This window comes from Silene latifolia, chromosome Y (genome assembly GCF_048544455.1).
Source record: "Silene latifolia isolate original U9 population chromosome Y, ASM4854445v1, whole genome shotgun sequence".
In the NCBI taxonomy this organism is placed as follows: Eukaryota; Viridiplantae; Streptophyta; class Magnoliopsida; order Caryophyllales; family Caryophyllaceae; genus Silene; species Silene latifolia.
This window is the reverse complement of record NC_133538.1, coordinates 308,868,076-308,940,164: the sequence shown is the minus strand read 5'-3', so window position 1 is coordinate 308,940,164 and position 72,089 is coordinate 308,868,076. Positions and strand designations below refer to the sequence as shown.

At 38.2% G+C, this 72,089-nt stretch overlaps 1 protein-coding gene across 1 annotated transcript; it reads left to right on the top strand.

The window, feature by feature from the left end:
• The first annotated feature begins 28,767 nt into the window (after nt 1–28,767).
• Nucleotides 28,768–30,821, top strand: LOC141631140 (protein FAR1-RELATED SEQUENCE 5-like). The gene is made up of 4 exons (XM_074443850.1): nt 28,768–28,804; nt 29,430–29,548; nt 29,803–29,934; nt 30,342–30,821. The coding sequence occupies exons 1-4, from the start codon at nt 28,768–28,770 to the stop codon at nt 30,819–30,821; spliced, it is 768 nt and encodes a 255-aa protein (XP_074299951.1).
• The last annotated feature ends 41,268 nt before the right edge of the window (nt 30,822–72,089 follow it).

Below are 72,089 nucleotides of genomic sequence, written 5' to 3'. Positions count from 1 at the left end.
AGCATTTGATGGATTCATTGTAAAGAACTACAAATATGGAGGAAAAGGAAATATTAACATTTGTCTTTTTAAATCATACTTGTAAAATATTAACAAGATATGAACATTTATATAGTGACCTCTACCCAACTATAATAAATGATTCCAAGACCCAAATTCATATCGACTTAGGCACGGTAGGGCCGATTCATCCTTTATCAATATAACTCGGTGGATTAACGTTTAATCGATTCTACTTTTAGAACTCTTGGTCGATAATATTACATTTAACAATTATCTTTAGCCCAAAACACATTCGACAAGGGCACGGTAGGGCCGATACATCCCTTATCAAAAACTTTTGTTGAGTTCAATCCAAATTTCGAATAAATGTGTCCATGATCCAAATCCATATCAACTTGGGCACGGTAGGGCCGATTCATCCCTTATCAACATGAATACGGTGGATTAACATTCATCACCCACTTCCCCTACGTAACAAGGTTTGTACCCCGGTAGGGCCGAGTGCACTCCCTCGCGAAATAGGTTTTCATGGTTTCTACTATTTGGTAAGGCTATGTCTCAATTAATTGTTTTAGCGAGAGTTCATGTCAATTTATTATCTATCACATTTTAAGTGAACTAAAGCGGTGACCTACGATAATTCTAATTGACACGGTCGATAAACTCGATGAAAAGATGCATGTTTTAGTTATGGCGATTTAGCGATGCATGTGACATAAAATAAAATGCAAGCATAAAAATAAATAAATAAATCCTATTATGGCCTTTCCTAAAATAGAAAAACTATTTAACTATTACAAATTCTGAAACCAACTCCATTGGTCCCTTGAACTTCGGTTGTGGCACGCATCTCGAGGTAACACCGTCTTTATGTATCGTCATTCTTGAAGAAATCCGTCTTGGGAACTCCGGAATGAATAAAATTACATAATAAATTACATAATTTCCTATTATACATTTGTAACTAAAATAAAATAAATCTATTAAATTACAAAACGGTGATACGAGATCACAATAAAATTACAACCGAATCGATATTCCCATACATTTCGGGAAATACCAATTAAAATCTAAGGCCATACTAAGTAAAATTACATAATTCAAAATTACATAAATTAAAATTATGACAATCATAAAGGAAAAATGCAGCATTATAATATGTAAGAACATGCTCAATTTTATGCTAAATCGCCTTTAATTAGCCAATATCGTATATTACTCGGTTTTTACGGATTTGCGTGATTTCAATATTTTTATAATCACAAAAATACATAAACTCATATTTATGCATAAGTTAATTACCCTAACCTCTTAGGACTCAAAATTTAGTCTTCACTAATAATTTGACCATAATTAACTCATATTTACAAAATTGTTCATTAATGGACTAAAATTACAAAAATAAGCTATAAACTTCAAATAAATCACAAAATTTCAAATAAATTCAAAATTTGAATTTTAAACTCATGAACATTCTGGAAAAATACCATGACACTCATAATGTTCAAAATCATAGGTTAAAAATTTCGAAATTTTTCCGGAAAAACAATGTTGCGGTTTATCGGTTTTAACTAAAATAATCATAAAAACATGGAACATTTATATTCATTAACTTTTCAATTTTAGATCTGAAAAATATAATGAAATGCAACATTAGACGTTTTTCCTAAGTCGTAGATTATGTTTTATTAATTTTTCACTAATAATGTCACTATTTATGCTATTTTTCTTCAAAAATCCATAAATCATGCAATAAGACTTCTTTATAGCCAATTATTTTACACACATCTTGTAAAATTGCATGTGACAACATATTAAATTTCTATGACCAGATTCGAAATTTAACTCATATTAACCTATTTTTCACCTAAATCCGAATTTAATAATGAAAAATTCATTTTTCGAGCATAACAAGTCCAAAAATTATGAAAATTTACAGGTTATCTCAAAATAATATATGTGACAACATATCCAAAAATCAATGGATAATTCGAAGTATAGCTACTTTTAGACCGAAAATGACATTTTTACTCATAAAATCATATTTAAATGCCATTATTGTATAAAATGAACAATAAAAATCCGTAAAAATTAACCAAAATATCCTAAAACATTTTAGGACCAGAAATATTAACATGCATGGATTAATTTCGTGATATCTCATAATAACACAAATTTTACAAGTTTTATATGTTATTCTTATAACTCGGAAAAACTTTTAACCGATTTGCATGCAAACAACTGTGGCGCTCTGATACCAATTGAAGGAAATGTAGATTTCTATACATACTAACATACTCATATATGTTTAAACTAATTTGTCATAAAATTAATAAAGGTCTTATGCATGCAAACTAATTAAAAAAATAAAGAAGAAATCATCCTTACATTGTGATTTCGGTTCTAATGGGCACAAAAGAAATCTCCTTTTCTTTTGTTCTTGAGCTCTCCTTTTGGATGAACAAAAGATCCAAGTGTAGGATCTCTCCCAAGGAATAATACCCAAGGCTTACTCTTAATTAGAATTAATATTATATGACCTAGTACAATATTAATCTTGTGAAAAATGACCCAAAATAATTTGGTATTTTTGCTCTCTAAAACCGGTTAGAGGAGAGGAATTTTGGAGGATTTTTATCTTTCTAAAACTTAATCTTTTTAGAAGTTGGAATGAATAATAATTATCACACACCCATTCATATGGTGAATGATAATTAAAATAAGCAAAAGAACCCTTGTTCTTTTCAAGGGAAAACCGGGTAGGGTGGAGTGGGATGGCCAATGCATGGTCTTTGTTCTCTTAAACAAAAGACACTAGGTATGCATGCCTAAATTAGAGTAATAATAATGAATTCCACTAATCTTAATTAACACAATACAATTTGTTACTCACACCCATATTTCGGTCCATTTGGAGATAAAATGGAATCCATTTTATTTTTTGTCAATTGTCAATATGTCACATGTCATATGTGACATAAATTTGTTATGTATTTTTAACATATTAAAAATCAACGTATTAATAAAAATACGTCATAAACAAAAATCGACTTAGTAATTCATAATTACTTGTACCAAAATATTTTACCATTTATAAATCACAACAGATTGTATTTATAATAATTCATTCAAATTTAATTGTTACCTTAAACAATTATTTCATCCGAGTAATGATACGATTCAATTACTCAGACCGTATCTTATTTAATCACATTTCAATATGATACGTAAATTTTACTTCCAAAATCGTCCGTCAATTTTCAAATAATTTAATTAACTCGTAACATTATACGATTAATTAAATAATCAATTAAGAGTGTCGCCCTATAGGTATGACCTAGGGGTCAACTGATCACCACCGTCGCACGGCATGAATGTCAAACTCTAGTCACCAATCATTACCGATATATGTTGACCAGTTGACAGTAACAATACTTCCCAATTGTATTCTTTAAAATGAGATTTAATAATGATATTTAAATCATGTGATCGCACTATTGTTGAGGACACATTTCCCAACACTATGTTCCGTTGAAACCGTCATATTGTGGGTAAGATCCTTTTACCATTTTTATGTTGATCCATTAATTTTGGTTAAAATCCAAATTGGGTAGATTTGGCGGTTTTGGGTGTTTGACTGGCTTAGTATTAATTGCATTATTGTATATGTGATTATAGTAGGAGATTTCGTAGAAGAGCATTTTTGATTAGCTGTTTGTGACGGTCTTGTAATCGCTTATTCTAGGTAGGATTTCCTACTCAGTTATTGGTTACATATATGTTGGTTGATTGATTGTTGGTGGTTGTTGATTAATAACATTTGTCTTTATTGTATTGGAATTGGTGATTGTGATTCTGTAGTTGGTTGTGATTGTTTGTCTGTGGTTCGTGAGGTGCGTCCTCGACTGAGGGGAGTCACTTGCGGGAGTGGCTTCACGCCCTTGATTCGCCCTCTGTGGAACCCGCCACAGCGGGGTTGTGCACATTAAGGAACATAGGTTATCGCTCGGATGAGATGAGTGGCTTAGGTGGGAACGGCTGCGGTCCTCCACTGGCGGTAAGGATTACTGGTTGCGGCCGTAATCTGGCAGGACTAGACCTTCAGGCTAGTCAGGTGATTAGTGATTTGACGAAGTTGGGTGATTGTGTATATTGTTGATATTGTTTTATCTTATATTGTGTAATCTGTAACTGGCCCTGTTCAAATGTTTTGAAAACGCGCAGGGTCTAGCTGGGGATGGAGTCATCACATATCAAAGTCTTTAGTCTTCCACTTTGTTTGATAAGGCCGTTCCACTTAGTTGGTTTACAGTTTTAAGAATAGATGTATTTTACTTTACAGTTGGTTTTGTTATGTAATCACTTAAACTTATCTATTAAAGTACGTTCTTTTATGGTCTATTTGATATTCATTGCCTCGGGTAACCGAGATGGTAGCACTTCCATGCAGTAGGTGGTCTTGGTAAGGCACCTTGGTGTATGGGGGTGTTACACATACCGTCCTTAGCACTCACACCATTGCTTTCCTTACTCACAACCCGCTTAATTTCCAATAAGCTCGAAATCCACATACCATAGGGGAGATCAAGAGTACTACAATACTTCTCTTTAGTTACGGTAACGCTAGTTTGAACAATCCGATTAAACACAAGAATAGCCAAACTCACTTTCCGACCTTCTAACCAAAAATACGAGATAATAGCCTCGTAGCTTGACACCTTGTCCCGTCCTCCCCTTCTCGGAATGATTGTGTTCCATAAAAAGTTCAAATAGAACTTAAGTTTGGGGGAGAGAGGACGAACCAAGATGTTGCTATTTTCGGAAGCAAGCTCATCGAAATACCTCTTAATAAGCAATTGTTGATCATCACCCATATTAGACCATTCTTGACTCGGGTCGACCTCCGTTCCATCATGAGGAACCTTGAAGGCAGAGCAAAAATCGTCAATGGTGACGGTGATATCGACACCATTAACGACTGCATGCAACACTCCCCCTTTAGCTTTCACCGAATCAAAGAACTGAACAACCTCAATCGGGTATGTAGGACCCGAGAGCCGATTAACATCATTCCACCCTTGGAAATGAAGAAAATCCACAAAGAATTTTCAAGACGGAATTTGAGACAATCAAGATTTTGGATAATACCTTCCACCATAAATAGAGTATTGTAAGACGCGAGAAAACAAGATGCTTTCGCTCTTTTTCATGCGAACACGGTTTAAACCGGCTTTAGTTTCTCTCTTTGAAAGCTCTCGAAATAGAGTCCTCGAAATCCCGTCCCTAATGACAACCTCGGGTTCACTATCTTCCCCAATATCGTCTGCTACAACCTTATTCTTCCCCTTATTTAACCGACGCCTTTTTCCCTCGGAGACCGACTCATCCCGGCCATGAAAAAAAGAGGAAGGTGATGATGGATGTTGGGTTGTTGGAGTGAAGGTAGAGGAAACGGGTTGATGGGATGATGGTGGTGGTGGTTAATTGCATGTTCATGGTTGGTGTTGGTTTCGGGTAGAGGACCGAGAGCTTGCATGTGGATGAGACATGGTTGAAAGATTGAATGATGATGATGGAGATGGAGTGTGAGTTTGGTAAAGTAAAAAGTGATTGAAAGTTATGATAATTTGACCAAGGCACACGGTTTAGGGGGTAGATATAGGAGGGAATCTAGGGTAGATTTTAGAGTAGGGGTAGGTTTAGGTGTTTACACAAATTAGGAAACTAATATGGTAAAAGATTTTGTATAGATTTGGAAAATAAGAGATTTGGTGTATCTTAGTTTGTTAAGAGAATAAGTTTGTATGGACCATAAAGACTTAAATACAGACAGAATATATACGATAAATAAATTTCTATGAACCGAACATATTCATGCAACGAAATATACGGACACAGTCATACAATCTTAGCTCATACGAATCAATCATTGAGAGATTAAACATTTATGGAAGCTTAGGTGCCACCAATTAAACCAATTTCCAACCGTAAAGTTTTAAAACGTCCTCTAGCTAAAGGTTTTGTCAAAATGTCTGCCCATTGTTTTTCAGTACTACAAAATTCAAGTTTTATATTCCCATTTTCAACATGGTCACGTATAAAATGGTGTCTAATTTCGATATGCTTAGTGCGCGAGTGTTGGGCGGGGTTTTTGGAAATTATAATAGCACTCGTATTATCGCATAAAATAGGAATACAACCTACGTTAACACCATAATCACATAACTGTTGCTTAAGCCATAATAGATGACTACATACCAGTCCTGCTGCAATATATTCGGCTTCTGCCGTTGAAAGGACAACTGAATTCTGCTTCTTTGAACCCCAAGTGATAATGCAAGGTCCAACAAATGTGGCAACAACTGACGTACTTTTCCTGTCTAAGGAACATTCTGCGTAATCAGCATCTGAATATCCGATAAGATTGAAATGGCATTCCATAGGATACCATAGATAAAGTTTGGACGTCCCAATAAGATATTGTAAGATTCTTTTTATGGCCATCATATGCGATTCTTTGGGAGATAATTGATATCTCGCACAAACGCATACACTGAACATGATATCTGGTCTACTTGCAGTTAAGTATAGCAATGACCCAATCATTCCTCGGTAAGTTGTTTCATCAACAGATTTACCGTCTGCATCTAAAGTCAATTTCTTGTCTCCAACCATTAGAGTAGACATGGCATGGGAATTTTCCATTCCGAACTTTCTAATTAACTCCTTAATGTATTTCTGTTGATGAATCTTGATGCCTTCCTCAGTTTGTTAAATTTGTAGAACTAGAAAGAATTTCAATTCTCCCATCATACTCATCTCAAATTCAGAAGTCATCAATTCCGAAAAATACTTGCATAGATTACGGTTAGTTGACCTAAAAATAATGTCGTCGATGTAGATTTGAATAACCAAAAGATCATATTCCTCGGTTTTTAGGTATAATGTCTTATCTACAGATCCTCTGTTAAATACACTATCGTGTAGAAATTTCGATAATCTGTCATACCAGGCCCTATGTGCTTGCTTCAATCCATACAATGCCTTGTCTAATTTGAAGACATGGTCTTCAAATTTGTTATCTTTAATTCCATGAGGTTCTTCTACAAAGACTTCTTCTTGTAGATATCCATTTAGAAATGCTGTCGTGACGTCCATTTGGAAGAGCTTCATTCCTTTATGAGCTGCAAATGCTATCAGAAGTCTAATAGCTTCGAGACAAGCCACGGGTGCAAAGGTCTCGTTATAATCTATTCCTTCTTGTTGGTTATAACTTTGTACCACCAGTCTTGCCTTATTTCCAACTACGACCCCGACATCATGTAGTTTATTTCTACACACCCATCTGGTTCCAATTACAGATCGATCCTTGGGTCTAGGAACTAAGTGCCAGACTTTGTTCCGTTCAAATTGTTAAAGCTCTTCTTGCATAGCTATAATCCAATCTGATTCTGCGAGAGCTTCCTTTATATTTGTTGGTTCGATTGTTGATAGAAACAAATAGAAGGAGCATAAATTGTTCAGGGATCGTCGCGTTTGAACACCCTTTTTAATATTACCATGAATGCTTCCCATAGGGTGTGAACTCTTGTATTTCCATTTTGTTGAAGTACTTGGTTTTTCAGCATTGGAACTTGATCCAACTTCATTTGACTCAGAGTTTACGGATGTTCCCCCTGTATCCAATCCTGGTGTTGTAGTTGAGTCAGGTATAACTTCAGACTCATTACCTTGACTTGGATTTAATGTTATAGTAACATCATCTATAACATTGGGTTGAGGATCCTTATCTTGAGACAAAGTTATAGTATCATCAATTATAACTTTAGTTTTCTTCTTTTTGTAAATTGAAGAATGATCAAGCTCATCATTTGTTCCTTAAATCTCATTATCCTCAGTTTCCAATTTTGGAGGATCATTTCTGGAAAGACGAAAATCAGGTTCATCCATGTCTTCTTCCTCATCCTGTAAGGGCTTATCAAACACATTATCTTCATCAAAAATAACATGAATACTTTCTTCACTACAAAGTGTTCTTTTATTGAAGACTTTATAAGCCTTGCTATGATCCGAATAACCTATAAAAATAGCCTCATCACTTCTAGAGTCGAACTTACTTAACTTATTCTTACCATTGTTATGAAAAAAACACTTACTCCCAAAACAACGAAGATGAGAGATATTAGGTTTACGACCTCTTAGAAGTTCATAAGGGGTTTTCTTTAGGATAGGTCTTATCATAGCAGGATTATGAATATAACATCAAGTAGTAATAGCTTCAGCCCAAAAATTACGAGGTAGACCACTACACAAAAGTATTGTACGAGCCATATCTTCTAGTGTTCTATTCATATGTTCAACCTGTTGGAGTAGTGTCCTCCACAATAAGTGCGTTTACCTAATAAATCTCGTAAAAGGAATATCAGGGATTTATTTATTTATTTGTCAGCTGGTCATCGTTAATCGGTAATGATTGGCTGACTAGAGTTTGACATTACTGTCGTGTGACGGGGATGATCAGCTGAACCCTTTAAGTCACACCTATAGGATGATGCCCAAATGGAAAAACTAATTATTTGTATGAGATACAAAATAATTAAATCCTTGTATTATTTGACTTTTAGTTAGTCACATAAATGTATTATTTGATGACGGGTTACGAACTCGAGACAAGGAGATGTATTATTTAATTATGTGATATTTAAATAATAAATGATTAGAATTTATTAATTAATTGTTAATTAATTAATTTTATACGATATGTGTATATGTTTTGAGGTGGAATTAATTAGCTATTAAATTTTACCAGAGGTTGAAAAATTAGCTAAGTGGGTTAATATTGATACATTTTATGTTGATAAAATGGTCGTATGATTACTTAATGGTTAAGTAGTCATTGGTAGTTAATTTGTATTATTTAAGTGTTAAATAATTAAATTAATATTTAATTATGTAAGATAATTAAATATAAGACTTATAAGCATTTGTGGGGCAAATGTCGAAAACCGAAATGGACCCATATAAGTCCATTTGGCTGATTTTTTAGAGGACACCAAGTGTCCTTTTAAGTGGCAAATTCCACTTAGATTTGTCTCCCATATTTGGCTATAAATACCCAACTATCCACATCATTTTACTAGCTGGAAAAATTTAAAGAAAATTGTGTCTTTGTTCGAGCACTTTATCAAGAGACCATTTTTCTTCTCATTTGTTCATCTTAAAAACACATATATAAATTAACTAGTAATATTATCAAAGTAATAATATTATTTAGTACATCAAATATACAATAAACAAGGTTTACTGCTACATATACCTAGTTAGTATTTTAGTAGTATTTTGGGTTGATTCTTGGGTGCTTCTTTAGGAGACCATCTATTTTGGTGGTTTGTTGTCTTGGAGGATCATCCATTTTCATAGCTCAAGAACAACATCAAGGAAGGAGTCCTTGAGTTGTGCCCAAAACTTGCCTTATACAATGTAAGGAACTTTTGTCTTAAGATAGTTTAATACCATCTTTTATACTTTTATTTGCATGCATGTAGATTTAGACCACTTTAAATTAATTTGTAATTTTAATATCATAAGATGAGTATTAATATGGTGTAAATAACTAACAAGTGGTATCAAAGCATTGTTAAATACATGCATGTTGTCTTAAGACGATTTTAGTAATTTATGAGATAAATTAATAAAATTGATATTATGTTACTAAAATTATTTTTATCACATAATAATGTCTTTCATGTAAATAATATGGTCTTAGGATGATATGGGACGAAAATTTGATTTTTGTTAAATTTTTCCACTTTTTATATCATAAAATGGCATAAAATTGAGTAAAAATGCATTAAAATTAATTAAGAGTTAATTAAAATTGATTGCATGTTAATTTTATGAATATTTATTTAGAAATAACCACATGCATATTCTATTTATGAGAAAAATAGAAACTTTAAATTAATGTGATTAATTTAGGTAGTTTATTTATTTTTATTTGATAAAAATTGGTAAATAATGGTTATTTTGCAAATAAATATTGACTTAATTTTAGGGCTTGAAATTTTTGAATTTTTAGATCCTACAATTTGTTCCAAAATGTAAAAAAATTTATTTTAAATTATTTCAATTTTTATGGTTTGATTTAGAATTAAATCGTAAAAATTGTCGCTTTACCGATTAAATTGTGAAATCATTTTAAATAAATTTTAAAAACAAAAATTTTCACTTGCTTGGCATTTTTGGTGTAAGACCAGAATGTTCATAGCTTTAAAATTTATTTTTCCATATAGTTTTAAATTGAATGGAATTTTTGTATGATAATTGTGAATTATTATATCATTTTTGTCATAATTGTGTTTTAATTCCCATATAAATTCAAGATAATTGTTGAAAATAATTATTTTTATATTATAACAGATTAGTATGATGAGTAAGTCTTAAAATTGTTTTAAGAATTGATTATGAATTTTTATTGGTAAAAATTCCGTCAAAGCAAGCTCAAATGATCGTTGTTGGTAAGTTAGACGATTTGGCATGTCATTTTCCATAATGCATTTGATTATTCATTTGGATGAATGTTTTTTTTTTAGCATTATAATTATGTAATTTTTTTCCTAATATGGCCATAGGTAGAAGTTGGTATTTCCCGTAATGTAAGGGAATATCGACTTGTTTTGTAATTAATTGCGATTTCGTATCGCCTAATTTGTAATTAATTAATAGTTTTTATTTTAATTTTATTACAAATTGTATAATAGGGTATTGTTATGTAAGTTAATTATTAGTAATTAGATGAAGCATCTAAAGACGGACTTTTCATGAAGACGGTGTTTTCGGAAAGGCGTTCCGAAATCCTAAAGAAGGAGGCCAATTTATGAAAACTCAAGGGACCAAGGAGTTGGTTTCCTATATGTAATAATTTTAGTTAATTAGATTAACTAGGTTGCCATATTAGGACTTACTTGTTTACATTTAGGCATTCATGCCAAATCGTCACTACATGTTTTATTTTTGTTGTTATTGATTTAATTGTCTAGCATTCACCATTACATTTGTTTAAAATTGAGATTAAGCCTTACCAAATAATAGCACCTATGAATCCCTTCTTCATTAGAGGTAGATTCGGATCACCGACGTGCACTCTTTTTACGTTGGGTAAGTAGGGTAATAAAAGTTATTACCCGTGAAAATTGGTTGGACTCAACGGGATAAATATGGGTTGAATCGGTCCACCGTGCCCATATTTATTCTGGGGCTAAAAGATAGATTTTAAGAAAATCCGTCAACCAAGAGTTCTAGTAGTAGAATATGTCAAAATGTTGACTCACCAAATTTATATAAATATAGGTTGAATCGGTCCACCGTGCCCGTGTTTAAATAAAATTGGATCTTGGAATCATTTATACAATTCAGTGGGAGATCATTATATAAATGGGAACTTGTTAAATAGTTTCACAAGTTAAATATTTCTAGACGATAAATGTTAATCTTTCCTTTATTTTCTTTGTAGTAATCACGATGACTTCTACTAGTGAAACCGTCACCATAGCTAGAGATTCATGGCTACTTTCTTTTATGGACAAATATGTTTTAAAAGCCGGCGGTAGTAATTTTAAAGATTGGGAGGAACAACTTCGATTAGCTGCCGCAGGTGATGGCAAATTACGCTACCTTGTCGATCCCTCTCCCCCTTCGCCTAGTACTAGGGCCACTGCCGATGTAAGGGAGGCTTTTTCAAATTATCAAAAGGAATCCGCCGCAATTAAAAATGTTTTGATTTTTTAAATGGATCCTGCTTTACAAAGGCAATGTGCCAAGTTTCGCGATGCACATGAAGTATTCTCGAGGCTTTCTACTATGTTTCCTCAAGCCCCGAGGATAATCCAGTATGACACCGTAGTTCGTTTCTTTAAGGCTAACCTCTAAGATGGTCAACCTTTAAGTTCACATGTACTTAAAATGATTGAGTACGTGGAAACTTTATAGGGGTTGGGATGTAAGATCCCCAACGAACTAGTGGTGGACCGAGTGCTCCTCTCTCTCTCTCTCTCTCACGTCAAGGGATTTACCCAATTTAGGGTAAATTATAATATGACAAACATGAGAAAGAGTTTACATGAGCTCCATTCTCTGCTTGTGCAAGTAGAGAAGGACATGGAATTGAGTGGGAGTACAAGGAAAGATGTGCTTGCGATTAACGTGAAGGGGAAGAAGCAGTTTAAGAGGAACGCAAGTAAGAAGCCCGTTCAGGTGGAGGGCAAAGGTAAAGCAATTGCGAATTGCTCTACCAAGCCTAAACCTATAAAGGGTAATCCTCTTAAAGATACTTGTAATTATTGTAATAACAAGGGACATTGGAGACGTAATTGTACAAAGTACCTGGATGACATTAAAGCTGGCATTGTGAAGCCGACATGTAATTTCTCAACCGAATATTTTATGATAGACATAAATTATGCTTCAAATACAACTTGGGTATTAGATACTGGTTGTGCTTCTCACTTGTACAATCATTTGCAGGGCCTAAAAAGCATAAGAAAGCTAAACAAGGGTGATGTCGATCTCCGAATGGGAAACGGGTCTAAAGCAGCTGCCGTCTCAGTAGGAACTTATGTACTTAGTTTAGCTTCGGGGTTGGAGTTGCATCTTAATAATTGTTATTTTGTACCAACGTTATCTAGAAATATAATATCCGTATCCGTGTTAGACACTGAAGGGTTTTCTTTTGTAATTAAAGACAAGTGTTATACTTTTCCCTTAATGGGATTGTATATAGCCAAGCTATTTCGATCAATGGAATTTATATTCTAGATACCTGCAACGATGTTTATCATTTAGATAATAAAAGACTCAAAACCGGTGATCCCGATCAATCTTATTTATGGCATTGTCGATTAGGACACATTAACGAGAAATGCATTAAAAGACTAGTGTCGACTGGTATAATTAAACCTTTTGATTTCGAATCATTTAGTACATGCGAATATTGTCTTCTTGGCAAGATGACTCGTTCACCTTTTCTAGGAAAAGGATCTCGAGCTTGTGAGTTATTGGGTTTAATACATACCGATGTATGTGGTCCAATGACAGTCACTGCTAGAGGTAATTATGACTATTTCATTACTTTTACCGATGACATGAGTAGATATGGGTATATCTACTTAATGAGGTATAAAAGTGAAGCTTTTGATAAGTTCAAAGAGTTTCAGAATGAAGTAGAAAACCAATTAAATAAGATGATTAAAACATTACGATCAAATCGTGGTGGGGAGTATTTAAGCAATGACTTTAGAGATCACCTTAAAGACTGTGGTATTGTATCTCAGTTAACTCCTCCTGGCACACCACAATTAAATGGCGTGGCTGAAAGGAATCGAACTTTATTAGATATGGCTCGATCGATGATGAGTCAAACAGAGTTACCTAAGTCATTCCGGGATTTTTCCATTTTATCTGTTATACAATCACTTAATAAAAGTCCCACTAAAGCAACTGACAAAGTTCTATATAAGATATGGAAAGGGAAAGTCCCGAATCTGCGATACATGAAAGTATGGGGTTGTGATGCTTATGTCAAGAGCAAGTCTGACGATAAGCTTGCATCTCATCCTGAAAAATGTATTTTTGTAGGCTACCCTAAGGAAACTTGTGGATATTACTTCTACAATAGTAACGAGAATAAAGTGTTTGTTACTCATGAAGCTGTCTTTCTAGAAAAGTAGTTTATTTCATCAAGACAAAGTGGGAGAAAATTTGAACTTGATGAAGTTCAAGAGCCACAAACTGATGTGACAGTGCAGGAAGATGTTCCTTCCACATCAGAATAGGTTATTATTCCTGTTGAACATAGGAGGTCAGAAAGGGTTAGTCGCCAGCCTGATAGATACCTTGGTATTATCGAGGAAGATGGTGACTATGAGGTTTTACTTTTAGAAAGTGATGAACCCAAGACCTATAAAGCAGCTATTACAAGTTCTGACTCTAAGCTATGGCTCGAGGCCATGCAATCCGAAAAGGATTCCATGTACGATAATCAGGTATGGGACCTGGATGACTTACCTAAAGATGCTCGACCTCTTCAGTGTAAGTGGATATTTAAGATTAAAATTGGCATGGATGGACATAAGGATGTCTACAAAGCTAGATTGGTGGCAAAAGGTTTCACTCAGGTTCATGGTTTACACTATGATGAAACTTTTGCACCAGTTGCTATGCTTAGATCTGTTCGGATAATGTTAGCGATTGCTGCATTTCATGATTATGAGATATGCGAGAGCTTGCTAGAAGCATTTTAGGGCGAATAGTGATCCAAGAGAATCTTTTCACTGCCTTTTAGACCGATAATTGAGACTGACCTATGACCCTACCTTAGACTCGCGACAATCCATGGTGAACCGATGATCCTAGTCTTCTCTCGTTATATTTTCACAGTTTAATTTCTCTTTTTTAATCCTTTTTATTTTAATTGTATTAGTTATTATTCAAACAAACAAAATCCTCCATTTGTTACATAACAAACTTGAATTAGGAAATAGATTATCATCTGTCTCCCTGTGGATACGATCCCGAATTTCCTTTCTGTGTTAGTTAGAATATAGTTGGTTACTTTTGATAAGGTTTCGACAGCTCATTAAATTTTGGCGCCACTGCAGAGTATGGAAACCCTAGAGGTAGTACAAGAGGGGGTAGTTCAGATGGAACTATTGCAGCCATGTTAGAGGCATTGACTGCTCAACTTGCCGAATGGAAGACATCCCAATCTTTGGTAAATCAGCAGACGGTTCATGCCATGATGCAACAGGAAACACCTTGTGAACGATGTGGTATTGCGGGGCATAGTGCAGCTAAATGTATGAGTACGATAGAGCAGGTCCATGCTTTTCAATCTTTTAAGCAAGGTACACCATACTCCAACTTTTATAATGAAAGGACTAGGGAGCATCCAAATTTCTCGAAGCCAGAATGTTCTAAATCCTACTCCATCGCCGCCGCAAGGTCAGAACTCGTCATATATTATCCCTCAAAATCATGGAAATCAACCACAAGGTGGTTATTAGAGGCATAATCAAGGAGGTCAACATATGAAATCTCCTCAACAAACTAAGAATAATGACATGTCTGAAATTAAGGCCATGCTACAGCAACAGATAGCGGCTTCACATAACCAAGATGTCCTAATCTCTTAATTAATGGCACATAATAAGATGTTGGATAATAAAATTGCTCAATTATCGAGCCAAAACTCAAGTAGGCAACCTGGTGCATTGCCATCTCAACCAGATAAGCCGCATGACACGGCTAATGCAATAAATATCTGAAGTGGTTTTACTTATGACGGGCCGAAGATGCCTAAGGATGGTGTTGACTTTGTTCTTGAATAGTTGTATGTTAATGATAAAGATGAGCTAAAGGATCCATAAAAGGATGACTCGCAAGCTAATGGTCGACTGACAAGTACTGAATGTCGATCGACAGGTCCATGCAAAGGTCAAACGACAGAGTTTCATTTGACAACTAAAGATGGTCTATCGACAACCGCTGGAGGTTGATCAACAGAGGCTGATGGTCTATCGACAACCAGCCCAAGTCTATCGACAGTCAGTCCAAACGGTCAGTTAACAGCTTCAGATGGAGTTACGGGATCATTGCCTACTACTGGATCGACTTTTAATTTTGTTAAGAAGTCTAATTCTGACAAAGGAAAGGGCAAAGCTGTTGAGCCACCAGTTGTAATAAAGATTCCATTTCCAGGAAGGTTGAAAAACACGAAGATTGACAAGCAGTTCGGGAAATTCATGGAGGTCGTCAAGAATCTCTAGGTAATTGTACCATTCACAGAGCTGATAACCCAGGTACCCTCTTACGCTAAATTTATGAAAGATATACTAACTCGTAAGAGAAGTTTAAATGAACAGGAGACCATAGCTTTCACCGGAGAGTGCAGTGCACTCCTACAAAGCAAATCTCCCCCTAAATTAAAGGACCCGGGTAGTTTTTCAATCCCTTGTACTATAGGCACTCATGTTATATATAAGGCTTTATGCGACTTGGGGGCGAGTGTAAGTGTGATGCCCTATTTAGTTTGCGAGAAACTGAATATGGGGGACCTCAAAGTTACTAGTGTGACCCTACAAATGGCTGACATGTCAGTGAAACGTCCTTTAGGCGTTCTAGAAGATGTCCCCGTACGGATAGGTAAATTCTTTATACTTGTCGATTTTATTATTTTAGATACGGATGAAGACACCCAGATTCCCATAATATTGGGTTGACCATTCTTACATGTTGCGGGGGCTATAATAGATGTCAAGGAGGGGCGCTTGACTCTGGAGATAGGGAACGAGAAGGTGACTTTTAACCTGGCTAGCATATTAGCTAAGCCTTTGATAGAAGACACCTGTTATGCCATAAACATAGTAGATGAGTCTATGTTTGATTATTGGACGGGTTCCCTGGTTGGGGACCCGTTATAGGCTTTGATGGTTCTTGATGATTTTGCAGAGGATATACAGGTTGATTACAAGACGATGAATGCTGCTTTGAAAGGTAGGGAGTTCACAATTGAGACGGGTGAGATGGTAAATGCGATAATGGAAACCTTATACTGCTGAAGTAAAGAAACCTGTGCTAAAACCCCTTCCCTCCCACCTTAAATATTTGTTTCTTGACGAATCAGAGCAATACCCTGTCATTGTTAGCGCTAAATTTGATGATAACCAACTTTCTACTTTGTTGGTTGTTCTTAAAAAGAATAGGACAACTTTGGGTTACAGTTTAGATGACCTTAAGGTCATCAGTTCTGACATTTGTACGCACAGAATTGAGTTAGAGAAAGATCATAAGCCTTGCAAACAAGCTCAGCAAAAGTTGAACCCGAAAATAAAGGATGTTGTTATGGCGGAAGTGATGAAGTTGCTTGATGCTGGTATTATTTATACTGTTGGAAACACTAAATGGGTAAGTCATGTTCAGGTAGTCCCGAAGAAAGGAGGGACTACAATGGTTAAAAATAATAAAAATTAACTAATACCGACTAGACTTGTAACAGGTTGGCGGATGTGCATTGAGTATAGACAGTTAAATGCCGCCATAAAAAAGATCACTTCCCCCTTCCTTTTATTGATCAGATGTTAGAGAGATCGGCCTCACATAAATTTTTATGTTATTTAGATGGATATTCAAGTTTCTTTCAAATCCCAATCAATCCTGATGATCAACATAAGACTACTTTTACTTGTCTACATGGTGTTTTTGCTTATCGCAGGATGCCATTTGATTTATGTAATGCTTCTACTACCTTCCAAAGGTGCATGATGGGGATATTTTCTGAGTATATAGAGTCGATTATGGAGGTCTTTATGGACGACTTTAGCGTCTATGGTTCTAATTTTGATGACTTTTTGACTAACTTTGATAAAGTGTTGCAGAGATGTATCGAGGTTAACTTGGTTTTGAACTGGGAGAAGTGTCATTTCATGGTCAACGAGAGAGTTGTCCTTGGAAACTTAGTTTCTGATAAGGGCATCTAGGTGGATAGAGCTAAGGTGCAAGTAGTAAAGCAATTTGCACCTCCCGTCAATGTTAAGGGAGTTAGAAGTTTTCTTGGTCATGCCGGCTTTTATCGCCGGTTCATCAAGGACTTATGGAAAATTGCTAAACCACTTACACAGTTATTGCTGAGGGATGCCTCATTTAACTTTACTAATGAATGTTTGTCTGCTTTTAACAGGTTGAAGCAGGCTCTAATTTCAGCACCGATCATCCATGCCCCAGATTGGAGCCTCCTATTCGAGATTATGTGTGACGCCAGTGACTATGCAGTTGGCGCGGTGCCGGGTCAGAGGAAGGATAAAGCTCTGAGTGCGATTTACTATGCGAGCCGAACTCTGGATGAGGCTCAAGTGAAATATGCTACTACGGAGAAGGAATTGTTGGCTGTGGTGTATGCGCTGGAGAAATTTTTTTCTAATTTATTAGGGTCAAAAGTTTTTATTTTTACGGACCATGCAATGCTTAAATATCTTCTAGCTAAGAATTAGGATAAACCCAGGTTCTTGCGGTGGAACCTCTTGCTTCAGGAGTTTGACTTGGATATTAAAGACAAGAAAGGCGCTGAGAATTTGGTTGCTGATCACTCGTCTTGTTTTCCACCACAGGATGAGGGAGATATTCTTCCCATTAAAGATTCTTTTCTTGATGACGTTTTAATTGCTATCACTACTAATGAGAGTCCGTGGTATGCTATTTTGAGAATTATATTGTAGGTGATATTCTACCACCTAACTTGTCCTTTCAGCAAAAGAAACGGTTTCTCTATGATGTGAAGCAATATTTATGGGATGATCCTTACCTGTTTAAGGAGTGTACATATGGTCTATATCGACGTTGTATACCCCAATGGGAGATTAGAGCTATTCTTGAAGCTTGTCATTCGTCCTCATATGGTATTTAAGAAGTGTACAGATGGCCTATATCGGCCGTGGCTAAGGTACTTCAATCTGGTTTTTACTGGCCGTCTATGTTTAATGATGCTGGGTTGTTTGTTGCAGGTTGCGATCATTGCCAGCGAACGGGAAATATTTCAAACAGGCATAAGATGCCTTAGAATGGTATTTTGGAGGTTGAGATTTTTGATGTATGGGGCATCGATTATCAAGGGCCATTCCCATCTAGCAAGATCAACAGATACATACTAGTTGTTGTGGACTATGTGTCCAAATGTGTAGAGATCGTGGCTTCAGTTAACTCTGATGCCAAGACCGTTGTCCAGCTATTCAAGAAGGTTATCTTTCCTCGCTTTGGTGTCCCTAGGGTCGTCATTAGGGACAGAGGTATGCATTTTAAAGAGAAACAACTTTCTACTTTATTGTCAAAATATGGTGTTTCGCATCGTCGTAGTTTGGGGTATTACCCCCAAACAAGTGGACAGGTGGAGGTCTCCAACAGGGAGATTACAGAAATTTTGGCAAAGGTTGTTTCCAAGTTTTGAAAGAATTGGAGTATGAAGCTGGATGACACGTTGTGGGCCTATAGGACTGCTTTCAAGACACCGATTGGCGCGTCGCCATATCGATTGGTCTATGGGAAGTCTTGTCACCGACTTGTGGAGCTAGAGGATAATGCTTGGTGGGCTATTCGAGAGCTTAATTTTGATCCAAAGTTATGTGGTGAGAAGCGATTGTTGCAGCTAGATGAACTTGAAGAGTTCCGTCTAAATGCATATGATAGTGCCAAGGTTTATAAAGAGAAGACTAAGAGATGGCATGACAAGCGTATCATACCGCGAGAATTCCAAGTTGGGGAGAAGGTATTGCTATTCAATGCCCTACTCCGTCTATTTCCGGGTAAGCTGAAGTCCCGATGGTCTGGTCCTTATAAGGTAACTTTTGTTTCTAAATTTGGGTCAGTCGAGTTTGAGAATTCCGCGGGAGAGCGTTTTAAAGTGAATGGTCACCAAGTTAAGCATTACTACGATGCTAATAATACTGTTGGAGTTGTTGAGGTGTTACACCTCGAACCCATTACCGCACCTGCTGAATGAGGTAATAAAGTTCAAGCGGGGCCTTAAAATCCAGCGCTGACCAGGAGGCAACCTGGATTGTAAAAGTTATGTAAATGTGTGTTTAGTTTTAGCTTTAATTGTGTGTGCTTAGGGCATGTTTCCTTATTTTATTTTAGTTAGTTTTGTATACTCATATTAGTTTGCATTTTAATTTCATAGAATTAATTTCTGTCACTTAAATGTTTTTAACATTTAGAAATCGGAATTTAGTTGCATGCTGGACTAGTTTAGTATAGTTTCATATGAGTATAAGTTGGACAAGAAACTAATTTTCATGTGAGAATTGCCCAGGTACCATAAGGAGTGGACGAGAGGCGTTTTAATACGTGTGTCTATCGACGGTATACATGTTGTCGATCGACAAAAGGAAAAAAAAGTCGATAGACAATGATCATTCGACATAACCTACAACAATTAAGAGGTCTATGAGGTATGTCGATCGACAATTGCTACAGTGCCGATCGACAGCATACAAGACGTCTATCGACATATTTTAACACTGGTTTTAATTGCTTTTTCTTTCCTAAATAAACCAAACCCCTCCTCTTTATTTCGCACGACAGGAACACAAGAAGAAGAAGAAAAAAGAACGACAAACCCTAACTCCTCTTTTCATCCAATTCCAACTCGATTTCTACTTCAAATTTCTTCAATTCCTTCAAAAAATCTAATTACCCGGTAATTTACACCTTCAATTTTCCCTTTTCCCTTTCAATTTTCGACTAAAACAGTCGACTTAGGGACTTAGGGTTTCGAATTTTCGGCTTCATTGTGTAACACCCCCATACACCAAGGTGCCTTACCAAGACCACCTAATGCATGGAAGTCCTACCATCTCGGTTATTCGAGGCAATGTATATCAAATTGACCATATAAGAACATACTTAGATAAATAACTTTAAGCGATTACATAACCAAAATCCCAAAACTGTAAAGTGAAATACATCTGTTCCAAACTATCAAAACACTCTAAAAATAAATATAAGTTCATAAACACGGCGGAAGACTCTAAGTGACTCATTCCCACCTATCCAATGAGCATCCATCTCATACCTGCTCAAGAACTGCTCACTATCCCCGAATGGATCACCACAGTTTTTAAGACAATTAAAACGGGTCGGTTACTGATTACACAATAAAATATACAACAATATCAATAGTACATACAATCACCCAACTCCGTCACATCTCCAATCACCTGACTAGCCAGAAGGTCTAGCCCTGCCAGATTACGGCCGCAACCAGTAATCCTCACCATCTGTGGAGGACCGCAGCCATTCCCACCTAAGCCTCGCTCATCAACACCGAGCGAAAACCCAAGTTCCTTAATGTGCACATCCCCCTTTTGACGGGAACCATAAGGGGCGAATCAAGGACGTGAATCCACTCCCGCAAATGACTTCACTCAGCCGAGAACGCACCTCGCGAACCATAGACAAACACAACCAACCAACTATACAACAACGAGTACCAATCACCAATACCAATATGATATAGATCAACAACAATAAACAACTAACCACAATTAACCATCAAATACAATGTAATCAATAACCGAGTAGGGAAACCCTACCAGGAAAAGCAATCACCAAGATCATCACAATCAGCTATTCAAAACCGCTCTTTTATGAATTCACCTCCTATAATCACACAATCATGTAATTACAATCTAACAAACACAGTACTCCCAAAACCCCCAAGAATACCCAATTAGGGTTTCAACTAAAATCAATGAAACGATATAAAAATAATACTAGAAGCTTACCCACGATCCAACGACTCTAGCCCTTAGGATTTGATAGCAATGAGAGAAGGGGAAGTTACGTAACTTTTATCTTGTGTAAATTGTTTAGAAATAGTGAAAAAAAGTAAAAAAGGAATTGACAAAATAACTTTATATAACATTCTTGCGTTGCTATCAAAACACGGAGAAACAACCCGTAAAACCGACTTGCTTGATCGAGTAAGTCACTTACTCGATCGAGTGCCCCCTACTCGATCGAGTGACACCTACTCGATCGAGTGACACCTACTCGATCGAGTACCCATCAGACAGTACACTGGTTTGAAACCAAAACTCACTTACGCAACAGAGTAAGCCTTACTTGATAGAGTACCCAACAGTACAGAAAACCATAATATTACAGTCTTCCCTTCTTAAAAATGAACTTCGCCCCCGAAGTTCAAACCCATACCCAAAGACAAACATACTAACTTAACCATGACACAAAAACGCAACCAAAACAAAAAACAAAACCCCAACCACAACTCAAACCGACTCAAAACAACTACTAACTGTACCAAAAACTAAAACAAAACCACACCAAAACCTTATGCGATCATCTCCTACCCCCTAAAAGAAACATGGTTACGTCCCCGTAACCACACATACCTGATCAAAAAGAGACGGATACCACTCTCTCATAGTCTCTTCCGCCTTCCAAGTAGCTTCCTCAACCTCATGATTAGACCATAGAACCTTTAGCAACACCGCTTCCCCGAACCTAGTTTTTTTAACATTGCGATCAAGAATCTGGTTTGGCACCTCAAGATAAGACAAGGATTCATCCAACTCGATGTTCTCCACCTTTAACACATGGGAAGGATCACTCACATACTTCCGTAACTGAGACACATGGAACACATTATGCACCCGATCCGAAGCTGGTGGTAACGCTAACCAATAACCAACCTCTCCCACACGATCCAAAATCTCATACGGTCTTATGAACCTCTGGCTCAACTTCCCTTTATTACCAAACCTCATAACCCCACGCATAGGAGATACTTTCAGAAGAACCTTATCCCCAACCTGAAACTCTATGTCACGGTGATGTAAGTCTGCATAGCTCTTTTGTCTATCCTGGGCCGCTTTCATCTTTTGTCTAATCACTTTAACCTATTCTATCAACTCATGCGCCATCTGTGGTCCTAAAACCACTGCCTCAGCTCTATCATCCTAGCAAATCGGACTCCTACACCTCCTCCCATACAAAGCCTCAAATGGTGCCATCCCAATATTCGTATGGTAGTTGTTGCTATAAGAAAACTCGATCAGATCCAACCTATCTTCCCAGCTATCACCATACTCCATCACACAAGTTCGTAACATATTTTCCAGAATCTTAATAGTTCTCTCGGTCTGTCCATCTGTCGCATGATGAAACGCAATACTCATCTTCAAGGTAGTTCCCACCATCTCCTGCAATTCTTCCCAAAACCGAGAAATAAACCTCGCATCTCGATCTGACACAATGTCCTTAGGGACTCCATGTAACCTCACCACAGTTTTCCTGTACCCATTAGCCAACTGAACCTTACTCCATGTATCTTTCATTGGAATAAAGTGAGATAACTTAGTCTAACGGTCAACTATCACCCATATCATGTTATTACCCTGCTGGCTCCTCGGTAAACCCACTATAAAGACCATGGAGATAGACTCCCATTTCTACTCAAGTACCTCAAGAGACTGAATCTTACCTTGTGGTTGTTGCTTCTCTCCCTTAACCCCCTGACATGTCAAACATCGAGCCACGAACTCACCTGTTTCTCTTTTCATCCCAGGTCACCAGAAAGTCTTCTTAAAATCTCTATACAACATGTCACCACGTGGATGTACTGAATACAGTGTGCAATGAGCCTCTGTCATGATCACCTTTTTAAACTCCTCATCCCTAAGTACACACCATCTTCCATCAAACCGAACACTCCCATCCGAATGAATAGAGAATCGAGACATTGTCCCCTTCTCTACTCCAACTCTCCACTCTTATGTCTTTGAATCAGGAGCCTATTTCCTGCGAATATCATCATAAAGATCCAGCTCCACTGTCAAGTCCCCCCTAGCATCCCCTTTTTGTATCACATGTATCCCAATCTTTCACACCTCATCTCTCAACCTCATCAAAGACATAGTTGTACATAGAGAATGCACACTCTTCCTGCTCAACACATCAGCAATAACGTTTGCTTTTCTTTCACGGTATATGATATCAATATCGTAGTCCTCTATAAGCTCCATCCATCTCCTATGTCTCATGTTCAGCTCCTTTTGAGTAAAGATGTACTTTAGACTCTTGTGATCTGAAAACACATTAAAGGTCACCCCATAAAGATAGTGCCTCCAAATCTTGAGGGCAAACACAACTGCACCCAACTCTAGATCGTGTGTTGGATAGTTCTCCTCATAAGGCTTCAATTTCCTAGAAGCATAGGCAATGACTTTCCCATTCTGCATCAACACAACCCAACCCGTTGTTTGAAGCATCTGTATACACCTCAAAGTTCTCACACCCTTCAGGTAAAGCTACGACTAGAGCTGTGGTCAAACGCTCCTTTAATGTTTGGAACATCGTCTCACAACTTTCATCCCATCGAAACCTGTTCTCTTTCCTCATCAACGTTGTCATAGGTCTGGTGATCTTTGAAAAGTCTTTCACGAACCAACGATAGTACCCTACCACACCCAAAAAACTCCTGATCTCTGCCACATTCTTTGGTGTTTCCCACTTAGACATTGCCTCTATCTTTGTAGGATCCACAGATACACCATTTTTAGAAATCACATGCCCCAGAAAGGCAACTTCCTCGAGCCATAACTCACACTTAGACAACTTTGCATACAGCTGATTGTCACGCAAAGTCTGTAACACCAACCTCAAGTGCTCCTCATGCTCCTCCTTAATCTTGGAATAGACTAAGATATCATCAATGAACACCACCACAAACCAATCCAAAAACTGATTGGACACCCGGTTCATCAAATCCATAAACACTGTCGGTGCATTAGACAACCCAAACGGCATCACCACATACTCATAATGACCAAATCTCGATAGAAAAGCTGTCTTCGGAATGTCCTCATCCCGAATCCTCACCTGATGGTAACCTGATCTCAAATCAATCTTTGAAAAGACTCCTACCCCACTTAACTGGTCAAACAGATCATCTATCCTTGGCATAGGATACTTCTTCTTCACTATAACACTGTTTAGCTCCCGGTAGTCAATGCACAACCTCAAGCTCCCATCTTTTTTTTTTCACAAACAAAACTGGTGCTCTCCACGGCAATACACTAGGTCTAATGTATCCCTTATCTATCAAATCATCCAACTGCTTCTTCAGCTCTTCTAACTCTTTAGGACCCATGTGGTACAGGGCCTTAGAGATTGGTTCCGTCCCTAGTTTCAGCTCCACACTGAAATCTATGTCCCTCTTCGGTGGCAAACCAGGTATCTCCTCCGGAAAGACATCTAGGAACTCTCCCACCAATGGGATCTGATTAGCTGTCAGACCCACCATACTATGGTCTTTCACATGCATAGAATCAAAGGACACCCCTTCCTCAGATAAGACTTCAATGACACCGCTGCAATCACTTTGACTTTGGGTTTGACAACAAACCCACAATAAGACACACCAACTCCCTTAGGACCTCTCAAAGAGACTCTCTTTTGGTGACAATCTATCCAAGCCTTGTACTGTTGGAGCTTGTTTCCTCCACAAATTAGTATGATAACATTATAAATCTCTTATAGGTTCACAAGGGTATACTTCGTATTTTATCAGTTGATTAACGATTACCTAATAACGGTTGGCTAGCTAGAAAGTTTGACGTTGTTATCATACTGATGGTAGTGATCAACTGGTCCCTAAAAGTCACACCTAAAGGATATGTTTGAGAGATGTGATTATGGAAATGTAATCACATTGATGACTTATATGACTAAAAGGTTAGTTCATGTAATTGACTAAACAGTTAGTCAATGTGTTGATGAGACGATTATTTAATTTAATTAAATAACATTAGCTGAGACGAATTAACTGTCAATTCATAAATTGAATATAATAAGTTATATTTAATTAATGAATATAATGTTAGTGAAAACGAATTAAGATGTTAATTCGTAATTAAATGTAATCGGTTATATTTAATTAGCTAATTATAAATATGCGATATTTATAGTTAAAGTATATATTATACGATATTGTCAAAATAAATTATTACAGACCGATATTAATAAATCGACTGCAAGCTGTTGTGTGTAGACTTATTAATACGGAATGAATTAAATGACAATTTAAAACTTATACACTTTATATACATTTTGTAAACTACCAAAAATGAGAAAATTTAATCATCTTATTTTGGTAGGAGGAAAAACCGAAAATAAGGAGATAATCCTCCTTATTATTTCGGTTATATGGGCCAAAAAGAGGAAAGAAAATTCTACCCTAATTCACTCCTCTTTCACGGTTTAAGAGAGTGAAGGGAGACCATTTTTATTAACCTAATTTTACCCTAATTCTCTCATCCTTCACAAAACCCTAAAAATTAATTTTGCAATTTTGGGGATCGATTCTAGCAAGAACAAAGGCATATCTCGTATCATCTTGGGTGCAACTGATAGGAGAATATCATTGCGATATTGTTCATAGGCCATATTAGCTAGGACCGAAGGTTATTTCTTAATCTCTCTATTTTGTTTATGCTATTTCTTTTATGACTAGTTTCACAATCATAATTTCGTTATAATTCGTAATTTCTTAAAGGAAGTATACCGATATTTCCCACATATAATTACCCAGCCAATACATACCAACTATCATCTCAAAACCATCCATAGGAAATTCTAACAAATCCACTGGAAGATCAACCTGCCCAACTAACATAGATACACCCTTATACAACCTCCCACAAAACACTGACTCACCTGATGGTATAAAAACCTCACCTTTTACATACTCACACTCTCTCAAACCCAAAAGCTTAGTATGACTCGATGATACAAAAGAGTGTGACGCCCCCGAATCAAACAAAACAAAGGTAGAAACATCATTAAAAGTAAGGTACCCGTGATCATGTGAGCATCATCCTCAGCAACTTTCTTGTCCATCTTGAATAACTTGCCATTGGTCTTTTGTCCACCTCCCTGAACGGTACTTGCTGAACTAGATGGCTTGGCAGCTGACCCCTGATTGTTGTTAGCTACCAGTTTCTGATAAGAGTTACCGCCATTGCGGTTAGATCCACCGTTGTTGTTACTCTAACCTCCTTGGCTATTCCATGACCCCGCCGGTCGGTTGCTAGCATAACTCTGAGAAGGACCCTGCGAAAAGCTCCCTTGTGATGGCCTCTGAAAACCTCTCCCCACGACACTAGTACACGCATGCCTCTTATGACCCATACCAGCACAGTTGAAACACGAGATACTCCAGCTGCTACTACTACCACCACGACCACGCCCATAAAAAGCTCCACCACTAAATCCCGATCCTAATGAGTAAGCCCTCACCTGGTTATGGTTACTCCTCTTGTAACTGGACTGACCACCACCCTCACTCTCAGCCTTTCTCTTATCAAGACCTCTCTCCTTATTCTCTTTGGCCATCTCGGCCAATCTCTCGGCTCTCCCTGCCCTCTCATATAATTCCTTTACATCTTTAAGGACCCTAACTGGTAACTTCTTTATTATCTGGTAGGTTAACCCCTTCTCAAACCTCAGTGCCAAGTTCTCCTGATTTGGCCCTATGTTATCTGCATACCTCGATTTTTCATTAAACTTATGATAGTAATCAGCCACTGTTATGTCCGAAGTCATCTTAAAAGCATCGAACTCATCCCTCAGCTTACTACGAACGTGCTCAGGTACGAACTCCCGGCGCATAGCTCTCTTAAACTCAATCCACGATACATCTGGCTTTCCCTGTTTCAGATACAGATCTAGGGCACTCTCCCTTAACTTGTCCCACCACTCTCCCGAGGCATCTCTCAAGTAGAACTCAGTTTGTTCCACTTTGAATTCCTCAGGACAATGAACCACATTCAAGATGTTCTCCATCTCCCTATAGCAATTGTCGAGCAAAATTGGCGCACCGGTACGCATATACTCTTTTGAGTGGAAGCGGGCTATCGTAGTGCTCATCTTGAGAAAGTCTACCCCTGCATCTTTGTCTTTTCCAAATATTTTTAGGGCCTCGGTAAGCGCATCTTAATGCTCAAGCATCTTGGCTATATCATCTACACTCATCTCCTGCGCCCTAGTGTACAAAGCAGATCTCTTTGGTGCCATATCTTTGAGCTATAAGAGGAGAGAGAAACGTAAGCACATAGCATATGGCTCAAAGCATATACGATCTGTACAACACACACTCGATCGAGTAACTACACCCACTCGATCGAGTAGAGGTCACTCGATCGTGTTTCTCACTTACTCAATCGAGTACCTCAACTCCAGAACCTGTCCAGAACGTAGAACAACACGCACTCGATCGAGCCCCAAACGTACTCGATCGAGTAGCCCCCCACTCGATCGAGTACTCCACTTACTCGATCGATTTCCCCAAAACAGCAGCTACTGCCCAACATTGTCATATACCCACTCGACCGAGCTCAGTATACTCGATCGAGTCCAACCTACTCGATCGAGTATCCCCTATTCGATCGAGTCATGCTGACTCTCTAGCTACCCGCATGCTTTAACTTAATAACTTTTCGCAACACAATATATATATATATATATATATATATATATATATATATATATATATATATATATATATATATATATATATATGTATATATATATATATTACTCACTTGATGCAATTTCTATATATATATATATATATATATATATGTATATATATATATATATATATATATATATATATATATATATGTATATACATATATATATATATACATATATATATATATATATATATATATATATATATATATACATATATATATATATATATATATATATATATATACATATATATATATATATATATATATACATATATATATATATACATATATATATATACATATATATATATACATATATATATATATATATAGAAATTGCATCAAGTGAGTCTAGGTATCTTAGGTGAGTCTAGCATTTTAATCTCATCCATTAGATCTACTCCTAATCAACGGCTGAGATTAAATCTCAGAAATTATAACAAACGTATAAAAGCTAAGAATTCAAACCTCCCCCTCATAATTCAGTTTCACTTTCTCTCTCCTCCGTCTCTTTCCCTCGCTTTCTCTATCTCTCTCTCTAAGTCGAAAATAATCCTCTGAATCAAGCAAACAAACCCTAGGTTCCTGTTTTTTACTCGCTTTTATCAATTCATTCACAAATCAATCAAATTCGTGTGTTTTCCAGGTTCTCGTTGCTACAATGGATGCAGATTCTACCGACATTAACATGCATACAGGTAATTTCCGTAATCCTTTCCTTTTCAGTTTTCCTTTTCGCGATTTCGTCTGGATTCTTTGTCGCTGATCATTCGCTATTGTAATTTCATTATTCCGTTGCTTTTCAGTTTTTTAGGTTAATCGATTTTATGTTTGCTTCAATTTTAATGACATCCGTTCACTTCTACTTCAATTTGACGGTCTCCTTTCCTTTGATTATTCTCGTATTTGCTTTTCTCTTAAATATTAGGTGCAATCTCCTTGTATTTGTTGTTTTTCCTATTGAATTTTCATATTTGCGTTTTCCTCTGCTTCTGCTTACAATCGCAGTTGCTTTATCGTTACATTCCGTCAATTTTTATTAATTTGTCTTTATTCTGTTGCTTTTCAGTTTTTTAGGTTAATCGATTTTCTGTTTGCTTCAATTTTAATGAAATCCGTTCACTTCTACTTCAACTTACGGTCTCCTTTCCTTTGATTATACTCGTAGTTGCTTTTGTCTTAAATATTAGGTCAAATATCCTTATATTTGTTGATTTTCTCGTTCAATTTAGGTCAAATTTCATTATATTTGACATCTTTTCCTGTCTTGTATATTCCTGTTCCCCTGTCTGTATATTCCTGTTCTGCTGTCAATGCTTACAGGCTCAGCTTTTTACAATATCAATGTTACTATAACACAATCACATATATTCATTTCCATTGCACATATAACATATGCTGTACCACTTCTGGATGTCCTCTTGTTCTGCTGTTACTTCAATGTACTTTAGTTTCTTGTTCTAAATTGTAGTCCAGCCTCTTCGCATATTTCCTGTTCTCCCGTCCATCTTTATGTCACTACATTGTCATAGTACTAGTATTACTGTAACAATGTTACTCTTTGTAATACCACCGTTGTATTTCAGGTCACTAATACACGTATTTTCCTTTTTGTATTACAGACTCAAGTACTGTCACTCAACCCCATTATACGTCAATTGTCTAAGAGCAACCCAATCCTCAACCAAATAATCAGCTTGTTCTATCTCACACGCCTAATGGAGGTGAGCGCTGGATGCGTGTGGTTGAGCACAAGTTTAGACCTATCATTGGTGCAGTTTTCGCCTCCCTTGAGGCTGGAATCAAGTTCTACGAGGTTTATGCTCGGGCATGTGGATTTACCCCTCGGAAGCACAGTACGAAAACACTACAAGGTGATGTTGCACACCAAAAATTCGTAGTCTGCAACCGTCAAGGGTTCAGGGAATCTAAACCGAAACAACCGTCCCGAACCAAGGATGATGAGAATATGGGTGATGGTTCGTCCCACTAATACGATTACACGGCGAGTTAAAATCACAAGAATTGGATGCCGAGCGTACGTCAGATTTTCCCTTCTACATGGCCTTGATGGCCCAACTATGATTGACGAGTTTTAAAGTCCACAATCATCGTCTCACCTCTCGTCTGTAATGAGATCTCGATAAGATTTCACGATCCCTTGATATGTTCCAGAAGACGCTTATCTTGGACAACTCCAAGTTGAATATTGGCGCTGATTGACCTTTTAGACAGGTTAAGGAACTTGTCAATGGGTATGAAAATATCGGTGCTACATTGATAGATTTTAAGAACTTTCAAAGAGATATCAAGTGCTACATTGGGTTACGAGATGCTGACCTTTTCATCGATCGACTCGAGAAACTCAAAGCGACCCAACCCCAGTTCTACTTCGCCTATGATGTTGATCCGCAAAACCGTCTAACAAAGTTCTTTTGGGCTGATGCTACATGTATTAGAAACTACTCATTCTTTGGGGATGCTGTGAGCTTCGACCCTACTTACGGAACTAACAAGTATGATATGGTTCTTACACCATTCACAGGTGTTAATCACCACAGAAAGTCGGTGTTGTTTGCCGGTTGTCTCCTGTTACACGAGGATGACATCTCCTTCCAATGGACCTTTCAGCATTTCTTGACTGCCATGGAACAAAAAGAGCCGCAGTTCATGATCACGGATCAATGCCCTGGCATAAAGAAGGTAATAGTGTGACAATGTTACTGTAACAGACTTACTTAAATTTACTCACTTGCTCTTTCCCTATCACTGGTCAATATCACGTTCTGACTTGTTGTTTCATTATGACTGGCAAACAACATGATTTCCCTTCTGTTTCCAAGACAGCTAGGCATCGTTATTGTATGTGGCATATTACACAAAAGATCACAGACAAAGTTGGTTCAGCACTCTGCAGAGACACGGACTTCCTAGCTCGCTTTAACGCTGTTGTTTGGGACCCTGATATGGAGCCGTCGGAGTTCGAAGAGAAGTGGCAAAAGCTCATTTCAGATTTCGAGCTGGAAGATAATGATTGGTTGATTACAATGTTCGACGACAGACACCATTGGATTCCTGCCTACCATCGCGACCTTGCCTTGGGCTGCATATTAAGAACAACACAGCGATCAGAAAGTACAAATTCGTTTTTCAAGCGCTATGAGAATCACTTTGGTACACTGGTCGAATTTTGGATGAGGTAAACAACTCTTTTTCATTCCTTACGTGATGCAGGAACAATGTGCATGTTACATTACCATTGTTTCATTGTTACATAAATAATTTGTTGCCGAATTCTTGTTGCATTAAAACCAGGTTCCAAATCGCTATGGACCAAATAGAGCTATACACGAAGGTACGATGATTATAACAAATGACCACTCATTCCCCGAGCTTAAGACAGAATTACCTATAGAAAAGCATGGCGCTATTATATACACACATGTTGTGTTCAAGGTGTTTCAAGAAGAAGTAATGGCTGCCGATTCATGTGGTGTTAATGACTTTGTGAAGGAGGAGCATGTGCGCATAATTCATGTAATCGATCTTTGAGACACAGACGAGAATTTTCAAGGTGAGGTTGGACCTTAGAAGCACGATGCGATTATGCGAGTGTAAACTGTTCGAAAGAATTCGATTACTCTGCAGGCATATTCTGTAGGTGTACAAGGGCAAAGGAATTGGGCGAATACCAAGCAAGTACATTGTAGATCGTTGGCTAAATAACACACACGCAGCGAACAGGTTTGATTCGAAAACATTATTACAAAGGATTTTGACTTGTTACAAGAATTGTTTTACAATAACATTGTAACCATAATTCCTTATAGTAACATTGTCACCATGATAAACAAGAAACTTTCTTTGTTTTACTTCCGGGCTTGATTCGAATGGGAATGTCATTGAGGATTCATATATGGCTACGTCTGATAACAGTCATTTGTGCAACGTATGGTCAGAGTTCCGTCAGATAGTTGGTATTCTCAAAACTTTACCTGCTGAACACACGGAAGAGTTAGCATCCCTCCCAATTGAGTTCCTGGCGGAAGTTATGTATTGAACCGCTTACAAAAGACCAAGAGATGGAGATGCTTTGTTGGGCTGCAGCTCGTCGTCAAAGTCACTATCCACCCTCCAGAACAAGCACGCAACAAGGGCAGCGGAAAAAGATTGAAGTCGGCTAAACAACAGGCCATTGAAAAAGCAACAAGCCAAAGAGGCTATGTGCATACTTTGCAAAGAAAGAGTTACCCACGACAGAGAACATGCCCTCTTCGCATAGGCGATGTAGCTGAGAAAAGCAAAAAAAAAGAAAAAAAGTTTGATATTTGTTATGATGTTACGAATAACATTGTGACCTTAGCAATAATTAGTAAGATTTTGTGTTGCTTTGTGACAATAATATGTCACAAAAAAATAAAAAGTAGAATTGTGTGTTCTTTGTGGCAATAACATGTCACAGAAAAAAGTCATTCGATTTTCCTACATCATAGTTAACATTTTATACAAAGACTTACAACATTTTATACAAAGAATAAATATTGTTTTAGGACCATTGTCCGTCCCGTTTTAGGAGCATATTTCCTAAGTTTTACAAGAATAAAGTGTTATACAATTTGTTATACGATTTGTTTTGTTTAAGGAAAAGGGTTTAGGGTTGGATTAGGTGGCTCCGCGAAGCGGTTCCGCCTAATCCAACCCTAAACCCTTTTCCGTCCCGTTTTAGGAGCGTTTTTTCCCAAATTTAAATCCCGTCCACGATAGGGTATCACCCGTCCTTCCCTAGGGTTTAGTTTTGGTTTTACTGTAACACTGTTGTACTACGAACAACCTTTGTTTAAGGAAAAGGGTTTAGGGTTGGATTAGGCGGTTCCGCCTAATCCAACCCTAAATCCTTTTCCGTCCCGTTTTAGGAGCAATTTTCCCCAAATTTAAATCCCGTCCACGACAGGGTATCACCCGTCCTACCCTAGGGTTTAGTTTTGGTTTTTTTGCACCACGATTTATTAAGGAAAAGGGTTTAGGGTTGGATTAGGCGGCTCCGCGAAGCGGTGCCGTCTAATCCAACCCTAAACCCTTTTCCGTCCCGTTTTAGGAGCGTTTTTCCCCAAATTTAAATCCCATCCACGACAGGGTATCAGCCGTCCTTCCCTAGGGTTTAGTTTTGGTTTTTTTGCACCACGATTTTTTAAGGAAAAGGGTTTAGGGTTGGATTAGGCGGCTCCGAAGCGGTGCCGCCTAATCCAACCCTAAACCCTTTTCCGTCCCATTTTAGGAGCGTTTTTCCCCAAATTTAAATCCCGTCCACGACAGGGTATCACCCGTCCTTCCCAAGGGTTTAGTTTTGGTTTTTCTGTAACACTGTTGTACTACGAACAACCTTTGTTTAAGGAAAATGGTTTAGGGTTGGATTAGGCGGCTCCGCGAAGCGGTGCCGCCTAATCCAACCCTAAACCCTTTTCCATCCCGTTTTAGGAGCGTTTTTCCCGAAATTTAAATCCCGTCCATGACAGGGTATCAGCCGTCCTTCCCTAGGGTTTAGTTTTGGTTTTTTCGCACCACGATTTTTTAAGGAAAAGGGTTTAGGGTTGGATTAGGCGGCTCCGCGAAGCGGTGCCGCCTAATCCAACCCTAAACCCTTTTCCGTCTCGTTTTAGGAGCGTTTTTCCCCAAATTTAAATCCCGTCCACGACAGGGTATCACCCGTCCTTCCCTAGGGTTTAGTTTTGGTTTTACTGTAACACTGTTGTCTTACAAACAACCTTTGTTTAAGGAAAAGGGTTTAGGGTTGGATTAGGCGGCTCCGCGGCGGTGCCGCCTAATCCAACCCTAAACCCTTTTCCGTCCCGTTTTAGGAGCGTTTTTACCCGAATTTAAATCCTGTCGTATGTTTTAGGAGTGTTTTTCCCCAAATTTAAATCCCGACCACAACAGGTTAGCTCCCGTCCTTCACTAGGGTTTAGTTTTAGTTTTACTGTAACAGTGTTGTACTACGAACAACCTTTGTTTAAGGAAAAGGGTTTAGGGTTGGATTAGGCGGCTCCGCGAAGCGGTGCCGCCTAATCCAACCCTAAACCCTTTTCCGTCCCGTTTTAGGAGCGTTTTTTGACAATTTTAAACATAGTTACATAATCGTTGTTCAATTTAATATAGCACAATTCTAATAGTAAATTGGACAATTAACCTAATTAAGATGTCATTCATTAAAAACAAGTGTTACAAACACGATTAAAAACGAAATACTTAGAAACATATGAAAGAGTTAACTTAAATATAAGTCATCACAATGAAGCATAAATCGTAATAAAGAAGGAAATATTAAATCTTTTACTCCCTTCTTAGTCGTTTATTCACGGAGGAGAATGAACACTTTTTCGCCCTCTAGCAACTCCTTTTTCAGATTATTCCTGTAACCTTCCATCTCTTCAATAGCTTTGACAACAAGAGGCCACTTCCTGTTAATCGAAGGGTTGAGTTTAGCATATGACTCCCTAAGAGCTGTAACACCAAGGAGAAATTGACGGTCTAAATCAGTTTCAGTGTATTTCTTCAGCTTATTTTCTTCTAGCTGTTTCCCAATACACTTGTTTTCCGCCATCAGAAACTTGATATGAGCTTCAGCATTGTTCAAGTCATTTTCAAGCACTTGTACTCGTTCTAGCATTTCTATTACCTCACTATCAGATGATATAACCTGCTCAAGTAATGAATCTCTATGCCTTGTCATTTCTTCAAGTTCAAACTTGGTGTCTTCTAGTTTCCTTTGAATTCGTTCAATTTTTCTCTTGCTGCAACAACAAAAAAAAAACCTATTAAAACAGAAAAATAAAATGTTTTCCCTAAATTAGAGAAAACAAAATCTATTTATAAACAAACATAAACTGTTTTCCCTCAATTAGAGCAAGGTAGTCATATAATAAATGAAATTTTAGCAACAGTTATAATATTAAACCATCCATAATCTTTATAGATATATAATATTACAAAAGATAAAAAAAAAATTAGACATGAAAAACCTTTGAATTTGTCTTGGCTTATTTTTTTGTTTAGAAAATGAAGTGTAAATGTTGAATGGAAATGAGATTATTTATAGATAATTGAAAAAAAAACAAAACAGTTTAAAAAAAAAATAAAAAAAATAACTGCCTTGAAAAATATCACTTTGAACAAAGTGAAAAACTGTTTTAGAAAGATAACTGCTGCAGATTGTAGAATTCAAAGCGTCAAAACCGTCTCTGTTACAAAGAATATAATTGTGTTTTTTTAAAATGAGATTATTTATAGATAATTGTGAAAAACAAAACAGTAATTTTTTTTTAAAAAAAAATTAACTGCTTTAAAAACCACTTTTATTAACTGCTTTGAAAACTGTTTTTAAATGATGATTGATGTTAACCACATGCATGTTCCCCATAATTAAGTCCAGTTATAAATGCTGCACAGAGTGGAGAATTCAAAGCGTCAAAATCTTTTATTATAATTTTCATTTATTACTATCACAGTGTTACATTAACATTATTTTCATTTTGTCTCGACTTTTTTTGTTTAAAAAAAACACTAACATTTTAAAAACTGTTTTCAAAATTAAATGCTTTAAAAAAATTGTTAATTTTTGAATTCCAAAAGACAAAATAAGACATGAAATTTATCCAACCCATGTTTCGTTTTCCCTATGAAGTGCAGTTATAACAGTTGCAAGAGTGAAGAATTCAAAACGTCAAATTATGTTTTCTCTTTTCACTCTTGAAACTGTCATACTGTTACAGTAACATAGTTAATGAATTCTGCATATAATAAGTTAATGTTATAGTAACAAATTTATTTGTAATATATTCCAAAATATTCGAAAATATGTTCCACTGTCTATGACAGCCACTATTACGTTGTTAAAGTAACATTGTTTTAGAGTACATCACTTGATTTTCACTTTAAAATGAAGTACATGCATTTCGGTGTTGAGTGGCTTCGGTTCATTCTCAATCGGTGGTTCTTTGTCTGACAATTCATCTTCCGTTGCCTTCCCTTTGAGCATTCTAGCGGCTTCCCTCCTTGCAGCTATATCAGGCCAGATTGTTTTCTTTGATTTTTTGAAGATTTCAACAAATCGTCAACAATTCAGCCCGTATTTTGTTGATGTCAGCCATGAGCAAACATGAAGCAATTTGGGAAGCACATGCCCGCCGATAAAATGTGTTGTTGAGCAAAGAAGACTTGTTTGCATATCCCAAAAAATTGGAGACGGCTGTCATAGTGATACAGGCTGACTCTTCAAATACGGAAGCCCGTTTCTGTCATTTAAACTTCACATTTACCACAGGATAGCGGAGCATTTCAGTTACCCTCACGTCGCCCTTTGTGTCCAGGTAGTCACTCATGCAACCGCCCGTCGAAAATGAACATTAATTTCCTTTTACTATCAATTAAGAAATCGAGTAATCAACAATGTTACAAGATAGGTGTAACAAAAAGAACACTAAAACAACATAAAAATGTTACAAGATACGTATTATCGTAACACCGAAAGTGAAATCAAATCGTAAACATACAATTTGACAACTCGGGGGACTTACACGCCATTGCGATGTCGTAATTGAATGAAGACTCCCACTTAGCATACGATTGACTGTCGATCACACTAATCTCTTTGTTGAGGAAATTAATACACACACAGAAGTAGTGATAGCCAGCCAAACAAGGTATAAAAATAAGTTCGGCATCAAGTCTGTAATTTGCGTTGCTCGCGTTGATGAAATTATCCCAAATTTCAAACAACTCGTTCTTTATATCGATCGTTCACTATCCTCCCGCATCACAAACCGTAGAGCATGCTTTGTAGTTTTAAAAAAAAATTAAAAAAAATGTAAGGGTTAGATTTCCCTTGTAAAAGAATCATATGTTATTGAACAGAAGCAGACATTTAACACCGATGCAACTTACCATGTGACCTAGTCCTAAGTAAAGTAAGGTTGGCCCTTCTGCCCTTGTGCCTCTTTTCCTGTTCTCGACATAATTCAAGAGTAGAGACCAGCATTCAAACACCATCCAATTTGTGTGACTCCTAGGACGTAGTGAGAGTATATCAGCTCTTGTCAACCTCATGTTGTCTCCAAACGCAGCCCGGGATCTCACCGTTACTGTAACCATAAGAGTCGATTACTCAAGAGTTTTCGCAAAACAATGTGTAACATAAACAAGTGTTTAAAAAACACTTTTACGAAAACAAAGTGTAACAATAACACTTTCACAAGAATAACAAGTATTTTACCTTTTGTGGAAGTCGATATCATCCATAAACGCATAATCAAGAACGTGCCTTCTCGCATTAGTTGTCTTTGACAAAGATTTAGCGATTTGCTCTCATAAATTCAGAGACTAGGAATATATCACCGTCAATTTCACCATGACCTAGAGAACATCCCATAGCATAATCTTTATGAAATTTAAATATTATCTCCTCATCTTCACCAATTGCTCTAGGAGAACGCTTGTAAGCAACCGACTTCACCCTACTGTTTTTGGGCTCTTCCTCCTTTTGTTTTTCCCGTGGCTTCTTTGTTTTTTCCTCTTCCTTTTTTTCCTCTTCCTTTTTTTCCTTTCCTTTTTTTCCTTCTTCTCTTCCACCTTCTTTTTGCAAATTTTTCCTTCAAATGCTCCTTTCATTCCCGAATTTTGATATCCTCCCTTGCACCTCTTTTCGTACTTGATTCAAGTCGCTAAGAACAAGTATTGCACATATTTCAGCACGGTACAACATTCTTTTCCGTTCATCCCCCAGCTCAGAGTCAAAAACCTTCCCCGTGTAGAAAGCCATGTGCATCATCATGAAAACCCCACAATCCACATTTTTTGCAATGCTCTGCCATTTAAATTTCACATTCTGAAGTGGGAAACTTTCTACATTGGAGCCTTTTGCAATTTGCATTTCTGACAACATTTTCCCCATGATATTTGCCTGCACAAAAAGTAATACTGTTACTATATCTATGTTACTCTAACAATGATTTCCAAATTTTTTAATGGAAATTTAAAGGTATAACATTGTTACTGTAAGTAGAGAAACTTACCGCATTTCTTGCCATTTTTTCTTTTCGGGATCTGGCATATAAGGGTTTGTTGTCTAGGTAGTCAACGGTTTTCGACATGAAATTTATGCAAGCACAGAAAAAGTGGTCCTCCAGAATGAGTGGAATGAATATCTGCAATTACGCAGATATATATCATTGCTAAACAGAACTTCTATACACTCTACTTATATAAGAATAAAAAAAATATATTAACAGTAATGTGGTTTACCATATCACAATCGAAATTCAGTGGACTCGGGTTGTATTTGATCCACTGTGTGAAGGACAGCAAAACTTCACTTTCTAAATGTCTGTTTTGAACGGGTTTTCCAACAGACATAGTTGCTAATGCGTCCTAAAAAAATAAATATAGATACAAAGTCAATAAACATTATAGAAACACAAAATCAATAAGAATAAAAATTTATTTATTACAGTAACATACAGATTCACCCAAGCCCATGAAGATCCTCAATGGTGTATCACTTGTAACCTTTCTGGAGATGAGGTCATTGAGCAACAATGACCAACATTCAGTCACCATTATATAAATAAACTCACCAGGAGCCAATGAAATTAAATCTTCCCTTGGAATGAAGTGATACTTCCCATACGAGACAAGCCTTTCCCTGTTGGAAAATGATATGTAATAGTCAGAACACCTTTTAATAGAGTAACAGTTTAACGGAATAACTATTCAGCTTGAAATGCATATTCACTTGCAAAGTAAAACGTTTTGTTTATCACAGTGCAAGAGTAAATAAAGTACTCACGTATCTGAGAGGTTCTCGTCATCGTCGATAAAATAATAGTCAATTGTTTCTTTCCTAACTTCAAGAATAGGCGCCATTATCTCCTTCTGTTTTATCATAGTCTTGGACACAAGTGTTAGATTTGGAGCTGGTAGGCCACATTCGATTGTGCAGCCGTAACGAGGATCCATCACGCGCATCCAATCTTCAGTTGTTTCGACAAGTAACAAATAGTGGTCGCCAGTATCTTCGTCGTAATCGTCATAAAGGATCTCATCACTGCAATCATCGACAATAACAACTTCATCATCGCTCGTCATCTTCTCGCTACCCGACCGCACCGAGTAGTTATTGGTTCTTCGTCGCTAACTGTCTCATCATCAGCCTCACTGGGTTTTTCTCCTTCCTCGCCTTTTTCATCATTCCCATCGGCGTCTTCATTACCAGTTGCTTCATCCTCCTTACTGTTATCTTTGTTTATATCCCCAGCACTGTCTTCATCTTTATCATCATCGTTCTCTTCATCTGGTTTTTCATTCCCATCATCCTCTTCTTCATCTTTATCGTCATCTTCCTTTTCATTTCCCTCACTGGTTGGTTGGTCATCAACCTGGCCTGATGCATCATCATCGGCCTCTTCCTTGTTATCTGTGGCACAGGTAATTGAATTGAATATAAATTACTAATGTTTTTCGGACCAACAATGCCTCATAGTTATACTAACAATGTTACTATAAATTTGCTACTTCAATTACCTTCAGAAGATCCTTCTTCAGCTGCCTCAGTCGTTGGGTTCTCTTCAGCTTGGCCCGAAGCATCATCTTCGGCCTCTTCCTTGTCATCTCGTGTAGCGATAATTGAATATATATATCACCGTAAACTTCGATAAAACTACGACATAGTATCGGCGTTACTATAACGTTGTTACAAAGAATAAAGCAATAAAGGTGTTACATCAACTAATACAACAAGTGCAAATAGATTTCTCTATTACCTTCGGGAGATCCTTCTTCAGCTGCCTCATTGGCTGGGTTGTCTTCAGGCTTGTCTGATTCATCAACTTCCACCTCTTCCTCGTCATCTGTGTCAGAGGTAATTGGATTCAATATATGTTAACAATTTTTCTTTGAACCAAAAAAGGCACAATAGATACACAGAAATTTCATTAAAAAATTACGTCACAAAGAACATTGTTACAGTTACATCCTCTGAGACAACGAGTTTAAATAGATTCATTAATTAGCTTCTGGAGATGCCTCTTCACCTGCCTCACTAGTTGGGTTATCTTCAGGCTGGCCTGATTCAACACCTTCGGCCTCTTCCTTGTCATCTATGTAGCAGATAATGAATGAAAATATATTAATAAATTGTTTGTTAAAAAAGCACCCAGTAACAGAAAGCCTATAACAGCATTACATTATTACCTTCACCAGATCCATCTTCTGGCTCGCTAGTTGTTTTGTCACCCTGCCCTGACGCATCATATTCATCAGCATCATCGTTTTCATCTAAAAGGAAAGTAATTGATTATTAGTAATTATTTATAAAATGAAAACTCTATAACAGCGATGATGTAACAGTGTTAGTGCAAGTGATTAGATTATTGTAGTATTGTTACTATATTACCTTCATCAGATGCATCTTTATCATCCTCGCCACTCCCCTCTTTGTCGTCTTCATTTTCTTCTTCTTCTTTATCATCCTCCTCCTCTTCATCTCCGTCATCCTCTTGACCTTTGCCAGATTCATCCTCTTCAAGTGCATCATCGTCTTCATCTGCATCATCCTTTTCCTCTGCATCATCCTCTTCATCTGCATCAGAAGTAAGTAATTGAATATTATATTACTAACTATTAATATATATAAAATATTACAAAGAATAAAGTTTATTGTAAAACTATAACTAAAAGTAACAACATAACAACATCAAGTACGATCTATTACCATCACCAGATTGGCTTTCAACATCCTTTACATCCTCCTCTTTGTCCTCTTGGTCTTCTTCCTCTTCATCCTCCTTTTCCTTTTCATCCTCTTCATCGTCTTCCTCCTCATCGGTACTTCCTTCATCGTTATCTATGTCCGTTCCACCCTCTTGAAGCCTCTTGTTTTTAAGACGACTCTCAACATCGCCGCCATCGTCATCCCCGTGCTCATCATCATCCTCTCCATCATCAGTCCCGTCATCATCGTTGCCATCATCAGTCCCGTCCTCATCATCACTTTCCACTCCGTCCTCCATCTCATCTTGCCTGTCCTCGTCATGAACCTCCTCATCCTCTTCATCATCTTCTTCATGATGTTGCTCACTTAAACTACTCAATACTTCCTTTACCAGGGATTCTGACTTAACTGTCCTAGGACTTTTCTCTGTTGGAAATGGTTCCAACTTCTTACTGACTTTGGACCTTGTATATACCGGGAAGTCATTCGCCCTCCTCTTCAATGATTCAGCCTTTCGCACAACATCTTCGGCATATTTAAGGTATTCAGGCTTTAGTGGTGATTTCTGTTTCTGATTTGATTCAAAAACCTTCAGTCGCTGAGCAAATCTCTCGTGAACAAGGTTGGAATCCCTTCTATACATCAGCAACATCAGGTCGGTCTCCTAAGTCAATAAACCAGACAGAAAGAAATGAATTAGATACCAGATTTGGGAGTTGTAACAATTGCAGACAATTAAATTTATAAAAACAACTCACATCAACAGCTTTTTCCTTCAACTCGGCATCTGTTTCAATGCCAGGAAGATTCTCCATCAAGATGTACTCCCTTCCCTCACTACTCTTAAGAAAAACTGCCTCGTCATCCTCACCTTCATCAGATTCTGCCCATCCTATTTACAGAAACATATTAGTAATTAGTAATTAATATTAATAATTAACAATATAGTAAGGTAACAAAGAAATGTTATTACAAAAAGCCATTACAAAGAACGATATTACAAGGTGACCATATTACAAAGGACGATATTACACCGATGCCACATTACCTTCAGCTGGGGATCCCTTGCCAAGACAAATAGGATAGACAGTTTCTAACATCTCATCAGTTCCTAGACAGCCAATCTTTCCTTCGTCTTTGACTCTTTTTGAAAGACTTTCATATGTCCAATGTCAGTATCGAGGTAACTCGCTTGGTTGTACCTCGCCATGGAACTCAAACCGGTGAATGTAGGCCAACAACAGCACCACAATACACCCACAAAGACACTTAACCGTTCCTGTCTTCAACCCCTTGACACCCTCAACTACCTTCTCATAGACATACTTTGACCAATTAAAACCTTTTATTTTTTCAACATCGTCCACACCTTCAACATCAAATCAACGAGAATAATTTGGAGTCGGCGCTAAAAAGTGGAGAGCGCATAAAGAACGAACATCTGCTTGAACTCATCACCGCAAGCACCCTTGTTATTCTTAAACCAACTAGTCACCAAATCTAGCTTGATGTTCTGCTCAGAGAGATGTTGAACTTCCTTCTCCATTTGTTTTTTAACTCGTGTCCTCGGCTGAATCCGCGACCGATCGCGAGCACCACATTATTACCCTTCACCGGCGGTAAAAAGGTCATGAACATCATACGTGACAAAGACAAACTCCTCTCGTTTCACTAACATGAACCTTGAAACTCGTAATCAAAAGCCTCAACAAGCAAGTCTCATTAGTTTAAGGGACTATTGATATATTCATCTTCAATAGTCCTCCAAAACCAATTTCTTTAATGGCTTTCTTTAGCTTTACGGAAAACTTGCTCATAACATCGACCAACGATCGGGCCCTGCGCACTTAGTTGGGTATTTATCCTACCTGTAATAAGGAAGTGTAAATTAGCACCACTACTTAAATAGTGTGACACTATTTTATGCCAACAAACCAGCAGAAGAAAGCAACAAAACAAGGATACAAAGAAAGGTGTTACCGTAACACTGAAACTTTAAACAACTCAACACGACGAACAAATAAATCAGTAGAAAGGAGAACGGTAACACACATTAATTGCTCATTTATTACAAATTATTAACTCTAATTTTGAAGCGAAAAACTAGAACGCAGAAAATCAATTACTCAATTCGAGCAAAACAGTTAGGCTAAATTTATTACGAATCAAGATAATCGACGAAACAACAACAATAACAACAAGAACAAAGAACAACCTAATTTTTAATGGAAAATTAATTTCCTTCTAAGATCAATTAACAAACAAGTATAATCGACAATGTTACAAAAGACATCTCATAAAAGTGTACCGAAACAAAGATAAAAATGTTACAAGATAGGTGTTATTGTAACATCAAACCAAATCGAAAGTTTAAACATACAAGTTTTGGCCACTAGAAAGACACATACTTTTTTGAGACCTCTTCTTTTTCAAATTCTTCACCACCGTCTTGGCTGGTCTCTTCTCTGTTTTAGCCCTCTTCGACATTTTGGAGTCGACGCCGAGTCATCCGAAACCTCATAATCTCTATCACTTTCTTCTTCAGATGACATGGGCTTATCTCTAGGTCTCTTTTTTTGTTACTCGATCTTGGTTTCTTTGTTTTTGCCACCTTTTTTGGCACTGCGTTTGTCGGTTTCTTTTTTATAGACACCTTCACGCTCTCTTTCTTGCTTACTACGTTTTCTGGTGTTGGCTCTTTTGCCGCTGAAACTTTCTTTTTTTGCTACAACCTTCTCCGCCGTCTTTTGTTTGGGCACCTTCTTTGCCACCTCTTCGTGACCAACTCGTGCAGATTTGGCCATTCTTTGCCTTCGTGGTCCACCCTTTGTTACTGATAATTTTTTTGGGCACCTCTTCTTTTGTCTCCTTTGCAACCAATTTTGATTGCTTAGTCGCGCTTTGATGTTGGCACGATTCTTGCGCTTTTGAGGAGGTGCACTTGCTTTCTTCTCAATAGGCACCGATTCCTCCTTCGACAACACTGGCACATCATGCGACGGCTTTTCTCGCTTCTTCTTCCTCGGCACATTGGTTTCTTTTTTACTTTGCTTTGGATCGAACATTCGCACCGCTCCTTTGGTACTTTTCTCGCCGGTGGCTTAAGTACCTTTTCGCAGGAGGCACCTTACTTTCCTTCATTGGCACCTTTTTTGAAGGAGCGGTGTTGCCTGCGTAGACTCTCTCGTAGGCACCTTCGTCGCCTTTTCACCGTAGGATTTGACAGCTTTTCGGTCTGCATCTTCTTAGTCGGCTTTGGCACGTTCTCTGTCGGCACCTTTTTGCTCTGTGGCTTCTCTGATGCGGCCACTTTAGCCTTCTTAGTGGGAGCTGATTTCTCAGGTACCTCTTCTTTCCTGACATTGTTATTTTCAAAATTTAAAATCAGAAGTTTACAATAACAATATAACAGAAAACTATTAAATTGAAAAGGAATGATGGTAGTCAAGTCGTTGAAGAAATGACAAATGGAATACGAATAATGGCGGTCGAATAATTTTTTAAAGATCAATTGATTCTGTTTTACTGTAACAATGAGACAATATATCATAAACCCTAATAGTAGTGACTTGCGGTCGAGCAAAGATTTTTAGACACATACTCAGATGCATGAGATGCTTCGACTTCCTTCTGTGCTGTTGGTTTTGATGGCTTCGTGTTCCGCACCTTTTTGCTAGGTGTCTTCTCGATGTTTGCTACTTTTGCCTTCTTCGTCGCAGCTGATTTCTCAGGCACCTCCGCTTTCCTGACATTGTTTTTCCAAAAATCAAAATCAGAATAAGATTAAAAGTAAATCAATTACAGCTACTACACTGATAGGTAATGATGATGCTCTTTAAAAGGATAGGGGATAGTATACGCTGTTACTGTATCAGTGTTACAGTAACATTGTTAATGTATATATGTTGAGAAATATTATAAACTTCAGGAAAAGGGACATTTCATGCAAATCACTAACAACTCAACACAACGAAGAGTCATAGGGACATACTGATCCGCATGAGATGTTTCAACGTTTTTCGTTGCTGGCATTTTGGAAGGCTTCGTGTCGCGCTTTTTGCTCGCTGTCTTTTCCGAAGCTTCCACTTTAGCCTTCTTACTTACGTCGATTTCTCGCCATTACGTCCGTGCCCGACATTGTTTATCAAAAAACCAAAATAGAATAACATTAAAACTAAAACAATTACAAATATTAAACCAAAGCAGAATGATGGTGGACGAGTCTGACAAAGAATGTGGAATGGAACAAGAATGATAGTATCCTCGAGAGAATGAGACAAGTGTTACAAAGATTGTCAAACAATTGTTTTGATATAAAACTACAAAGAACATCATTATGTAAAATTGCTTTGCTCTTGAAAAGGATAGGGGATACACTTTTACTCGATAGTGTTACAAAGAATATTGTTAATGTAGATCTGTTGAGAAATATTATTAATTTCAGCAAAAGGGACATTTCATGCAAATCACTCAACACGACGAAGAGTTATAGGGACATACTTGATCAGCATGAGATGCTTCGACGTTTTTCTTCGTGCTTTGACGGTTTGGAAGGCTTCGTGTCGGCGCTTTTTGCTCGCTTGTCTTTTCCGATGCTTCCACTTTGGCCTTCTTATCGACGTCAAATTTTTCGTACTACCTCTCTTTCCGAGATTGTTTATCAAAAAACCAAAACAAAATAACATTAAAACTAAAACAATTACAAACTATTAAATGAAGAGGAATGATGGTGGACGAGTCTGAGAAAGAATGTGGAATGGAATAAGAATGATAGTATCCTCACAGAATGAGACAGTGTTACAGTATTGGCAAACAATTGTTTTAATATAAAACTTCTGTAACACTATTACAGAAGCAATTGCTGCTCTTTAAAACGATAGGGGATACACTTTTACTATGACAGTTTTACAAAGAATATTGTTATTCTTTAATAGATTTGTTCAGAAATATTATTAACTTCAGGAAAATGAACATTCCCTGCAAATCACAAATAACTCAACACGACGAACAAATAAATCAATCGAAAGCAGAACGGTAATACACATTAATTGCTCATTTAATATAAATCATTAACCCTAATTTTGAAGCGAAAAACTAGAACGCAGAAAATCAGTTACTCTCTTCGAGCAAAACAGTTAGCCTAAATCAATTACAACAGCAACATTAACAACAAGAACTCGTAATAACCTAATTTTTTTACAAAACTCAATTTCTTACTTCGATCAATTAATAAACGCTTCAAATCACTATAATCGAGACTAACAACAACAACAACAACAACAACAACAATAATAACCTAATTTTTTTACTGAAAACTCAATTTCTTTCTTCGATCAATTAATAAACGCTTCAAATCACTATAATCAAGACTAACAACAACAACAATAACAACAACAACAATAATAACCTAATTTTTCGCGGAAAAATCAATTTCCTGCTTTGAGCAAAATAGGAACCCTAAGTCGATGATTATTTGAAGAAAAAAGAGTATAATCAACGCTAAAAACAACAACAATAACAACAATAATAGCAACAACAACAACATGCAGTGGCGAAATAAGTTTAAAAACAATATAATGAAATAGAGCGATTTTGTACCTCTTCGTCATCTTCGAAACGATTGTTATGAGTAAATATAATAATGATCTTCACTTGATTAGTGCGATTTTGCTAGATGTAATAAAATTTACGGAAAAAATTTATGGTTTAGTGAATTAACTGCCAAAGAAAAAGAACGTGAAGCGGTTTTTAGAAGGAGATACAGGCGTTTTAGAGAGAGAAAAGGAAGTGAAAATTTATGATGAATAATGAATTTGTCGTTCTTATTATATCAGCGCGCCTACTTTTTTTTTTTAAATTAAGACACGTGTCATAATCAGGACGGTTGGATCAATAAGATCCAACGGTTCTTATTGATCTGCTAGACTCATCTAAAATGCTAGACTCATGGGATGCTCACTCTATATATATATATATATATATATATATATATATATATATACACACACACGTATACATCAAACGCAACATCTTATTCACATGTTACTATAATGACACATTATAAATCATCCATCATACAACATATCATTATCCACAACATATTATCATATGAACAACTTCACCTTTTTCCACTACATCCTTCATCCCTCTACAATCATTTATTCAACAATTCCATACAACATATCATCCAACATATGCAATAGAACATTAGTAAACACATAGCCATCCCATGACACCCCATAGTGACCGGTTTAAAGTTGTAGGGCGAGTTCGCGAGTTGAGGACGTATCCCAAGTCTTTGCATTAGCTCCTAACAACTCCTACCCTGGTTCATTTTATTTCGACTCCCTAGATTTATTAGGTTCATCAGTTACAGGTTCCAAAATCGTCGCTCTGATACCACTTTAGAACACCCCCACACACCAAGGTGTCTTACCAAGACCACCTAATGCATGGAAGTGCTACCATCTCGGTTATCCGAGGCAATGTATATCAAATTGACCATAAAAGAACATACATAGATAAATAACTTTAAGCGATTACTTAACCAAAATCCTAAAACTGTAAAGTGAAATACATTTGTTCGAAACTATCAAAACCAACTAAAAAGAAATATAAGTTCATAAACACAGCGGAAGACTCTAAGTGACTCGTGGTGATTCATTCCCAGCTATCCAATGATCATACATCTCATACCTTCTCAAGAACTGCTCAATATCCCCGAATGGATCACCGCAGTTTTTAAGATAATTCAAAAGGATCAGTTACTGATTACACAATATAAGATACAACAATATTAGTAGTACATACAATCACCCAACTCCATCACATCTCAAATCACCTGACTAGCCAGAAGGTCTAGCCCTGCCAAATTACGGCCGCAACCAGTAATCCTCACCGCCAGTGGGGGACCGCAACCGTTCCCACCTAAGCCCCGCACATCAACACCGAGCGAAAACCCAAGTTGCTTAATGTGAACATCCCCCTTGTGACGGGAACCACAAGGGGCGAATCAAGGGCATGAAGCTACTCCCGTAAGTGACTCCACTCAGCCGAAGACGCACCTCGTGAGCCACAGACAAACACAACCAACCAACTATACAACAACGAGTACCAATCACCAATACCAATATGATAGAGCTCAACAACAATAAACAACTAACCACAATCAACCATCAAATACAATGTAATCAATAACCAAGTAGGGAAACCCTACCTGGAAAAGCAATCACCAAGATCGTCACAATCAACTATTCAAAATAGCTCTTCTACGAAATCACCTCCTATAATCACACAATCATATAATTACTATCTAACATACACAGTACTCCCAACAGCCCCAAGAATACCCAATTAGGAATTCAACTAAAATCAATGAAACGATATAAAAATCATAGTAGAAGCTTACCCACGATGCTACGGTCTCAACGGCGTAGAGAACTCAACAATCCGACGCCTCTAGCCCTTAGGATTTGATAGCAATGAGAGAAAGGGAAGTTACATAACTTTTCTCTTGTGCAAATTGTTTAGAAACGGTGAAAAAAAGTAAAAAGGAATTGATAAAATAACTTTATATAACATTCTCACATTGCTATCAAAACCCGGCGAAACAACCCGTAAAACCGACTTACTCGATCGAGTAAGTCACTTACTCGATCGAGTGCCCCCTACTAGATCGAGTGACACCTACTCGATCAAGTACCCATCAGATAGTACACTGGATTAATACTAGAACTCACTTACTCGACAGAGTAAGCCTTACTCGATAGAGTACCCAACAGTAGAGAAAACCGTAGTATTACACATTGTTTTGCAATTGTAATTTAAATCGAGTTTTCCCTTTTAAGGTTAGAGTTCTCTGTTCTTTTTTCATTGACATGTGCTTAATTTGTATTTCAAATTGTCGAATTATTGTTCGAATTGTGCTATTCGGTTTCACTGGGCGAAACAGATGGGTTTTCTATAATTTTCGAATTCATTGATAATAGGTGTGGTTTATTGCTGACTCGGAATTTATGTTTATACATTGTTTCCTAGTTGTGACAGCTATGGTTGCTGATATTCGTATCGCTGCTACTTCACTCGCTACTATTGTTGTCGATTTCTGCTGCTTGAGACGGGTTTTGTTATGTCATTTGGGATTAAAATGTTATTTGTTAATTGCCCAATTGAATTATTCGAGTTTTTTTTCGAATTAACTCACGCAAATACCAATGTTACTGCTATATTGCTAAATTCGAATTTTGCTGCTCACGGAAACCCGTTTATGTTTAATTTACCGCCTCGAACCTATGCTGATTTATGACAGAATTCCTGCTATTTGAAGGGATTTACTGTTTTACATGATTTAATTCGAGTCCTTTGAATTTCTTTTGCGAAATCCGCTTTAACTTTCGTACCCATCATGCATGTGCCTCTGTCAGCTAATAATTAGTCCTTTAATCACCTTGAACCACATGCTTATTTGAAGGTTATGGAGAGTGCAGGGAATAGACGAAAACTAGCTGATGCCATGGCGTCTGTTACTGTTACTGAGCAGCCTACTACTACCGCTACCACTTTGTAGGAGGGTACGAGAGGTGATAGTGCTGAGGTGGGAGCCCTTTCGGATGAGGATGACCCGAATTTTACAGGCGCTTAGTGGCAGTTGCTGGCCACGAACTCCCCATGTTTGTTGTTGGTTTGGGGAGGTCTGTATTGTGGTGTTTGAGTTCTCTTTTCCTTTATTCATATTCATTTGCATTTCATTTTAGTTATGTACCCCTTTCTCCTATTTGTTGATGCTGATGATTGTTTGCTGAACACAATGAGGGCATTGTGTGATTTGGTTTGGGGAGGGTATACATATGTCTGTTTTGTATTCATATGCATATTTATTGCATTTCTGCATTCATTTATAAAACAATTTCAAAAATTTCAAAAAAATAAAAAAAACATGTTTGCATCTAGGTAGAGTCTTAGGTTTAGTCGGAGTGGTCATATAACAATGATGACATTGCTTTTATACTCTTGGTAACTCATTCAAGCCTTGCACTGTTGGACACCCTATTTTGATATATTCATTTGTATAGTCTACGAGTTTTTGATAAATTATACCAAACGAATAGACTTGACCTATATGTTCGCAAACTACTTATACATTCTAAGGTTTAGAGCTTATAGACCGATTTCATTTAGGATGTGAGTAGTACTCCTTACATGGCATGCAATATCAATTTGCATAAGCATGAAATTTGTCTCTTATTGCCTACATACACTCGGGTTTGTAGCGGTGACACATGAGGAGAGGCGAGCCTTCCTTTATACATTACCCCTATTAGCTTCACATTAGCCAAATTTGCCTTGTTTTGACCCGTTTATTCAACTGCATTCCTATATAGCCTACCCTTGTCAAGCTAGTCTTATTGTTAAGTTTGGAAGTTTTATTTTGGTCGATTTTATTGCTATTGTGATAGATGTTGGAAGGAAGGTGAACAAAAAGGGAATGAAAAAAAGTGATGGAAAAAAAAGATATGACAAAAAAAAATGAAAAAGAAAAAACAGAAAACAAATGAAGTTGAAAAAGAGAAAAAAGAGTGACATTCTTTTTACTCCTATGTTGATTATATTCATTATTTGAGGAGTATTGTTGCTATTGTGAGTGAGTTTATGCCACATTTGGCATTGTGCTTAATTTTAGATGTTGGATTAGAAGTGGAATATCCTTACTTTTGGTTGTGTTCGGTGCTAGCTTGGCTTTTACCTCCACATATCCAAATCATTTTATCCCTTTTTACCCATTTACCTCACCGCGCCTCACAGTCATATATAAGTCCTCGGCATGTGTTTTGGAGCTCGTTTGGTTGGAGTGTATGTGTCTAGTTACTAGAGATATCTATCATGTTACATTGCATGCATGCTTTTGTAGGTCGTAGTTAGGTGAGTGACTGTTTTCCTTCTCTCATACAAAATTTGTACTTACCTTGTACTTGAATGAGAGATGAGTGACTCGTGAGAGTCCGACATAGATGGTCTTGCAAGGTCGACGGTTTGCTAGTTTTGGTCATTAATTTAACTCATTTGCATTTGGATTTTTGTGCTTTATAGCTTTGGAATTCATTCCTTAGTAAGGGTTTTACTTTGCATTAAATTGGTTTAATGAGTCTTTTGTATAGATAGCTCTGAGTTATCCGCTTCATTAGTCTTTCTTCTTGTCTTATTTCTTTCTTGCATGGAGACAAGCAAGGGTTTAGTTTAGGGAGGTTTGATGCGTGCCTTCTATATGCGTTTATTCACATTTTTGGCACACATTTCTATTTGCTTATTTGATTATTTCATTCCATTTCCTCCCGAATTTGCTACTTTGGGTGTGTTTTATGTCCCTTGTAGATTTGAGACGCATTCAAGCTCTTAGGCCAAATCCGTTTAATATTGGAGCAAGAAGGAAGCTTAAACGAGTTTAGGAGAGCAAGAAGCGGAGTTACTGTTGCTTGTCTATCGACAAGTCCTTTATGTTGATCGACCATCAGTCCATATGTTGATAGACAGCCTTCATTCGACACGGGAGGAACACTGTTGGAGAGTTTTTCTCTTGTCGATCGACTTTTTACACACTGTTGATCGACCTTATACACACTGTCGATCGACCAAGCGCCATTGTTGATCGACATAGAGCACGGATAGACGGGTTTTTGTGTTTGGATTATTTCTTTTATTTGGGCTTAGTATAAAGCTCTTATAATATTTTAATTAGGTGATACTTTTTACACTTTATGCAAGCAGACAGTTAGAAATATTACTACGTAGAAATTTTCTCAAATTTTTAGATCTAAGTTGAATTATCTCCTTAACTTTGCTCGTACTCGGATTTATTTTGGTAATCAATTCAATCTCCTCTTTCGTTTTCTTATTTAGTTTAATTATTTATCTTGCGTTCATCATTAGTTTTAGTTTATGTTTATTTCTCTTTTGATCAATTTAATTATGAATCTTCTTTATTTCTCATCTATTTTAGTTATTGTTATCGATTTCAACATGAGTAGCTAAATCTCTTGCTAGGATTTAGGGGATCCATGGAAAGTTAAGGGTTGTTATTTACGTGATTAGATAAATCAATTTTATTAGTCTATATTGTTAATTGTAGCATTAAATATACGAATAGTTAATTAAAGGCCACAATTGGTTATTTGATTTGGTAAATCCTGACCTAAGATCGAAAGCCTGGTAAGGATCAAAACTGTTGTAAACATTAGAGTACCCTAGTAAGTTGCGAGAGCCCGCTAGAAGCATTTTAGGGCAAATAGTGATCCGAGAGGACCTTTTCACTGCCTTTTAGACCGATAATTGAGACTGACCTATGACCATATCTTAGACTCGCGACAATCTATCGTGACACTACAACAAATCATCACTTGCGCCACGAATTATGCCACGGGAACTCATAATTCGTGGCTAAATTTGCTTAGCCACGGGAAAAACTTATTCATTATTTTGGAAAAAAATTTATGCCACGGGATAACTTTTCCCGTGGCAAAAAGTCACTTCCGCCACGAATTAGGCTACACCCGTGGCAAATAATCATTTTAGCCACGGCCTATGTCACACCCGTGGCGAAATTTTATTTAGTCACGAATTGTTCCGTGGCAAATATTATTTTAGCCACGAACAACAAACACCCATGACGAGTATCTTTTCCGACTTAAATCTGAATGAAATTTAATTCAATATAATAATATGAAAATACATTTGAATATAAAAATTTAGAAACACTTTGATTAATTTAATTAATATTTTTTATTGTTTTATTTAATTTAATAAGAAATTTTAAAATTTTATAAACTTATATGCAAGCAAAGAAAAGTTTATCGTCTAATTTTTTGATTTTTTACAGATCACATTTATGTTTTGTAGGTTTTTCAAAATATTGATAATTTAAAAATTTTTTTTTTAATATATACTCTATTTATTAAAGTCGTGAATTTCTTTTACTTTTTTAAATTAAACTTTATAATCTTGAATAACAATCTTAAATGATCGTATCACATTTAAAGATATAGCATATCAAATTGAATAAAAAAGTTATTTACCATCTATCTTTGAAAATCCAAAATTAATATATTATTAAACTATTTCATTCAAAATTTTATTTCCAACTTTATTTATAGGATATTTATAGAAAAATTTGAATTTGATATAAAATTTACGGAAATTTCCCATGGTACCCTCGAACTTTGCCAGATTACGCATGGTACCCCTTATTTTAAGTTTCTACTTATGTTTCCCTTGTGTTTACCTTTTTCATTCCCAGAATACTCTTTGGGGAAATTTCGTCATAACGTCTTTACTCCTATAAGTAATTCGATGAGTAATTGTGCATGTTATGTTGTTATTGTTATATTATTTAGGTACTAAATGTTAGTTTATTAGACAAAAGAAGGATTTAGGTATTGTTAGATGATGAATTGATAGTGTATTAGATAACAAAAAAAGGTGTCACAAGGCATATGAGTAGCGGCGTTGTGACGGAAGTTTGTCAAAGGGTATTCTGAGACTGAAAAACGTAAATACAGAGGTAGCATAAGTGAAAACTTTTAAAAAAGGGTACCATATGTAATCTGTCAAAAGTCGAGGGTACCGTGAAAAATTTACGTAAAATTTAACTTGCTGAGAAAAAAAAATTGAAATTTTTTTTCATTGAAAATGAGCGCATCACACGGAAAAATATATATAAATTATAATAATTTAAAGTCACATGTGCAAATAATGTGAAAATTTTAAGGAAAAAAACGATAAATCATAACAAAGAGAAATCAGTTTAGGAAAATAAGCGATTCTTTTGTACAATAATCTTTTTTGTGGTTTTTGGGTAAAAAAGTGACTATTTTTTGGTTAATAGTGATCACTTTGGGGAAAAAAGACCTTTAATTATAAAAAGAGGTAATTATTTTACCAAAAAATGGTCTCATTTTTCATATCGCAGGTACAACGGTTATACAATAGATAGAATTTTATAAGAAAAATATACGAAAAAATGAGTACATGAGAAATGAAAATAAATATGTCGATAAACAAAAGAAATAAAAAAATGTTAGGGAAACACAATTAATTTTACTTTTTTGAGAAAATGGTTTACTGACTTTGGCAAAAAAAATGATGTCAAAATCATTAATCAGGAAGTTAATGTCGAAAATTTAATTGTTTTGGCCAAAATAATGTTTTTCCCGCAAAAATTGTAAAACATTTAACATTTATGTAATTAAATAGTACTAAAGGTAAGATTTGAAAGAAAAAAATAAACTTAAAAGGATTCAAAGTGCTAATTTTATCAACAAAGGTAACATTCAATTTCGGTGGCACATCAAAATAACTCTACGGTTAAGCGTGCTCAGGTGAGAGTAGTATTGGGATGGGTGACTATTGATAAGGTTAAAAATAAGGATGATCCGTTCATAATGGCATCACAAGCTACACAAGTGTCTTATGTCACCGAATCTGCGGATAAGAAGTGTTTTGTTGTACTATCTATAAGGAGTAGACGGGGTGCACCCGATATTGGTGATGATCAGGATGTCGTATTTGAGGGACTGGATCACCGTAAGATATCAAATTTTGACGATGTTGGCGATGACAACACTCCAAGCATCTATATGCATGATCATCACGGTGAAGGTATTTGGGTTAACGAAGAAACATTGCCACCCAAAAAACGTCCCCGATCCTAAGATGGTTATATGAGTAAGTATATATATTTGGTTTTTTTTTGTTTTTTTTCTATCATTCCATTATGAAGTGTTTCGATTATTATTTTATAAACTTTAGTTTAAAATTTGTTGTTATTGATGAGTTTTATGCTCGTAAATTATTGACATTTAGCTTACATCTGTTTTCTACAGTTTATAATAGTTTATAAATTTGATTGTTAATTAGCAAGTTCTTCTTTGCTTATTCAAATGTCGCTTATCTTTCCCTTTACCATTATGTATACAGAAAAATATGAAAAATTGGTGCAAAGGCTAAGTAGTTAATAACCTGGAAGAAGATAGAGAACTCATCCATGCATATTATGTCAAAGTAAAAACATATGCTCTGAGTGGATTTGGTCAACATAAAGAAGTCGAGTTCAATGGCAACTGCAACCAATCTCAATATGATGTTTTAACTTATCCAAGTCTCATTTCAATTATCTTCCACCTTCTTGATAGCTGTTCAGATAAGGCAAACATGGCTATGGTATGTAAACCTTGGGCTCTGCTATTTCTTTTTTTATACGAATTCACCTCGTGTTCTGTTGGCGTACCTCTGAACTTTACGCGGCAGTAATGTCAATGGCGTGAGGATGCGTAGGAATGGTAGACTAATTTCCCAAAGATGCAAGTGCTTTATGACGGATAATAAGGCAGCCAGATTTATCATGTATGTTCAACAATGAAAAAATGTACTGTAGAGAGCCCATCTTAATCCACTCAATTATATTCAAAACAAACAAGTAAATGAGATGTTGCGGGATATGCCAACCCAGGTACATCAAGCAGCAAAAGAAATTGTAGCACTCTTACTAGTTAGTCGAACTTTCTATTTAGTTGAATTAGTTGATTTGATCTAGGTATAGCAGTCAATATCATTATATAGTTGATTTGTATATTGATCTGATATGTTGTTGCTGCTGTGGTTATTTGTTGATGTTGCTGTTGCTGTTGTTGTTAATTAATGCAGGTTTTTAACAGTAATGCACTGCATTTGTAATCTTTTTTAAAAGAACAATAACAACGGTTAATAACAACGGTAATCATAAAAAACCATTGTTATTATCTTCCCTCCAATAAAATAATATACGCGCGCATTACTATCAACAACGAGTTTATCACATAAAACCGTTATTATTACCTTCCCACTCACTCTTTTCACAACGGATGACTTGTAACAACAACATGTATAAACCACTGTTAAAATATTTACAACAACGGTTTTGTGTAGATAAACCGTTGTTATTACTTTTCCACCAAAATATTACTCAAAACAGGGACTTCTTTTCGCAACGGATAATTAATAACGACAACAATTATAAACCGTTATTAAAACGTTTGACAAAAGTTGTTTTAAAAAAACTTAACCGTTGTTAAAATTTTTAACAACGGCCTGTACGACAACGCCCGCTTTTTTCTATAACAACGGTTATTAGCCGTTGTTGTCCCCTATATCTGTAGTAGTGGTGATAGTATTATGTAATTTATGTAGGATAAGACGGTCTTATGAGACGGATCCTTAGTGGTTTCGAGTAGCTTTTGGAGTATGCTAAAAGGTAGGTTAACCCTACTCGGTTTTAATAAATATAAATGGTTGCATGTGTCATTATTGTGTTGTTATTACATTATAACATGATTGTTGTGGGATAATTGTTGTTAGTCTCATAGTATTGTTTGTAATACCCGCCCTTTTAGGAACCCGTTGACCAGCATTGACTGACCTTGGGAGCAGTAATAGTCCTTAGGAATACGTGCCAAAGTTATCTTGTGTCATGAGTTGTGGGTGGTACTCGATAGAGTGGAGGCTACTCGATCGAGTAGCTTGGATACTCGACCGAGTAGAGGCCACTCGATCGAGTACGTTAGTTACTCAATCGAGTAGCGTCTTTTCAGCAAGGGTTTATAATCGTGTTTTCCTAAAATCGCATATCATTTCCGCCTCTTTCTTCTAAACCTAGATGTCGTCCCTTCCACTTCCCTTCTCCAAATACCTTCCATGGGAGCCTTTGAAGGTCCTTGTGCCATAGTAGTGCATAGCTTGAGTCGGGTAGCGGTCATTTGCCAGATTTCCTCATGTAGGTATGTCGTCATCATCATCCGTGTCTTTGTGTTTTCAGTTAGGGTTATAATGGTAGTGATAGATGATTGTATTGTGTGTATAGGTGTTGCTTGATTGCTAGGTCTTGCGTGTGTGGACAAGGAACCGTTGCAGTTTCTGTGGTTGGTCTAGTGTGTCAGTTATTGTGTCGTGTTTGTGGTGTTATTGTTGTTGTGAGTGTGTGTGGTAGAGTATATACGGTAATCGATTGGTGTATACAGGTTGTAGGTTGTTGTTGTTTTGCAGCTGTCTGTGATTGATTGTCTCTGGTTCTCGAGGTGCGTCCTCGGCTGAGTGGAGTCACTTGCGGGAGTGGCTTCACGCCCTAGTTTCGCCCTCCGTGGAACCCGCCACGAGAGGCGATGTGCACATTAATGGGACGGGGTTATCGCTCGATATGATGAGCGGGGCTTAGGTGGGAACGGCTGCGGTCCCCCACTGGCAGGGCTGGTCCAGTGGACGGTTGGTGACGGAGATTGATTAGAGTGGTTGTGAGTGTGGGCGTGCTTGGTTGTGGTTGTTATAGTTGGTTATGTTTGTCGTGTCTTATCTCGGTTACTGATCTTGTGTGGTTTGTCTTGTATGTTTTGTTGTGTCTACCGTGATCCCTTATGGTAAGCAGTCAGTCTAAGTAGGTGTTGTCTTGGATGATTGCTGGAGTCCGGGCTGGGATGAGTCCTCACGAGTTATGACAGGAGGTAGGATATAGTGATGAGTTGTATCTTTCTTTTAACAGTTTGGTTGTAACGCTTGTAAAACAGTTTGACGTTCTTTTATTGACCTTTGATGATTACTTTCCTCGGGTAACCGATATGGTGATGTCCTTATATGCTAGGGAAGGTCTTAGTAAGGCTCCTTGGTATATGGGGGTGTCACAAAGAGGTATCAGAGCGACGATTTTGGAACCTGTAACAAATGAACCTAATGAACGTAGTGAGTCTAATAAAATGAACCTGGTGTATGTGTAATGGGAGCCCCAAGATGCTAGATTTTGGGTGAGTAGGCGCCCTCATTTCAAAATCTTGGCTCCATTGTGCTTAAGCCAGTCACTGGGTATGGGAATGTGGAGTCGGCAAATATGTGTTCAATGTGTAGGATGGTTAAACTAGTAGTGCTAATGGTTGAGTTTTGTTGAAGTTAAGGTAGACATCATAGTTGTGTTAGAATTGTGTGGTGAAAACTTGAAAGAGTTGGTGTGTGTATGTGATGATAATAAGGAACGTGGAAGGTTTTATACGATAGAAGTGAGTGAAAAGTGTAGAAGTGTGTGCTGTGATATAGAATGTGGTAATGTCTGTGTTTGCTTCAGGCGGTTAGTAATGCTGATTTTATACGGGTTAATACATCTTACAGTAACCATAATAGTGATAGTAAAGGAATTGTCAAATTAGTATGAAAATTGTCGAAATAGTAATGGGTATATGCAATGCTTAATAGTTGAAAGTTTTCGCTTGTGTGGTGATTAATTTGTGTAGAATAATTCGTTTATGTTGAAGCATGAATATGTTGCTAATACACTTGGGCAATACATGGAAATGTATCTGTGGACAAGGCCCTCGGAAACTGCGTCCGCGGGATCCACACTAGGCATAATCGACTCGAGGTTCTTTCGAATCGAATTAAGACATATTAGAGTCGCCACCAAGTTTTTTGGGAACTTGGAACCGTTCAAGTCAACTTTACACCTTTCATCGAAAAGCATAAAGCCAATCGACTACGAGTGATTAAAGATAAAGACTTGTACCCTATATCACTCGATTTGAATGACTCTCGTAATCCAATGGTATTTAGACGGATCCACAAACCATAGATCTTGAGTAAGGGGTGAGGGTACGTGTTGGGAAGCCCATAAGGACACCCAACCCCGCCCGTCAATAACGGCCTCTACTAAGTCAAGTATGGATTTCAAACAAGGTCATAGCTACTACGATATATGAAATGCAAACATCGTTTTAACCCTAACATGTGAAGTTTCTATGTCGATTTAGATGCAACTAAACTAACTTTGTCAAAGTTGTAATTTAGCATGTGGGTTGATTGATCTAAGCAACATATAAACGAAAGCAAACAAGGCTTAGGGGGAATGGGGGAGCCGTTGGGATCTACCTATTACAAACCAGGCATTTCATGCCGACGCAACAATAAATTAAAGATACAACTCGATCTAAATACAATTGCTACATACAAAACCGTACACGACACATTACACGGCCAATCGGCTTAGGAAACCGCGCACAAGAGGGGTGGCCCACGGCTTACATGACTCACGGCCTTGGGTCACTCCTCGTGATGTGTGCTTTCACTTAATCTCATCGAATTAGACATAGGGCTACGCACCAAAGCATGCATTAGCATAAACCGGGCCATGTTGCTTTAAACAACATGCGATTTACTACGCTCTTACATGCATTGGGACACAACCATCTAACCAAACAAAACTAAGGTTTTTGAAAGAGGTTTTGACTCGATAAAGGGAAACTAACTTGAAAATTACAACTCGATGAACAAACGATAAATTACAAGTTATGAAGCGATAAAGAACAAGCGATTCATAAAACGGACGAAACCAAAAGGACCAAAAGACACGGCCAAATCACGGCCAAACCAAACACGGCTACCCTAGGTCCTAGGTCAGGTTCATTAGTTAGATCAAATGATTGCGAAACGAACTCGAAACAAATTAGAAAACAAGTTGAAAACGACGTTGATCGGTTGAGATGATGTCGCGCAAAGGGGCATTCTACACGGCCTAAAAGGGGTCAAGTTAGGTCAAATTCGCTAATTAATTTAACTCATCGAGTGGCAATAAGAAGGTGCTAATCACGCACTCTCATACTAGCGAGAAATTATGTGAAAGAGAGATGCATTCGATTGAATTACAGAATTGTTAGTTGATTTTAAAGCTTATGTCGAAGCCACCTATCGTGTCTAATTAGGTTATTAAATTGATCTAATGTCATCTAAATAAGTTATATGTTAACAATCAGAAGTCATACTAACATGCAACGGGTCCTAAGGTGGGTCGAATTGGCCGAGACAAACAAAGGGTCAAAAACGAGGAGCGAAGTTAGAAATTCGTTTTATTTATGCCCTACCTTGAACACGAGGATATGTAAATGAGACGGGGGTGTACGACCGACTGATGTAGCGGTTTCTTTTCCCATCTCAAGTCAACGCGGGTGATCATGGTGGTACTTTAACTCATACTCGGACTAAACTAGTTTCATAGTTAATTTACGATAAATAAAAAGCGATAAACAAACAAAACAAACTATAAGAAAAACAAACATAAAAACAAAATAAAAAAGGAGAAAGAGGAGGATTTGATGCACCCTAAACCTAAATGTATCGTTGACACCGTCTTAGGTCGTAATCGATGGTAGATTTTATCTCGAGAGGCCGTCGTCGACGAAGAAACAAAGCAAACACGCGTTTTTATCGAATCTGGACAGCAACTTTCAAACAGCGATTTCTCCCTCGTTTCACGATGAAAATTCGATTTAAAAGATGTTTTGAAAACTAGAAAGAGAGAAGAACAGAGATATTAAAGCAACCCCTGCTCGTTTTGAGTTATTGGGCACGAAAAATGAGCACAAACAGAACTGGACAGACAGGCATAAACCGCGAAAACAGAGTGTATAACACTCTGTTTTTCGAGGGATTTCGTGTACTCTCAACGGCAATTTGGCTCGTAAATCTTTGTCTAATGTGTAGATGGATGTTATATGGTTAATTTGGAACAAGAAACTCGAATTTTGATGGAGGTTTGAAGGAGGAACGAATTGTTTTTCGAAGAGGACACACAAACTGTTCCAGTTTGGATGTCGGTTTTGTGGAGGGTTTTAGAGAGGCAATTAGGGTTTGTTTCTGGGGTTTAAAGCTTGTGAGTGATGGTTGTATGTAGTTAGAACTTAGAGGAATGAATGTATGGTGAAGGGTGGGTATTTATAAGGAGTTAAAGTAGGTTAAATGGGAGGAGAGGCAGACGGGCTCGGCTGAGCATAGCTGCTGTCCAGCAGCTTTTGGGGGGTTTTCTAGGGTTCGTATGGGGGGTTTTCTTGGTGATTAAGGTAAGGTAATATGGGTAGGATACTAGGGTATGGGTTAGGGTTAATGGGCACGGGTTTTGGTGGTATTTGGAGCGGGTTTTGGGCTCGGGATTGAGCTGCAAAACAGGGGGGCTGTTTGGTGTTTTTGCGGGCTGTTGGGGGTGATGTTTAGGATGGGATTTGGGCCGTGGTTAAGGGGGTTCGAACTGGGTTGGATGGGTAGAGGCTTAGGTTGGTTAGTGTACTCGAGATTCGTGCCAACTCGTAAAGAAAACGGGCCCAAAAACCGAGCTATAATCGAGCTCTAAAACACGTGTTTAAAACGAGTTCTTTTCGATTTTTAAATCGATTCTTTAAATCGATTAACACATTAAAATAAGTGATTTTTCAAATCAAATACACTCATAAAATGATTTTTCAAATCAAATATTTATTTTATTTTCAATAAAATAAACTTGAGAAAATAAATTCAAAATAAAGCTTTAATTTAAATATCATTTAAATTAATAAAATGAACTCACTTAAAAAACATTAATTTAAATATTATTTAAATTAATAAAATACTTCATCGACGACGCCCATTCTACATCGTAAAACGAGCTCCAAATAATGACAGTGACAACTAAAGAATACATGTGTCCTATCATCATCGGGTGTTTGTCGGGTTCTCTATAAATTCCAATATCGACGGATACGGGTATCTACAGTATCGTTAATTATGTGTTTCAAGTAGCGTGAGTATAAGTTTGCTAACAATGTAGTAAAACAAGTTAGACATGATATAATGAGATAATTGCATACGTGGGGGACTCGGTAGCAGGTAAATCATGTTGTGTGAAGTTCGTTGTAGCATAATGTGATATGCATCTTATTTGATGAGACCGTACGATATATTTAAGTAGTAATGGCATTATATGAATGAGTACGATAACCAGTGACGACTTCCGAACTTGATTTGGAATCAACACGTGATATTGTTTTGCAGGAATCTTCAGTTAATTTTGTAATTCTGACCATGTACTCAATCTTACTTGACAGAGTGTAAGTGCTTTCTAGACCGAGTAGACCTCACTCGATCTAGTTAGGAATCTATGACGTCAAGACGTACGAATTTCCTACGGTTACTCGATGAAATATCGCCTACTCGATCGAGTAGAGGGCACTCGATCGAGTACCCGAGGCACTCGATCGAGTAGGGTATAGTACAAGGACTTCCGCGGGATTCATAAATCCATTTTCTTCCTCATTCTTCTTATTCCTTCTTCATCTTTCATAACCCTAATCTCCTAAGCCTCCCTAAAACTCTTGTATCTTGTGTTTGTGGCGATTAATTTGGGTTGTTTTCATTGCTTTGATTCGTTCTTGCACTTCCTAATTGATTAAGGTATGAATTTCTTTCCTATTTTAATGTTTTCATCACTTAGAAATTATTGGAATGGTAGAATAATCTGAAACTTCGATTTATATGGAAGAAAAGTTGCTTGTAATAGTTGTAAGATGATCCACATGCTTCCCTTTTATGATTGTTGTTGTTTATTGTGCTAAAAATTGAATAGAAATTACAAAATTTGGGGACGAATTTTCTAGGGTTTGTGAAATCAATCTGATTTTTGGGTGTCTTTTACATGATTGAGTGATGAAATTGAGTAGTATATGTTGCATATATCATGTAAGAAGTTGAATTTTGTGATTTTCACCTCGAAATTTGCCTTAAAACTCCGTCTTAAATGTGCCCCAAATTGAAATTCGTTTTCTATGATTGGAATTTTGTGTTGAATATGACTACGTGTTAAGGGTTAAAACTTTGAAGTAGTAGTAGTGATGTTAATTCATGCTAAGTATGACAAAATTGTTACAGTTGTAGAGACCGTCTGATGACTAGAATTGAGAAGTCTACTTATAGTTTGGATTGTTATTCATAGTGTGTGCTTTCTTACTCTTTTCTATGAGCATACAAGAATGTTTTACATGCTTTCAAGTATATATGTGGTTGTATTTGAGCCATGTGTAGAGAGTTGTAGTAGTTAAGTAATTCATGTTAATTATCCTAAAATTTTCACAGCTGTAGAGACCGACTGAAATGCAATAAACTGAAATTCTATGTATCAATTGGGAAAAATTGTTGGTGATAGTGTGTACATGGATGGTTTATTCAATGCTTAATCTGTGTAAATTACATGCTTTGGTGCCTATGTGAGTGTACTTAAATTATATGCTGAAACAGATGCCGAGACTAAACTTGGGAACCCGACAAAGTAAGAGGGGGAGGGCTTCTCAGCCCGAAGTTGGGGAGGGTAGCGGACCAGTAGTACCGTCGGTACCAGAGTATCCTTCGGTAGTCTTTGTGGACTATAAGCAGAGGGAGAGGTTTGTAGCTTTACAGGCCCGAAAGATGAGACCCACCCATTGTGTGGACACCACACGTCTAGAGGACCTGGGGATTGAGACGGATGTCCGTCATATTTTTGAGACCTTAGGATTCAGTGGGTTGTACCGTTTGCGGAAACATTCCTATGCTTTACTGACCTTGGAGTTCATGAGCTCGTTTAAATACGAGCCGGCTGAGCAGTCTGTCCAGTTCCGTCTTATGAACACGAGTTTTGTTTTAACCATGAACCTCTTTGCTTCTCACCTTGGGTAGGCCAAGCCTCCCAAGGGATCTCTCCGTGACATTCCAGCTGAGTGCGGGGTTTGCCGCTTTATGCCTTGCCTTACTGGGAAGTCAGCTCCCACCGCCAGCAACATATTGATTAATGATGTGCAACATGTTACTTTGAGGATCTTTCTTCGTTCCATATCGAATCTTCTTTATGAGAGGCCTGATATGAGTAAGTTAAACTCTCACGAATTATTGCTTTTGATGGCTTATCTTAACTCGGAGCGGACCGAGAGGGTGGTCTTTAATGCTCCCGCCATGGTTTGTAGTAGCCTTGCTTTGATGGCTTCTTCTACCTGTAGATACCCAGTATCTGCTGAGACTCCAACAAACACCCGATGATTATCGGACTACAACATGTTTTGGAATCGCGGCGTTTGATCGACAGTTTGCGTACAACTTTACGTCGGAAACTTAAAACGATTTTGAAAATAAAACATCTCAAAACATTTCAAAAATACCTGGAGTGTTTAATGCACGACGACGGGGTCGCAATGACACTAACTAGAGTCAAAACCTACACCGGACCAAAACCAACTCAAAAATTCGAATCCCGACTCCAACAACGAGTCAAACCGAGTCAACCACAAAAAACCAAACATTTCAAACCTTTTACCTTAAGTTTTCCCGGATTCATGAATGGTCAAGTACCAAACATGTGACTACAAAACCTAGGATAGAACAAATCATGATTGCGTTTGTTGTGAAAGTGACAACACAACTCGAAGAACCGCGACGTTGCTCGCGCCTCTTTGAGCAGCCCAGGTGGCCACGTCGCTCAAAACTCACACAACCACCCATTTGAGACTTACGCGAGTGTCCGCCCCCTCTTTTCTCCCTTAAAATTTTTGAATTGACTTCTTAAGTTAGAACCCGACGCGTATTTACGACCTACCGATCGTAAACACGAGCCTTACACATTGTTTGGTACCGTCATCGTGCATTAAATAACTTGACCGACCACTTTGACCACTACACCATCACTAAACTTTTAAAATACTCTTTCTTACTTACCAAAACAGTTTTAAACCGAGTTTTTTCCGATCAAACGAGTTGCTACACTTACGTCGGTCACTCGCCATAACCAAACATGTAAATATGAGGGTGTAAAAATCCTCTTTTATTATGTTTTCATTTGTTTCATGACTATAACATGCTAAAACATGCATAACATGAACCAAACATGGAATAAACGAGCCAAAACTGATTTTTGGTCTGAGGCAGAAGCCCCTTAGGTCACCAACTGGCCCGCGCCTAAATGGGGTGTTCAGACCAGAGATAAACCGTGTTTGTTCTCGTCATTTCCCTTTAATCCATCTTCATATTTGTAATCGGTTTTCACCATTTCAAGTATTTTCGAACCCATTTTATTATATTTCACTTGTTTTAACCATAAAACTTTTTTCACCCTTGGTTCCTCATACCATGACGGTTAAATCCGTGTTTCGGTGATAATATTTGGTTACTGACATTTAAAAGGTATTTTAAAGCCTTTTATTTCATTTCTTTACATTTTCAAACAAACATATTAGTCACCAACACAAAGTCATCCTTGGTTCTACATACCATGCCGGATTTTAACCCGGGTACGATGATGGGTATCGACTAATTACATTAAAATGGACTTAAGACAATTAGTCAATAATCATTTTCAAAACTATTCATGTCAAGTTTGTCAAATCGAACCCGACACCGAATATCATCAAAATAATGATGATTATTTGAGTCTAGTTCTTCAAATCAACAAATGCGGTCTAAACGACCCCTTCAATTCAAACCGGGTTCAAATACCCATTTTCAATACGTTTTATACCGTTTTCTAAAAGGTCAGAACACGGCACATAAACCGTGTCCTAACCCGCGAATAAACAGGCTCTCCATTTCTCATTTTCAAAACCAGAGGGAGGCCCCTTACACCGCCGGCTGGCTCGCGCCTCATATAGCCGTCTGGTTCAGGGCTTGTTCCCTTCCAGCATTAGTCTAGGACGATCCCGACTCCGGTTAGCCCGGATATAGGACTGGTCAGATGACTATTTCGATTATTCAAAACCATATTTGCAAAATGCCTTATTGAGACAAATGGATCATGTTATGCACCCTAACCAAAATACGGTAAATGGATGTTTAATTTCCGTCTTGTATGCAAATCAATCATTAATCCAACTCGACATCTTATACTTGATACTTGGATTAAATCAACCGACTTAGAAAGCTCTCACATGTTAGGTTTAAATCATTGGATGCGCATCATGCATTTAAACCGTTTTATCAACTTTTGCATTCAACCAACCAAGATCGATCAGTAGAAGCCGCTAAACGCGGGCGGGATTGGGTGTCTGATTAAAGGGCTTCCCAATACGTACCTTCACCTCTTACTCGGAAACTTTGGATAGTGGACGACCTTATACAGGGCATACGAGAGTCATTCTAGAGATAGGATGCTAAAGAGGGACGATTTCCTTATCTTTAGTACCTATGTCAAACGCTGCTTTGTGCTTCGATTTGACCAAGGTATAAAGTGGATTTCGAACGGGTTCCAGGCATCCCACAAATGCTTGGTGGCGACTCCGAACATCTCTAATCGTTTCGAGACCCTTACCGAGATGAAACCGCCCGATCTAAAACGATCCGGTCGAAAACATTTTTACGCCACCGAGCGTGGCTTTCAAAAAGACCGATGTACGTCCACAGATCGAAGTGGGCTCGCAGGTGGGCCGTGTCCACAGATTGGCGACTCCGCTGGGGAAAACTAGGACACTTACGTCTTTGTGATCCCTAGATGGTGAGACTCGAACGAGGTCTTGGTTGGAATGCATTAATTGATATTGCGGTCACGGTCGGGTTCCTTGTCCGGCACCACAACCTAACCCTTTTCGACCAATTGGGTCGTCTCGTTGGCATGAGTTTTCTCATCCCCGCGTTTCGAATCCCGATTGAGTCAAGCATACCTTTAACGTTGCACATTTCTTTCTCGTCAAAGAGCTTTCATCACTTTCGAGCACGAGGCTAGGGCACCCTCCTTACACATTTTTTTTGGATTGATATCCCTCTCGCAAATCGGGGTTTGATTGCTTGGTGTGTAACCCTACACTTTTAAGCCAAAACCCGTGTCAGCATAATGCATAATATAATGAAACTGTGAATTCTTATGTGCTACTTGATCATAAGTCCTTCCGTGTCATTTTCAAAATCACCCTTTCGCGCCGTTATAATGGCCATTTCAAACCACGGTCTTTCGCCGACCGTTGCACGCCTTTCTAGGCCGTCGTAATGACGATTTTCAAACCTGGTTTTGTATAACCATTTCAACACGCCTTTCTAGGCCGTCGCAATGACGATTTTTTGAACCCGGTTTTTATAACCATTTCAACACGCCTTTCTAGGCCGTCGTAATGACGATTTTCAAACCTGGTTTTTATAACCATTTCAACACGCCTTTCTAGGTCGTCGTAATGACTATTTTCAAACCCGGTTTTGTATAACCATTTCAACACGCCTTTCTAGGCCGTCGTAATGACGATTTTCAAACCTGGTTTTGTATAACCATTTCAACACGCCTTTCAAGGCCGTCGTAATGACGATTTTCAAACCCGGTTTTGTATAACCATTTCAACATGCCTTTCTAGGCCGTCGTAATGACGATTTTCAAACCCGGTTTTGTATAACAATTTCAACACGCCTTTCTAGGCCGTCGTAATGACGATTTTCAAACCCGGTTTTGTATAACCATTTCAAATCACCTTTTCACGCCGTTATAATCGCCGCGTCTAGACACGGATTTTAACCCGTTTCGCTCCGACAATGGCTCTTTTAAAACCCGAGAAAAGCACACACCCTTTTCTCGAGACACTTTCGAGATCCCGAGGACCATACACCGTCCCCGAGACCACTTCAAACATTTCAAACTCGATTTTCAAAACATACAATTTTGAATTTCAAAAACCGTCTTGGGAAACAATGCACTGTTTTCCGAGCCGATTTAAACTCAAAGCGTCTTTTGCAAATAAACTTAAGACAACCCTTTCAACTGATCGACTTGCGGAGATTTCTATCTTCGAAAGCCGTCCGTTTAAGCGACAAATGAATCTTTTTGAAAATTTCTATTTTCGAAAACTTCAGTCCACCATTCCAATTCCGCCTCGTGTCTATCGAGTCAAAGCAAACACACTTATGGGTCTTTACTTATGAGTCGTCTCACCACGAGACCCGTCCAACGGCGTCACGCCGTCATGTTGGACTCGTGTCAAAAGTTCGGTCAAACACCGTCACGTCATAAATCGAGTCAGCACCGAGGGACCACACACGGTCACCCCGTCCTGTTAAGTCTGATCTTTGTCTCATCCTTTGCATTGTTTGCGTTCAGTCTTGGAACCGTGTCGGATTGAGTTGTAATGTGAGCCGTTTTTCTGCCTCAGAGCCATGGCCCCGTCTTCAGCTTCGTCTAACAACAATGATAACAACAGAGATGTCACAACTGATCAACTAGCCAGCCTGCTTACCGCTCTTAAGGTCACCCTGGATCGCGTCGAGACTCGTATCAACGCCCTGGAGAACAAGAAAACTGGGGAACAAAATACTCCACCTCTGACCGACGCTGAGAAGAGGCTGAAGCTCTTGGAAGAACAGCTCCTAGCCAGGGGTAACAATATCCATCTTGAGAACAACCGAAGGTTCGAACCTGTTGGGGACCAGTTACCTGACAACTTCACCCTGACCGATGTGCCTAAGTTCAAGGAAGTGGAGGACCCACTCAACCATATCCGTGCTTTCAAGGACTACATGGCCATTAAAGGGGTCAAACAGGAGCTTTTTACCCGGATCTTCCCATCCTCTTTAGAGCCGATTCCTCGCCAATGGTACTACTCCCTTGATCCGAAAAACCTTACTACTTGGGGTGAGATCGAAGTTGAGTTTGCCAAACAGTATGCCGACAATGTCGAGATCCAGGCCAATACTCGTACTCTCGAGGTGCTAACACAGAATGATAAGGAAGGGTTCACTGAGTTCCTAACCCGTTGGAGGAGGGAGAGTAATCAATTGGTCAGTAAGCCAAGTGAATCAGCTTTGGTGGAAAAGTTTGTCAGCAATCTCCGCCCAGTTTATGCCAACCTAGTGAGGTATCAGAATATCAAGACCTTCCAAGATCTGTAAATTCTGGGGACGCGTATTGAGGACGACCTCCGAAAGGGTGTCTTAGCCAAGACCACTGGCAGAGGTTACCAGGGATCCACCTCAACCGGATCTCGCCCTTACGGTCAGACGAACAAGATTGATGAGGTCAACCTCGTCGAACCATCTGCTAAGAAAACTGAACGCCCCCAGAGAGTGTTCACCAACATAGGGTCAACTTATGCAAGTGCCCTGAAAAGGCTCATGGACCAAGGGAAGTTACAACCGATCGGACCCATCCCGGATCCGACCGATGCCAAGATGTCCCGGTTCTGGAACCCCAATGCTTACTGTCAGTATCATCGAGGGAAGGGACATGATACCGAAAATTGCTTCAAACTCAAGCACCTCATTCAAGACATGATTGAGAAGGGAGATTTGCCTTTACTCCCACCAACTAAGCCGAATAACAAGATGAATCCTTTGGGGATCCACGCCATCTCTGATGATGAGCCGACCCTAGACTCTCACCTCATCCTGCCAATTGACGACGAGGTGAATGCTTTGGGAAATGATCCTTCAGACGGAGTGTTTGTGTATAGTGCTTCCACTATGCTCACTATGTTTCAACAAGTTGAAAAGGCCATAGCCAGCCTCTCTCAGAGAATCACCCAACTCGACGACGCCTACCGTCGACTCATCTTCAATCCACCAACACCGCGCCCAAGCGAGGATTCCCCGAGCATTCAAAACTACCCACCCCAGGATGTATTGCTCCTGCGATCATTCTGGCATAGACGTCACGAAAATCACCCACAAAATAACTACCCCCGAAATAACTACCCCCATAAAAATCACCCTCACAAAAACCATCCTCACAAAAATATCCCTCACAAGAACTACCCACCGAGGAATACCCCTCCAAGGTATCCTCGAGACTCCAAAATTAACGGCATATGGAGAGATGATGTTGAGGATGTCTATATCATCCCAGGGAAAGAGAAGCGGGAGAAAGAAATTGGACAATCTCACCCGGTCCGGACGTTCCTATCAGAATCCGAACAATCCAACGGTCGTTCCAACGACGAATGACCAAATCGTCCCAGAGGTGGACACTCAACCAAAGGATCGCAACGTCTTTTGAGCATCGACAGGCCTTGCTGCAGGCCTTGGGAAAATTAACCGTGCCCTCCACCTCTTCCCCAGAAGAAATAGTGGCGCACATGACGAGGGACGCCCCTAATCTGAATAACCCGGTCGTCTTATCCGACGAGGACATCCCTCCGTTTGGAGCCAATCATAATCTGGCCCTGTACATCACTGTACAATGCCTCCAGAAAAATATACCCATGGTCCTCGTGGATGACGGTTCCGCGCTGAATGTCATTCCTCTTAAAATTGTCCACAGGCTGGGTATCAAGGAAGCTGACTTGGTCCCAATGAATCAAGGAGTACGCGCCTACGACGGTACTCGTCACAAGGTCGTCGGGCTTATCACCTTGACCGTCGCAACTGGAGCACTGGAAAGACAAACCAGTTTCCAAGTGGTCGACATCGACGCGTCCTTCAACATGCTCCTGGGATGTCCCTGGATTCACGCCGTCAAGGTGGTCACCTCAACTCTCCACCAGAAGATCAGGGTCCCCTTCAACGAGAAAACGATCACGATTCCCGCTTCCCCGATCAAAGCAGTTATGAGAAAGGGGATGGCCTCCCAAGCCATTGAGGAGGACGACGACGAAATGTGGGGTTTCCAAGCCGTAAACGCCATAACTGATGAATTGACGCCCTCTGATTGTGACCCATTCACCAACCTCACGGTCAACCGTATTATGGTGCGCCAAGGTTATTTCCCGGGTTTGCCGCTCAATCCACTGAAGGACCCATTGCCTCCCTTGAAACAGGCTAAGGTCCCCAACATTCCCTTTGGGCTGGGACACAAACCTACCGGCGAAGATATCCGGGAGATGAACCTCCTAATCCGAAAACGCAAGAAGCACGGGGTTATCCTCCGTCCCTATCATCTGACTCTCAACGGATACTTTGTCCCCGAGGGAGAGTCCGAGCCCTACCATGGCTTTCTGGAGCCAATCTATGACTCTGTGGTGAAGGCTAGGTACCGGGAGTGGAAGTCTTCCAGATCGCTACTTTATCCCCGACAACATCGAAGCCGCATCAATCGAGTCCAAACCGTCATCGTGCCTTGACGGACAAGTTATCACACTCCTCTTTGGGGAAGATAACGTCAAACACCTCGACTATGAGGACATCATCAACATCGCCATGAAGGACAATCAATTTAATCCAACCGCCTTGATCTCCGATCATCGACTGAGAAAGCCACCCAAGGCCGGAGGAAGACCGTCAAGTGGACCGATCGCCAAGGCCGCATTCTCAAGATAACAACCGGAGAAGGCCCTATGTTCAAGGAGGGAAGTGAAGAAGGATCTCGAGTCCGAGTCCGAGTCGAGTTTGAGTCTGTCGTAGCTCCTAACGCTCCCGATGTCCCGTCCAAGGTCCCTTCCCACTGTTTTTTATCACAAAGTCGTGGGCCGATTCGTAGGCCGAGTCTACTCGGGTCACCCCATTCCCATGAATGGTGACAACCTAGAGCCTGCTCCGGGGCCACTTCCTCTGTTGTGTCGCCTCGATCGACCACGAGATGTCTGTCCTTTCCGAGCTTTTCGCTCGTGTCAACTTAATGAACGCTAAGTTTGCTTATGACTCGTCTCATTTTAACTGCAATGCAATTCTCAATGACTATGAGGAATTTGACTTGAGTGACTACCCACCTCACTTAGCCAAAGAACTTGACAAACGGGAAACCAGAACCCCCATCATTGAGGAGACCGAACTTATTAACGTAGGAACCGACAATAAACCTCAAGAACTTAGGATAGGGACAACCCTGGCCCCTCGGAAAGACAACAGTCCATTGACCTCCTCCACGAATACAAGGACGTGTTCGCCTGGTCTTACAGAGATATGCCTGGGATTGACAGAGAAATCGCAGAGCACCGGATACCCATTAAACCCGGGGCTAAACTCGAAATGTGGCTACGCCGATGCGTCCTGAGTGGGCCCTAAAAATCAAGGAAGAAGTGGACAAACAGTTCAAGGCTGGGTTCATTAAAGTGTCTGAATACTCTGACTGGGAGGCCAACATTGTGCCCGTACCAAATAAAGACGGAAGAATTCTGGTTTGCGTCGACTTCAGGGATCTGAACAAGGCGGGTCCAAAAGACGACTTCCCTTTGCCACATGTTGACATTCTGGTGGACAACACTGCCGAACATGCTCTCCTATCATTCATGGACGGGTATGCTGGGTACAACCAGATTAAAATGGCTGAGGAAGACATGCACAAGACTGCGTTCACTACACAGTGGGGTACATATTGTTACACGGTCATGCCTTTCGGTCTCCTCAACGCCGGGGCAACCTATCAAAGAACCGCTACTACTCTCCTACATGACATGATGCACAAGGAGGTGGAGGTATATGTCGATGACATGATCGTCAAATCGAAAGAACGGGACGGCCACATCAATGCCCTCCGGAAATTCTTCGCTCCTCTGCGGAAATACAAC

What these genes read in the sequence shown, in the direction of transcription:
- LOC141631140 (XM_074443850.1), top strand. Translation starts at nt 28,768, where the DNA reads ATGGATGCAGATTCTACCGACATTAACATGCATACAG. An exon ending in CGACATTAACATGCATACAG is followed by an intron (nt 28,805 to 29,429) that starts GTAATTTCCGTA and finishes CAATGCTTACAG; the next exon opens with GCTCAGCTTTTTACAATATC. An exon ending in TCTACGAGGTTTATGCTCGG is followed by an intron (nt 29,935 to 30,341) that starts GCATGTGGATTT and finishes CCTTTTAGACAG; the next exon opens with GTTAAGGAACTTGTCAATGG.